Source organism: Triticum urartu, chromosome 7 (genome assembly GCF_003073215.2).
Source record: "Triticum urartu cultivar G1812 chromosome 7, Tu2.1, whole genome shotgun sequence".
In the NCBI taxonomy this organism is placed as follows: Eukaryota; Viridiplantae; Streptophyta; class Magnoliopsida; order Poales; family Poaceae; genus Triticum; species Triticum urartu.
The window spans coordinates 652306795-652368674 of record NC_053028.1 but is presented as its reverse complement, the minus strand read 5'-3'; the positions used below and the strand labels follow the sequence as shown (position 1 = coordinate 652368674).

Here is a 61880-nt window from a genome sequence, read left to right as displayed (position 1 = left end):
AATCGGACCGAAGTTTGAGCTACATTTGAATTTTTAAACAGGGATAATCTAGGATTTTATCAGTTTTTTGTCCTCTAATGCATGCATGTGCATATGGGAGAAGGTTGGGAAACATTTTTATACCCCGATAGCTTCGGCACAAATATCATGGTAGTTTACGTAGCGCAAGCGTGATAACTTACTTAGCCCAGATGTGATATATTTGGACCCTAAAAGGTCATCTGAACATACCAACACATGATCTACTTTCGGAAGTTTCGCCGTGATGGATTTAATGATGAAAACGAATTTTAAATCTGCCAATGGTTTAACCTACAAAATATTTGAATTTTAAAAATAGAGAATCTAGTATGACATCGGCTTTTGTCCTCTAGTGTGTGCATGCATGTACATGTTGGAAGGAGGAGATGAGGTGTTTGTATTTATTCCTACAAACATAACGAAACCGCTATACACACTATATAGTGTGAGCGATCTATGGACGAACCACAATCCAACAGCCATTGTAGAGGAGGAGGACGAGATTCCAAGGCTGAATTTAATCATCGTGCACAATCATCTGAATTTGGTCGTCTGTGGAGCATTGCTCAAAACATAATGTTCTCTTGTTAGTCCACTCTTTTAAAAATAACTTCTCACATTTCGAGGTCGCTAGTTGGTGTAGATGGATGTATGACGACTTGGTGGATCCATCTTTTGGGAAAGAAGAGTGGATTTTTTTTCTTAATAACCTTCTGTTTACCAAATATTATTTCATTGCGGCTAGTAACTATTTTTTTTGTGAAAAGCGGCTAGTAACTCTTTATTGAACTTTAAATTTGTTATTGGAGATACGTTACTGCAATGTTTGAAGGCAAGCTCCTCAATGAAAAAATAGTGGTTTTAAAGTCTCACGAGAACATCATATCATATCGCAGAGCTTTGGATGGTTCTTGCTCCACTATTTTATAGCACGTAAGATGGTACACGTAGACGACTAGTGATCCTTGTTTTTTTTTTGTTGGGGACGTGGGAGAATCCCTTTCTTGTACATATAAATCTGCACTAGCTATTTCCTCAATAAGAGCCCCTTTGAGTCGTAGTCACCATAGTCATTGTCGTGGTTGCGGGTCAAATTTTCATGTGATCTTCACTTCTCCTTTGAATTATTCGTATTTACGGCATTTGATGTCCATTGCTCTTGAGTAGAGAAATCTTCAATCTTCTAACAAAAACCAGGTCGGCAATGAGCTGAGTGGAAGGATTTCTTTCGGAGAAGGGGTGAAAAAGAGGAAGCCACAAAAAAAAGTCGCTTTTCTTGGAAATTTCCTTATTTTTCCTCCGAGTCCAAGTGATTTTTGTTGACTTTTCAGAATTCATTGGTAAACTTTTTTTCTCTCCAAAATTATTGAGCTTTTTTCACAATTTTTCAGAGTCTTCTCTGCAACTTCCTATAAACTCTTGGGTCTTTTGGAAAAGAAGCGAAGCCGGTGTGCAACCGTTGGACACAGTAAATTAGCAAATCACTATTACAGACAATTAAGTAGTCGGTGTCACCTTCGTGCGGTGAAATTGGCCCCTATGGTCGGTCATCGCTCCTCGCTCCTCGCTTGACGACGGTGTTTGTGGTTGTTTTGGTCGTCAGCTACAGTAAGTCGGACGTGTTTGTACCGTACTTGGCATCTTTGGACGTGCATTGCTCCAGAAAGCGAGCCAAAGAATGCATGGATACCACCCGTTTCCCCATCTAAATTCCTCCCGGTCATGTGGCCATGCTGCCCCCTCGCACCTGCACCTCTGGAGTCTGATTTTTTTACATTACGTATTGCGAAACACAGGAGCGTTGCAAAGCCAATCGCGTCCCCGTTTTCTCGTGTGCGTGAGTTCTGCCGGAACAGATCGAAGCGATTAGCATCGCGTATGTGCGTCCCGGGGACCGAATACGCGCGTTAAGGCGCCAACCTTGCTGTGTATTTTATGTTTGATAATATGTGTCTCATTTATATCATAAAAATTATAGTAAAAGTCATGTAGATACTAATTTGACAAAACTAAAAAGACGGCAGAACATTAACCTTTGCGCAAAGGATCATTAACCAAGAAGAAAAAGTACAATCAAGACTGAATAGTTTTCCAAGCTTGACACCAACGCTTGTTACATGTCTCCGGCACCATCATAGCAGCCATCAAAGAAAAATATGACGGATCACCTTCTCAACCCGAGCACGACGCGGCTCCCTCACTGATATGCAGTTTTACGGGCATGCAAAGTGGCTCATCAAAGGCGAAGACATTGTCATTGAATGAATCAGACTGGGGCAACACCACGGACACGCCTCGAAATTCAGATTTGGCACCTCCTCTCGACAGAGATGTCGAAGAGGAAAACCATACCTGTCAGCTACGAACCACATACCCAACACACGATCCATCATTTTTCAGATGCCACCGATGTAAAGCGCAATTTGCATGCGCTCCTGGACTACCTCCCAAGCTCTGCGTCGGCGCTGGAGCAAACATCATCGCAACGGCGGAGCCCGAGGATGCTGCAGCCGCCACGTCACCCTCTCTTGAGATTTCTAAATCCATCCCAAACCATGAAGTCGAACACCTTGTTGGGGAAGGGTCTCAAGCTTCTTTGTTCAGCGCCGTCATCACCGTCACGAAGACAGGAAGATGATCTGGTATCTTGTGTGTGTCCAGAAATGATCGATCCAGTAGGTTGCTTGTACATGCTCGCGGCAGGCCTCAAGGCGGAAGGGCCATGCAGCGCAGGCGCTGCTGCCCCTGGCACATCTCCTTCCGCCATGCGGCGAGTCGGAAAGCAGCATCCTCCATGCAAGATGCATGCAGGTACTTCGCACCACAGCTTAACTCGGAATCTTATACATGTCGTTAGCTTCTTCCGCCAAGGCATTTCTTATAATTCTACTCAGAGGGGTGTGTTTTTGTCATTTCTGTTGCACGAAGGTCTACAAATGTAAAAAAATGATAAGTGTCACACATGTGGCATGAAGCAACATGATCCAAAAGCCTTCATTACCATCCATTTTGCCACATCAAACATATGACATCACCGGAATCTTTTTTTAGTTTTCAGACTTAAAAATATTTTATCTCTCAAATAAAAAATCCAATTAAAATTTGTTTTCATCATTAAATCCATCTCGACGAGATCTTCAAAATTAGATACCATATTGATATGTTTCGACGACTTTATTTGGACCAAAAGTTGCCAAGATATTACACTAAAGTTGTGATAGTGTTTACAATAAAGTTGTCATGATATGTTTCATCTATTTTTTTTCTAGATTTAAAGCTACCATTGTATTTAAACTACTTTTCACGACAAATTTTATTTATTAACCATGGCAATTTTTAGTAATTAACCACTGCAAATTTAATTCATGGATCGTGTGAAATTTAGTTTATAGATCATGGCAACTTTAGTTTATAGATCATGACAATTGTAGTATTTTGACCATGGAAATTATTTTTTGTATGAACCATGGCAAATTTTAGTGCATGTATCATGGCAAATTTAAGTAATTCACCATGGCAATTTTAGTTTTTGGTTCATGGCAAATTTTAGTCACATTTTTTAAACATATCATGGCAACTTCAATGTAAACAACATGGCAATTTATGTGCAATAGACATGGCACCTTTTGACCGCCAACAAATATACATATGGATATGGGATCTAGTTTTGAAGTCTTCGTCGCGATGAATTTAATGGTGAAAACGGATTTTCAATCAAATTTTTCAATTAATAGGTAAAATATTATAAAGTTTGAAAAACCCAAAAGATTTCCGCTGACATCATCTTTTTTTCCTGTTTGCATGCATGTGTGAAAAAACAAAAAAACTGATGTGTCATAATGGGTGGCTAGAAGGACGTTTGACCCGACCTCCTTCAGCCCACAGGTGTGAGACTTATCAAGGTCCAAAAAAATCCAGGAGTCGGGCACAGGACACACGATACAAAAGGTGTTTCCATTTCGCTACGATTCTCCTCCGTCAGATATGAATCAAACTAGAAGCAAAAGCGCACTTTGCCGCGCGGTTTCTCAAAAGCCATTGTGCCTCAAAGCTTTCTCTTGTTATGTGGGTCATACTCTACATATTGTTCTACCAAAATCAGTAGGTAAATAACATGAGAATTCCAATCCACATTGTATTGATAACTTCATCATCTAAGAAATAATATCATTTTGCTTAGCACATACCATAATTTGTTTCACACAAAATAGAACACGCAATGGAATAACTTGAAAAATATCAATGATTCTGCATTGCAATTTGTAATCAGCCAAAAGATTACATCAAAGCTATCCTGGCGCACATAGTATGTTCAGCATATATACCAACATACTATAATATAATTGACATATGAATTGCTTACGGTAATTAAAAGTTCTACAAAACAACACACTATACCGAGATTTCCTTTTAATTTCAAAGCCATGGCCCCACATGTTTTCATGTAATCAAATATGATATACATCTATAAAAATTGTTAGTCACCTATTCATCCCTCCCCTAATCGACCATACCAATCCTCTCAAGCATGTCATGCGACCTTAGTTGGCTGCATTCTTTGTTGCCGGCGGAGCAGAAAGCCGCGAATACATTGAACCCTATATCAGCAGAGGGGCGAGGGAGGTTGGAGATTGCCGCGAAACCGTGAATCCATGGTGTTGCACATCATGGGAGGGGCAGGTGAGGTTGTGGAGATCAGTTTGCTCTTGGCGTATGAGAAACAAAGAGATAAGGAGCGGCCACGAATGTGCGCAGCAAGGGGAAAAGATAAGGACATCGATAGGCGATGGGTATGTTTCATATACGACCAAATGACACAAATACAACAGGGGCATGCGAGGGAAACAACGGTCAAACGAATGTCACGTGGAGAAAGAAATGACCAAATAACCCAGAGCACGGAGAGCGCCCCATTTCCTGGGAGCATAGTAACTTCAAAGATTTTTTTTTCTCTTAATGAAAACATAACACTCTTGTAATCTTCCAAAAAATGAAAATAGAGCTATGTTGAGCAAAAGGTACTGACCGAAGGTCCACTTTTAATCTCTCCAAGGTATTGAAGTTAATTTTATTTCGCAGTCTAGGATCTGAAGCCTTTCCTACTTTTCATATGCATAAGCTAGCTTAGAAAATCCACGAGCGTCGGTGTGCCTCGACAACTCCTTTGCTTGCAAGAGGAGACCTTGTTCGTGTCTGATTTGCAGAACCGAATTGGAGTGTTATAGTGGAATTTTACAATACACTAGTTGAATCTTTGTGAAAGTTCAAGTTCTCACTGGACTTGCGTTTGGATCATGCAGAGCGTATTCTTACATATTTGAAGCAGGAGAGATTTCACATGATTTGTTGGCTCAAAGAAATACGGAGTATGACCCAGCCAAGGATCACAAATGTTTCGGCCTGGAGGCACAAAATTGGCGTGCGCCAGCCTATTAGTGTTACTCCACCATGTTTTCCTTTTTTAAAAAAAAAAATTGAAATTCTTACTCCACCATGTTGAGATCTTCTATTCCGTGTGTTACGACTTACAAGGAAACCCACAGCTCAGCTCAGCTCACCAGTTTTTTTATTTCTTTCATGAAAAATAAATGTTCTTATTTCATAGGTTTTTTAATGTTAGTAAGTTTTAAAACAGGGGGAAATCATATTGTGAAAAATGAAAAATTGAACAAGTTCATAGATATTTTGAAAACATTCATCGATACTTAATTACATGAACACGTCTTAAAAATGTTCACCATGTACTATAAAAATATTCACGGTGTATTAAAAAATGTTCACAAGTTACAAAATTGATCAGAAATTTCAAGATGTGTTACTGAATAGTTTAAAAACCTTCATGAGTTTCTAAAGATGTTTGTGCTTTTTTCTAAAAAAACAGTTAAAATTCAGAAGAAACCCATGAAAAAAAGGAAAAGGAAAACCCAGAAAGAAGAAACCGGAAGAATCACTGGAGGAAAAAGGAAATCACAAAAATCACTTTGACAGCAAATGGGGCAGCCCAACATCCGCGCAACCCTGCCCATGGTCATCGTTCCAAGCAGCATGCACCGCATAGGATTCACTGATCTCAGAAGAAGAAGAAGAAAGGATTCACCCACCATGTTACTATATACCGCCGTTCCAAGTTTCCACGGTCAGTATTCCAATCAGTTTTGTGTTTATGGTTCAGTGATCAATGGTTTCAAAAGTGGTCATCAAACGTTGCTGTACTTGAAATTTACAGAGCAAGTTCGCTTGTATTTATTGCTTGCCGAAGATTGCAAGAACGGAAAAAAGTTTCCCAATACCCCTGTGTTCTTCCATCTTTACATTGATGTGATACATCTAAAATTACCTCCCGTTTTATAGAAGAGGCTCAACAAGGCTCACTTTATTTTTTGACTTGCTTGAATCACCACTAGGTTTCTTCAGAATTCCGGTAGGCTGTTGCCCTGGCTGACCCTGCCCCTGTGCACCCTGAAGGAAATGCAAAAGATTGAACATCTAAGGGACTTCCACCAGAAATTCATGGAAGCACGGACAAAACTGTTATTAGGAACAACCATAATCTTCAAAACAAGACGAAAAGGCTACGTCACTGTTAATACAGATTGGACTAAAACCAGCATCTCAGCAAAGATGAGATAGATACAGGAGCATGGGTTTGGGTGAGACTGAATTCTAGACAACATTGGGCAAGTCTATCTTTGTAATTAAGAGAGGGTGAATTGGACTGGCCAGCCTCCACAAATATTTGGGATTTTATTACATCTGGTCCGGCGAGGCAAGAAAGGCAGCATCTGTTCAGAAGATCGCACTAGAGACTAGACCTAAGTAATAGGGTATACACATACTCCCTCCGTCCTAAAATAAGTGACTCAACTTTGTACTAGCCATAGTACAAAGTTAGTACAATGTCGAGTCACTTATTTTGGGACGGAGGGAGTACTTCTTACTAAGCCTCTAACTACAATTTAACTGTTGCAAAACAAGTTAGGCGATGATTTAAAGATAATCATCACAGCTCATAAACTTTGCCGGAAGCCTATCATTGAAGTTTATGTTAAATGTTAAAACCAGCTAATTCAATAGTTTGGGAATGTCGACGAAAAAGTCAAACTGAAGGAAATTTTCTGTCTAAATCTTGTGAGCAGTTTCCTACTGGACAAACAAACAGCAGCGAAATCAAGATAACAAGATTTGTATTCATATCATACCTACCCTCGCTATCCACAAAATTTTATAGTATCATCTCTAACGATCAAAATTAAGAAAAATCTGTGATAGGATAACATATCATGCAAGATATTCATGTATATTTTGTTAATCAGCTTGCATCATAAATAAAAGTGGAAACTTGCCTTTTGACTCAATAATTTTCGATAAGATGGAACCCTTGCAACTGCTGATGCAGCGACTGCAGCAGCCACTCGGATCCTGTGAGGGAGGGAATTAAGTTGCATACAGTATCACTTGAAGAATGCCAGGAGCAGGTAGCTCCAGGAAGGATGAGACATACCTTTGATGGACATCAACATATTCGTCCGTCTCATCAACTATCTCCTCCTGTAAACTCCAAAAGTCAGGATGGTGAGGAACTCAAAAAGTTTGAATTGAATCAAAACTAAGAACTTAATAAATATGACACTTCCAGTTGAAAGCCCAGACTTATAGTAACAAGGCTAGAGCTTTTCAGAAACAATCAAAACAGACATGGCAATCTGATTATAGATCTGGTTAGAGGTGGTTATGTAGTACGTTGACCAATTTATCACCTTAGTGTAGATATACAATTCCAACTTTTTGAGAATAATAAAAAATAACTGGCAATGTGAGTACATATGTGGTTAGAGATTTAGTACGTCATGTGTTGGGTAAATGGACGAAGGAGATGAAGAGTATATGCATAGCAAAATTGATTTCCACAACAAGCTTTTCCATTATCATGGCAACACAATTAATTCCATTATCATGACAGAGAAAGTTAAAAATGTTGGATGGAAGAAGAGAGCATGGTTCATATTTAATTGTGTTACGTGCACAAGTTGGCCATATGCAGAAACGAAATGTATACTTAACGAGTTCAAACATGATCTCTATTTTTTCGATTTGCCAAAATGATTACACCGAATTATGTAAATTATCGCGAAAACAGTGTATCTCTCTCCCTGAGAAACAAAACTTTGGTTGTTTAATGAACAATGTAGAGTTAAATTGGTGGTTGCAAGACAAAGGCTGAAATTTATGCACCTAATCTCTATTGTTACAGTTTACTCCATATGTACTGTGTTTTTCTGCTCCTAAATTCCAAATGCAGTTGTCCACCATACACCAGAAAAATGGCAACACTACCTTCCAAAGAAGAGCAACTTAGTATGTTTACATCTTACCTGCAAGAGTTCTTCAAATACGTCTTCCAGTGTGATGATACCAATGACACTACCATTATCCATATCCTCTGATAACTGAGCCAGTGCATTTGACGGTGTATCATTCGGCTGCATCGAGTGGGCTTTATTTCTATTAACCTGCATGTTCTGTTGTCTTTCAGTATCAACAATAATAGTATCCACCCTTTCATCAGTACTGGCTAGCAAGGGTGCAGTCACTTGTGTTGCCCCAGCTGACTCCATACCAGGTTCAGTTTTATCATGAGGTGGTGCATTCTTAGGCTTTGCCTTCACAACAGCAGCCATATGACTACCTCCTTTCTGAAACTCGTTCAGTATATCATACAAAGGCATGTCTGAAGGAACCCTGGGAGAGATTAATATTTACCAATTGTATGTCAGAACAGTTTATACACTAGTACTACTAATAGAGCAACACGGACACTCCATTGTATCACATTTTGAAAGAGATGTTTCCCAATTTATATTTAAATAGAATTGGGTATATACCTTGGAATCCTCCTAATGGAAACAGCACTAACTGGCGTCTCTATTTCAGCACGAACTGTCAGAAGACTTTTGACCTAAATAATATTTAAATGGATCTAAGTTAGTAAAGTACATAAAAAAGATCACCGGGTAATTCTCCATAGCATATTTTTTACCTACCAACAGGAGACCTATAACATTTCTAGGGTTTCCTGAATACACAGGTACACGGCTGTGGCCCCGGGCAAGAATTGTACCAATTGTTTCCCTGTAAATACAAGTAAAGAAGGTTCACTATAAATAACAGTATGTGATAAGCATGTCAAAAGTTGCATAGCGGAGTCCTCTCGATATATACTATTCACAACTGTTTGTTAATTATAATATCTAGGTCAAACTTTAAAATGATTACATCACCGAAGTATAGAACCACAGATAGAGAACTAAGGGAGTTCAATCAGGATCAATGGAATATGCTTGCTAGAAGAACCAACACAATTAGAAGCAGAAAATGGCACCGATGGACAATGCAAACTGCTCATTGCAACCTTTCAACTGAAGGACTTAATACTTCAACGAATCTAAAACTAATATGATTCAACTTTGTTATCTGCCATCAATAAGCATACACACACTGACCAGAATCACAGTCACAAGTGTTGATGCTTGATACACAGTCACAAGTACATGATCAAGTTATTAGTCTTGAGTATGTGCCTTCAGAGCTTGCTTCAGTTGATCAAACTAACTGTGTCTGATTCACCTGATTTTGAAAAGGGGGTTGTTAGCTATGTATAGTATATACATAGCATGTTTACCTAGTTCTAGCGTGTTTGTATCACCCAATTGTATAAGGTGTTCTCTACATATTTACCACACATTTACGTGTATATATTTAGGCATAGAAGCTCATAACAAATACACATGTTCTTAGACCTTGGTAACATGCGTATCATTATTTTCCTAGGATGAGGAATATATTTTGAGCAACGCTAACATAGTACATGTGTTTCTCCATAGAAACTCATGGGTATTTATCTAGCATGAGGAAAGCAAAGAATTGGGAAAAGAATAGCAAAACGCAACAAGAGAACCATTAGATCAATGGTAATAAGGAACACCATTCAGATAATGGTCTACCAAATGGAAATGCATTTTTACCAATCCAACTTGGAGTCCACATCTAAAGAGAAAGTTGATTCAATAGGTGTCATAGCTTCTTCGGCGGTCTACATACACAATAAAATGAGTTTTCAGCTGAAGTCAACTATATAAAATTGAGTTCCGATTCACAGTGAAGCACTACACTGTGAAATCGTAACAAAAATATTTGCTTCATAAATGAAACTGAGGCACCTCATCCTGAACTCAATACAAAGAAAGAAGAAGCACACTATTGTTGACTGCTCAAGCCTTTCCATGTATATTAAACTAGTTTTGGATGAGAACCATGCTTCGTAGCTGGAAGCCTCACGTGCAGGCATGATTATTGGGGATATTACACATTGTTAAATGCTAATAGAAGAACACAAAAGAGAATCATAGCTAAGTTTGCTTTCGTCTCCCCCAAAAGCAAAATGATGCAGCTACATCGAGAAACAATAAGTCAAGCAACATCTAGTTTTATGCCAACTACCAAGTTTATTTCAATTTCGGTTGCCAATTGTGCCCCTTAATCAGTTTTTTTCAAGTGGTAACAATGAGGTTGCTTGGTTTGGTACAACAAAATTGGCTTCCCAATATTTAGGCAGACCAAAATTTTGGCTACTAAGTGGTATGGCCACCAACTTACCTAGCCCACCTCTGAAAACTTGGCGATTTTCGACAAGTTTTAGAGTTGTCAAATGTAATGTGCCACAATTTTGGTCAGCCAAATTTCTGCCGCCGACCAAGTATGCCAAATATTTGTTAATTTTGCAAAGCTCCAGATATATGGTTTGAAAATCAGTTCAAATTTCAATTACAAAATTGTTGTAGGAATAGCTAATTCGACCAGGGATCCTGCCTGGTCTTACATGGCAAATTGCCAAGGTAAAAGCTACCACACCCCTGGGTAGCCTTGGTCATTTGTCAAGGACCGCTAGCCTATATAACCACAACCACCAGCACCACCCACCCTACCCCTGGATAGCCTTGGTCATTTGTCAAGGACAGCTAGCGTATATAACCACAACCACCACCCACCCCACCCCCACTCCCCGCGAGAATGTAACCATTCAATCTCACTTGAATAGAACTCAAGGGGAAAGGCCTCCAAGGGCTTGAAGATTAGGGATGGATCTGAGGGAGTCACCTCACACGCCTAATCCTCCGGCCTCCAAGGTGACATTGTCAGGAGTTTGAAAACATCAAACGACATGGCCGCAATCAAAAAATAACAGAAGATGAAGGCAGAGGCTAATCCCATAAGACGCGTGTTGTTGATGCACATGTGTTGCTCTGATGGTGAATGCACGGCAAGGTTAAGGGTTGTGGTATTTTTTGAATTATGTTAGTAGAGTATGCATATTGTTTATTTTTTACTTTTTCTTAGTTTAGTTGTCATCTGTGTGTATCGCAAGAAGATCAAGTTCAAATGAGTAGCGAGTGGTGTATTCAATGACATGTCTCTAGGTGACGCTATATGATTAGTTGGCTGCTAGCATGTATTGCGCACGGAGCGGATGGTGTATTCAACAAAATTGCTAGTTTGGTATGTAATAATGAGTTGTGCCTATAAAGAGAACAAATCAAAATTAGGGGGAGATTATGGCAAACAATCTGGCTTGACAATTAGACTTGTCGTGGTCGAGTTGGTGGAGTAGACAAGTTTGGATTTAGATTTTGGAAATAATCCACAGCTTCTGTAGTAGTCTCTGAATTGAAAACATGGTTTCCAATCCAAGTTTGCCTACATGCAATGCATACGTGAGTCAAATTCATGTTTGATTCGTTCTCCTACTTTCCATTTATGAGTAAGTCTACAAGTCGTGTAGTTTGGTTGCTATAAATAAATGGGAAGGTGAAAAACCAAAGGCCTGAAATTTTATAAGAACTATTAATCGTACTTCAGTTTATGCCTATGTGATACCAAAAGGAAACATTGATTTGCCCCATAGTTGATGTGCCTAAGAGGATCTGTCCTCCTTTACATTACTATATTCTACCTTATTGAACTCCCAGTACAGAATAGTTTTTTGCTGAAAACTGTAGAGGAAACCCTGAGATTTTGTTCTAGTAAAACAAATAAGTACGTACAAATAGCGCTATGCAAGACCGCGGGGGGTAGCACCTCGCTCCTTTCATTCTTGAAGAGAAAGAACCAAGTGCCCAAACTGAGGTTGATATGGCAAAGATTATATAAAGTCAAGCAAATCCTCAAAGTCACCTCAACTATGGGGCAAATCCTCAATTCCCTCGTGAAAAACAGGTTAGGACCAAAACTATGAAGATGATGCACACCTTTTCAGTTAAGTCCAACGCTCCACTTATGATTGTAGTCTCATCATGGGTAAGCTCTCCACCCTTACCAGCCTGCCATGAGAGAGGCAATTAACTGTGAGATAACATGGGTACAAGACTACAAGTGCATACTTCTTATAAGGTTACATGTTAAAAGCATATTACCGCTTTGCTATGGATAGAAACAAGAGCTTTCAATTGAGCTCGCCTGAAAAGCGCAGATTCATGCCCAAGAGCAAAGTCTAGGAGCTGTGGGGCAATATAAAATGTCAACCACTTCAGTCACCAATAGATAAATCATATCAAGGTTAAACTTTGAACAAAAAATTTATACAGATAAGGTTACATACTATTCCATGTCAATTTACTAAAGGGTAAAAAAGATGCTACATTAATCTACAACATTTGTATTTAATTACTGCATGAGCCGTGTACATTAATTGCAATTTTTCAATCACGCATGAACACTACATATTTTTTGTTTGAAATAGAACAAAAGGGTACAAACAGATTGTGGATGGCTCTTAGCTACAGAAACCTTGATACAAGCTAGGCAGCTACAGCAAGGGGCGTTCACTAAATATGCTTGGACACAAAAGTTAACTGTTGACGGTCGTTTTCCCAGGAGAAAATTAGCATCACCAAACTAATGCAAGGCATTAAGAAAGACCTAAATATTATAACATGGATGGACTTCAGAAGGATTCATTTTTCTGACTGGAAACAAATGCCTGGAAATTGTAAGATACTCTTTAAAACCACCAATAACACCCTATTTAGTAGAGAACCATAACTAGCAAGCACTACCTTCTATTATTCTTTTGCACCACGCAGACATGGGTCATACCTACAATTTCTAGTAACTAAGTTTTTCTTTCTCGAGACATCCGGCAGCACTAGTTCAAGTCCCAACATACAACACCAAATAAATAAATAGAACTACATGTTCTTTCGTAAGATATTTAAAGTTTGTGTTAGCTCAGCATATACAAACCAACCAGGTGGCTGAAATGGAATGTAAAGCAACAATGGATATCTATGATAATCTGAATACCAGCTATGAGGGGCAGGGCTAAATAAGAATAGAAACAAGAAATCACTCGCACGCATGTTACCAGAATCACCTAATTAGAAAAGTGTAACCAAAATATCACTTCATGACCTTGTCAATCGACAATGGCACCAAGGAGCAGTGAGCCCAAGCCTCATAATAATAGTCTAATTCATTGGAATTCAAAATCTAGGCCACTGGAGAAGCTTCAAAGGATATTGAGTAATGTGACTTTGATGATTTACCTTCCCAATCGGGTAAGCAATAGGATAGGCAATGACCATGACGATGCGTACAAGCCAGACAAAGCTAGCACCCACTGCCAGCCCATACCTAGTACATATTGCTTGAGGTATAACCTGGTTGTCGAAATGTAATGATCAATCAGATAATCTGTGGGCTGGTAACAGAAATATAAATGCTTGGACATAAGATGCATTACCTCCCCAAAGGCAAGAACAAAAGTCACTGACAATATAATAGCAAGAACAGGATTGAAAATCCTGTCAAGGAATATAGGGAGAGCCTGAAAAGGACGCAAAGAAGTAAGCAGAAGAGCCACTGGTTAAAACAAAATAACACAAAAAAGACACGAGAGAAGAATGGATTCTCTGTCTACAAACAGCTCAACAATTCAGAAATGAGGTACAGAAAAAACATACACATGTGTGTCACCTAAACTAGGAGAAAGTACCACGCGTAAGGCGGGGAAAAGTTTGCAAATATTGAAGTTGAAGATCCATAGTGCAGAGCTGACCAACTATACCAATGGGGCAAGCAAAGATACTGACATGAATGTTATGAAATCACTTAGCAGTTAGCACTGATACTGACATGAATGCTCGGCAATATGTTAATTTAGCTACGCCTTTTTGGTACATTCTCAAGTAAATCATAGCTACGCCATTTTGGTACATGACTACGTTCCCAAGTAAATCACTTCAGAGTAAATTTATATTGGATGCAAAGCATGATAATCTAAACTTCATAAGGCACTAACACAGAACTAACATCTCTTTTCTCTTCAAAAGAATGCAAACATTTAAAAGTATAACACATGCAAATACTGACTCCCACATGTAGAATGATCATATACCAGAAATCGTGCAGCGACGTGACTTAATACAGACAAAAGTGAACAAGGTGTTCAAGGTCGATAACTTTTCGAGTGCCCGAGCTAGAAACTTGAAACGAAACTAGCACTGTTTCAGCCATATCCATGGAGTGCAAAGCAATGCGGTAAGTGTCAGACAATGCTACCAAAATTACGTACCTCCATGGCACAAGCATTACACAGCAGCAGAGTGACAAGAAGCTGGTGCTGCTTCTTTACAACCGGAAGGATCGCGGCTGCAGCAAACATAATAGTTCATCAGTAACCTAAACAGGAACAGCAACAGAAAATGCCAATCGGGTAAAGGAGATGAGCCGTATTTATTTGCATCAGTCGAACATTCAATAAATGGTGCTGAAAGATGCAGCACTTAGCTAGTAACAGTAAATAAGCGGCATCATTGTTGCCATTAGAAATAACTTTTGTAGAACCTGACACATGAACTCTGAGATGTCCAGATAGAGATGTGTAATGTAATATAATTACCTAAGACGACTGATGTTTTGTCCTAATGTGAGACTGAGGAATGGAAATTATGGAACAGATAACGGGAAGAGGAGGGCGTCTGGTCCAACTATCCAGCCGTAGGCCCCACCCACGATATTTTCCGCCGCCGGGGGAATGGACACGGGCAGCTGACTCCTATCTAATCCAATCCACACCTCCCCGCACGCCGGCACGGGCCCGCCCCTCTCCGGCGGCGACCGGCCCAGCCCTTGTTCCGACGGAGCGGAGGAGGCGGGTGTTTGGGGATCTTACCGGCTTGAGCCTTCTCGGCGTCGGTGCCGCTGCGCATGAGGATCTCCAGATCCACGGGGCCGAGCGACATGAGGCCCAGGGTGAGCCCCGACATGATCCCGGCCAGCAGCACCAGGAGGGCGGAGAAGGCCGCGTACGCCCACCACAACGCCGTCCCGAACTCCGTGTCCTCCCCCCGCACCGCCGCCATCATCAGCGCCGCGCTCGGCGCGGGCCGCGCCGCCGCCCCCACCACCATCCGCACCGCCACCGCCGCCAGGCTCGCGGCCCTCGCCCTCCCGGCGGACGACATCCGGGCCTACGGCCTCTGCTCTCAATGTGGGCGAGAGAGAAGAACACGAATGCAGCCCTGCTGTCCTGCTCGGTCCAACCACCACCACAAGTCTTCTACTGGTGCAGCTATCAAACTTGCCTGCCGTGATGGGGAAATGGTGCGCCCCACAACTCGTCTCCGAATAAAACTTTTTTTTCAACTTCTTTTCAAATGAAGCGCTCTGACTTTTTTACAACTAAATAAAGTTGTCATCTCAAAATAAAAAACAAACAAAATAATAAACTAAAACTTGCTATCTAAAAAAATGTTCATGCTTGACAACTACAGTTGTCATCCTCGTGTCACTAAGGGGCTGTTTGGATGGAGGCCTATCAGGCAGCTCCTTTGTCGGGCACATATCTCAGCCTCAAGCCTCCAAAATCGGACGCCTGAGATTCATGCCTCACTCAGCCTGGTTTCTGTGAAAAAGAACCAAATAGCTCCTAAATTGCCATCATAAACGTTCGGAGTTGACATATGTTCGTGCCACACGTGTGGTACTTATCAGGGTCTTTCTTTTTTTAGAACCACCATCTCGACACTTTATTCAATAATAAGATGGTTTACATTAGATTGCACAACAGCAATCAAAAAATCAGGGCATGCATCAAATGCGGTTACACACGAGGAAGAAACTAAACCCTTCTTTGCACACCATTGAGCAGCCTCATTGGGTTCCTTTCGAGCATGTCGGATGCTAAAACCCTGGAAGTGTGAGAGATATGATCTGATCTTTCTGAATACTAAACTCCCCACCATACAATCCTCATATTCCCATTCCTCTCTAATAGCTTGACAGTCTATTTCAATGGTCACATATTGCCAGTTCTTCTTCATTGCTAGGTAGACCACCTCCACACAGCTAGTAGCTCAGCAGAGTATGGATTCGTCAGTCCAATGAGCTTTACCATTCTCGCCTCCATGAAACTTCCCACATGATCCTGGGCTATCACACCTGCTGCTACATGTCCACCATTGTTGTCTACCGCTACGCCTGTATTAAGCTTGAGCCAACCATCGATGGGTACTACCCACCGGGCCCTCCGCCTTGTTTGAGAAGAGCATCTAAATAAATCAGACAGCCTCTCCGGCATTGGGGCCAATTGACCGTTTGCCCCACTTTTACTGTACCCTAGGCCCATATGCCCCTGTCTTATAACGCAATTGATAACATGGCTCATGCATCTTTGTTTGTACAAAATGACACAAACTTATATTGACGATGTATCTTTACTATATGATAGAAATGAGAGGTGAAAAAAAATACCTCTTATACAAAAAAGTATGTTAGTGGCTCATGCAATCGTATGAATATGTTTTTTTAAATTACAAAAACTAGCATGCCCAGAAAATCCTAAAACAATTACATAAAAAAAAAGTATAATCATAGTAGTCTATTGTTCAAATTTCAGCCAGTTATGGACAACGAGCAGAGAGAAATCAAGATTTCAAATTTATGTTCATTTTGTTTAAATTTTGGGCAAAAAATTTGAACTACCCAGAAAAATCTCACAAATTACAGAAAACCAAGTATATTTGTAGTAGTGTACTATTCAAATTTCAGCCAATTCTAAACAAGTATCAAAGAGAAAACGAGATTGTAAATTTTTGTCCAAATTTGTTTAAATTTTGAGTGAAAATTTGAACTGCCCAGAAAAATCGAAACAAAATACAAAAAAAACTAGTATATTCATAGTGGTGTGCTTTTCAAATTTCAGTCAATTCGAAGAAGCTATAGCAGAGAAAATTGCGTACATACTTAATATCCAACAAATTTGGCACATTAGCCATACACAAATAGATGAAGTTTCCCATTGCATAGTTCCAATTTTCATTCTACATCACAAAAGAGAGCCACACATCACAAAGAAAATTTCAAGTCCCAACACATCACAAACATATCATAAAATAGAGCAAATCTCAAGTTCACATGCAAAAGCTTCCTCTTGTTCTTCCTTAGGGTTATCCTTTTGAGAGTTGATGTGGTTGTTCTCTTGGGAGTCATTTGCCTTAGAGAGGTCGTGTGCATCGAAGATTGACCATCTCCGCCAGCCATTGCCAAAGCAAGCAGTTGTGATTTATAAGTTCACCTTTAGGTGAGAATGCAAATAGTAAAATAAATGTACTAATGAAAATAAGCAAGTTATCAATTCACCTTCTCATGACTGGCCTAGAATTGTTTTATAAGCTTGGGGGAATGGTGATGAACATTATATTGGGAGTTATTGGGGTGATAGTTGTAGGGGCATCATTTGTTTGACCATCACATACATCCACCAAGGTAGCGTTCACCTTATTTCTACTCCTTGGCACATATCAAGCCCTAATTCGTCCAAATCAGGGAAATAACCATCCCCATGGGGCATCACGTGTAGAGATGTAGAGCAAGGGTAGGGGTAACTCACCTAGATGGCCTCTCTTTCCCTGGATCCGAGAGGCTACAATTGGTCGTTATCGCGGACACGGCCAGATGGGTTCAAGGAGCTCTGGACGTGGACAAGTTGGGGGGAGCTCTAGCGATGGAAGGGGGTGATGGGTCGGCAACTTGGTGGGGGAGCATCGGAGTTAGAGGAGGCCAACGGCCGGTGGCTCAAAGGAGGAGGCCGGCAGGCCGACACCTGGGCGGAGGAGCTCCGACGGCGGAGAAGGACGGTGGGTCTGCGCTTGTGCGGAGGAGGACGACAGGCTGGCGGTTAGATGGTGGTGCTCCTACGATGGAAGTGGTGGGACCGAACGGAAAGGAAAGATATCGTTCTGGATGCATGCTTTTTGGTGATTGTCTAGGGGCAATTCTAACATTTCCCATCTCTAATTGCAGTTGTTAACTAAAGATGTATGTTTATTTTTAATGTGTGGAATTTTGTCTAGAGGCATGGTGAAGATGGATCATTTATCAACTGCATTGTAAGATGAGGCATATAGGCCCGTGCAGAGCAAAGGTGGGGCAAATGATCACCTCGTAATAAAATCAACAACCTCTCTAGTATCGACGCCCCCCCCCTGTGTCACAAATGATTGATCTGCTTCTGGGCCAGCAGGTGGCAATAAAAAATACCGGAGCCAAAAAGTACCAGAGAGGACCCACTAGGAAACTGCATGGAAAGGTAGCGCGGCCACCCCCTGGTCGCGCCATGTGTCCGTGTGGGGCCCTTGGGCACCGCTTTGACCTGATTCCAACACTATAAATTCACATCCACCCAAAAAAATCATAGAAAATTTTCATTGCATTTTCTGGCTTCGAAGAGAGCGATTCGTCGTCGTCATCACCAACACTTCTCCATCAACAATTTCATGATGCTCACAATCATGTGTGAGTAATCCCTTTGTATGCATGCTAGAGATAGATGGGATTGGATGAGATTTCATATGTAATCGTTGTCATTTTGTTTGGGCTTGATCCCTACTTTCCACTATGTTCTGAGATTGATATTGCTATGACTTTGCTATGCTTAATGCTTGTCACTAGGACCCGAGTGACATGATTTCAGATCTGAACCTATTATATTTTCATGAATATATTTGTGTTTCTTGATTTTACTTGCTAGTTGCATGCACCTATTATTGTTCTGAACCCTAGACCCCAAGGTGACAATTACTGGGATACTCTACAGGGATGATTGTAATTTGAGAAGTTCATGTATTCATTATGTGTTAATGCTTTGCTCCAGTTCTCTATTAAAAAGGGTTCCTTAATTACCATTAGTTTCCATTAGGACCTTGCTGCCATGGGAGGGTAGAAAAAAGATGTTATGCAATTTTTTATCGCAAGAACATATGACTATATACAGAATACATGCCTACATATGACTGATGAATTGGAGCTAGTTTTGTATCGCTCTAAATTTTGACCATTGAATATTAAATCTCATCTGAACACCCCATCACTACTCCATGCCTACACTTTCTACTACTGTCATCATTTCAATTACTACTGCTCTACTTGCTACACACTTGTTACTATTATTGCTACTGTTACTTTATCACTACTACTACCATATTATTTTGCTACTAATAAATTACTGCAAGAAAGTTTCTCTCATGTGTGGTTGAATTGACAACTCAACCGCCAAGGCTTATAAATATTCTTTGGCTCCCATATGTCAACTCAATAAATTTGGGTGAAATACTACCCTCTAAGACAGTTGCGATCATCTATACTTGCGGGTCATTAGTCACCAACCCTATCTTCCTCCCCCTGGCCCTCCTTATTTTCTACATCCTCCACTCATCCACATTAGCCAAGTTTGCACCTTGACATGGTCCCTCTCAGCTGCAATGGGGATGATCATCTACCAATTACAACTGCCAGAATCGTCGGCTAGTGCACAGCAAGGTGGGAGCTCCACATTTGGCAGGGGCAGTACATCTCAAGCGGTTGGCTATTGTGGGCAAGAAGAAACAAGTCTTGTCGCCACTAGGGAAGAAATGCACCTCTATTACACCCTCCCACAATCTACGTCAGCGCTGCTTCTCCTCACAAAGAAGGGACGATATACAGTAGGGAACACGTGGCCAGGTTGAACGGTTGCATATAGGAGATGCCTCTTCGGGGCCTCCTCGTCACATCATCAGGCAAGATCGCAAGATGTCACAGGCAGTGTTGCCGATGAGACGTGATTGTTTGCTTATTGTGCTTACCATGTCTCATGTTTTTTTGCCTCCACTTTATTTCCATTGGTCATAAATCACCGGTTCGCCACATCAATGCACCAACCTCTGGTGCGCTCATTCCTTTTTTTTGTCACTAGAATTTTTTGGGTTAAATTGGTAATCAACAAGGAAACTGCAATGTTTTGTATTTTTATTTGAGGTAAGGCTAATTGTCATCAACATATCCTCAGGTATTTTGTTTGTGTCTGGTTCAATGTTCAGGCATGGTGCAAATTTGACTCTTACAACCAAGTAAGTGGGCTCCTTGGATGGTCAATAAGAGAATGATGCCAATTAGTCTGGAAACGGTGCTATCGTGCAAATCCTAGAAGGTGTTCGCCCAACCGTGCCACTCAACCGTGCTGTGAGAAAAATTTCAGTTCGATATGCCTCTCAATTCTTGCCGCATCCATGTGATGCGATTAAAATTTGGAATCTTCATTGTTATTTCCAACTATTTTTTGCGCTCGAGTGTACAATATTTCCGCTACTAACTTACTTTCTTAAAATGACTTGCCAATGATCCTTGAAAAAATTATAGTGTTTTGCTTTATTTTTTGTAACTGGCATCCTTTAAAATCAGTTTATTTAAGGCCTGCATTCCTTAACAAAATTTATCCAGTAAATTTCTATGTCTGCTCCACTCGACAGCACCTACAGCGTTTTATGTTTGGCTCTTGCACCATTGTTTCAGATTTGTATGCTCTATTTTTCAATTCAGTCGCTTTGATCTTTATAAGTTTATATTCGGCTTGTGTTTGTGAGAAGCTTATTTGATCAAAGGTTATAATATATATGACATGCATTGCCTTTGTTGCCAGTGGCGGAGCCAGGTTTAGAACCAGGGCAAGATCTAAGTGCTGCCAAATTACTTAGTTTCTGCCCAAACAAACTTCCACTTCACCCAATTTTCTCTACTAGAGCTTCATGGACTTGCACCAAGGGAGCCCGGGCAAGTGCCCCAGCTCGCCGGGTGCTGTCCCCGCCACTGTTGTTGCAGTCAAGGATACATATGGTGATGAAAAATCTGTGGTTTGTTCTTGCTCAGTTGTGTTTCTCACCAATTTTTTGCTATACATTTGTTTGTGCAGGTTATATGCCCACATATAGAGACATACAGTCATGCCCACATCAACAGAAAAGGCTAGCGATCAGCAGCAACTGAATTGATTAATCAACTTCACGTCACAATTGCTCAAGGTAAATGTTTTGATCTCGTGAGCTGCTACTCCATTTCTCATGTCCACATCATCATTTAGAAATCTTGAGTTCGCACAGCCACAAGGAAACCTTACTCGGCGGTAGAGAAGCCATTGACACATTAACACCACACTAGCATGGCACTTGGTATACAATAATTAATTAAACAACATCTTCATAATCTCTCAACTACTAAAAAGAAGCAAATGTTGTAGTACCCAGCAGCAGCTGCAGCTGCGGTGCATTGCAAAATTATAACGTACTAGCATTATAAACAAATGGGTCGGATAGAGATAAGTGAATTATTTTTATATGTCATTTTTATTATATTTTTTCCGGTGGCAACACATGTACATTTAGCTATTGTATTTACAAAGACATCATTATCATTTTTGTGTATACAAGAAATCTATCAATTAAAAATTACTAAAGAATAGGGGTGCCAATCACCTCAATTGTTTAGAAATAATCAATACAACTTCCTAATTTTCAATTTATCACGGATCCTCATGAATTTACCTGGAATCACCTGAAGGAGTATATTGAGATCGGTCAAATATTATTAAAATTGTCATTATTAGATATGCTAATAGTTATTTAAAAAATATATTTGCCCATGATTTGATCTCTTTGTTTTCATTTGGAAGACCTAAAAGATCTACTCTACCTCATGAGTATTCATAGTTCAATATAGTTATTTTTATTGTGTAGACAGGATATGGAGAAACTTATTGTGCAATCTTGGTCAATTTAAGAGATGTTCTAAAAACAGTCAAAAAGTAAATAAGAATGTTGTGATTTATTGTGCCATGTTTATTATCTGATTAATAATTCATAATATAAAAATAAAAATATCAAGATAAAATAATAAATAACTTCCCTTATACTCCCTCCGTTCCTTTATATAAAGTGTATTTGTTTTTTGATAAAATTCCAGAATGCAAGATGCATTTATTCTAAATCCTCATAATTCCCTTGTTAGCCCTCTAGAAAAAGGAAAGTATCTTTCTCCTGATTGTCTATATCTCTCCTTGTAGTAAAAGAAGGAAACTATCTCTATGTCGATTGCATGTATCTTTTACTTTCCTGGACTAACTGATTTACTTGCCACTAAGGGCATGTACAATGGTGCTATCTTAGGATTGCCACGTAGGATAAATGATGAGGTGGAGGAGAGAGAACTCGTAAGAAAAGGCTTGTCTTCTCTTATTTAAGATAAGACAAGAGATGATCTTTTAGCACAATTTGTCTCACCATGTTTTAAGGAATTGCTAGTTATTGAAGATAAGGCTAAGATATAACCTATTGTAGACATACTTTTTTGTCATCTCTAAATTACATGTAAGACTTAAGATAAGACTGTCTTATCAACCATTGTACATGCCCTAACCAATAATTGCCAAGAGTAATTTTGTCCTAACACGTCTATAATTATGTGCCTTGGTCACCGTGCCGAAAATAATACACCTTGGATAAAGGAACGGAGTGAGTATTAACTAATGGTAACATGTTGTTCATTATTATTGCACAATACTAGGTCCACTATACAATTTAATTTACATTTGTGTGTTATAATATGTGTTGGAGTAACAACAAATTTCTATAGATTTTTTAGTTTAGTTTGGGACATTTTAATCCACATGTTAAGTACAAAATTGTCTTCCTAATTATGGGTAAAGTAAATAAGTTCACAATGCATTAATTTGTGCATCTTAGGTGTACTATGTGTATTATATGTGTTCATGTCCATTGTAGTATTCTCACTATCTTGATACAAGGTTGTGAAGCATACTAACGAGGGGAAAATCTTGATAGATATTTCTAGATATAAAATGACAAAAGCGTGGAGAGTATCGGTTACTGCGTGTCTTGAAATCTTCCTCCCCCCCTCTGTTGTCGACAACACTCCTTTCTTGGTTTATTGTGATCATATCTACTTCACATGCTTTGGCATTTCATGGTTAACCCATTCACGGTGGGCGCATGTGTGCAACCTTGCATTTTTCCAGATGTTATATTTTTAGTGTACATGAAGGAGATTTTATATCCCAATTATTTATGAGCTCAAGCATTATTCCTACCGTGAGTTGCTAAACGATACACAATGTCGACTAAAAGGGTTGGTGCAATTTAAAAGTCAAGAACCTTTGGGAGCTAAACAAACCAAACAAGCAACTAAAGAACTTATACTGATAGTTGAAAGCAACTGAGTTCCTGAAGTTTGAATACTCTCTGTAGTTGGATGGAGTTTCAATACTTGGGAGGCGCAAAATTGATCTTTTTATATGTGTCTTTTGTAAAAAAAAAAAGAGGACTCGAACGTTGACACTTTTTATTTCTTAACTAGAAAAAATGCGCCCTTCCACTGTAGCTAGTGCCGCAAAAATAAGAGCACAACCAGGTCCTTGTTCAATTGTTATTTTTAGATAAAGACATGCACCCGACTTTATAAATAAAGCCAACATGCAGAGTAGCAACCACAATACCAAAACAACATCAACCCCCTCAAAAGGGCAAGGTTTTTACGATAATACACGGCCACCGGGCCAAATCAAGCGGCAGGCCGACAACCTAACAAGCCAAAAAACATAATGAAGCCCAAAAGAAGACAGCAAGAGAGCCTCAAGTAGCGCCAGTTTGTTGAGCATGCACGAACTCTGGATGTCAGCTCCTCCAAAGCGAGACGATCAACCTTCTCAGTCAATAATTTCTACTACTGTAGAAAGATCAACGTTTTAAACAAGCAGTCAGTCGGCCTATTAGGAAAAATATGCTCAATAGTGAATTTGCTTCTAGTGGTACAAAGTGCCCAAGAGAGCACCGGTGGTCCTTGTGCAATTATACAACCTCATCCCGAATTAAAGCCAACTGGGCACATCTACACGTACAATTGGTAGCAGTTTCTTCTTTCGTCAAAGAAAAGAATAGAATAGAGCAGAACTTTGGGGAGAATATCTAGTGTTCCCAACCTTCACATGCTCCCGTTTTTATACAATCCAATTTGAATATTTCAAGAGAAAACTGAAATTTTTAAGAATGTTCTCAAGACATGTGCCTACTTATTATCCCTAAAAAGGTCAAATCGAAAACCAAAATGCACTTTGAGAAATCAAAAGGCAAATCCAAACGTGAAACCCTGGTGTTTTGCTTTTGCCTTTTTTGGCACACTATTCATCCTGAATTTGTCATTTTTGTTTCTCTGTGTGTATTTCGAATTTGTGTTTGAACTTTGTAGAGGACGTGGGCACATGTTTTGGGAACGTCCACTGTCTTTTTTAGAGTTTTCTGAAACATTTCAATTTGAGTTTTTGATCGTTGGAGCATGCGAGCATACGAGTGTTTGGAGCACGAAGTACTTTGTTTTGCACGCAGCATGACAAGTCTGACTTTGACCCCCGATCGTCACCATCTCGTCACGCTCGCACGCATGCAATTATGTCCCCGTACCGCCGGCGGGGCCCACGTCCTCCTCCGCCGGCCAATCGATGCCGTCGGCAACGTAGCCCACGCCGTGGCCGCGAGACCTTGCTTGTAAAACAATCCATCCATCCACCCACCGATCACTTCCCATCACTTTGACAGATGCAAGCGATCCATCGGTTTCTCCCATTAATGCGCATCATAATCCGCACGAGCGACGCGCGAGAGTGACAAAATCACAGGCAAAATCCAAATATCCGTTCAAATATTTACATATAGCGCTCCATGTGATGGATGAACTACCCTGAACAAACAAGCCAAGAAATTCAAACAGAAGCTCGATCGGACGCCAATTCTTCTCCGCGTTTCTAAAATCTTTCACTCCGTGCATGTAACTTAGTTAATAATCACTTGATCGATCAAGCAAAGTAGCCATTGGCGCTGTTGTGAGCGGCGCGCGCCCCGGGCATCTGCGCCGCCTGCATGCTCTGGAGGAGCATCCGGTCCTCCGCGGCGCCGAGCCCGTGCGCGAACGCGTCGCCGCCGGAGAGGGAGTGCTGCAGGTGGCTGCCGCCGTAGCCGAATGCCGCGCCGGTGTACTGCTGCCGCTGGTGGAGGTGGTGGTGGTCGAAGGACAGGGCGGCCGCCGGCTGCTGCTGCTGCTGCTGCTGCGGCGGCGCGAAGCCGTAGCCGGATGCCCCGCCGAAGCTGATGACCGGCGTGCCGGAGAACGGGCCGGCGGGGGCGGAGGGGATGCCGGTGAACTGCTGCACCATGGCGCGGAAGTTGCTGGCGTCCGTGTTGAGCAGCGTCACGGGCGCCCGGCGCGACGCCCGGGCCCGCTTCCTCGCCGCCGGCTTGCCCGCCACCCGCGGGCCCAGGGCCCCGCCCGCCGCCCGGGACGGGCTCCCGTCGCCGGACCCCGCCGACGCCGGGCTCGTCGGCGTCGCGGAGGCGGCGACGATCGTCGAGTCCGCCGCGGCGCCGCCCAGGCTGGGCGTGTCGTAGCGGTAGAGGTCGTCGGTCCAGTTGGCGAAGCTCGAGCCAGTGTCACTCATCGCCATGGCAGCGGGTCAGCCGGCCGGAGGGGAGCGCTCTGGTCTGCTTTGCTTTGCTCAGCTCAGCTCTTCTTGCGTCTTTGGGAGCTACTAGGAGGAGCTCGAGACCGGCGGAGCGGCGTCCGATTTATAGCGCAACGGAGCGCCACAGCGTCCACCAGCCGTCGGATCGACAAGGACGCGGGACGGACGGCCAGGATCGTCCGGCGCGTCGCGGTCTCGAAGGTGGCTCGTCTGACCGGCCCCGTGAGACGCTTTCCACCTTCCGGGAAGCGTCGTTGATCCGTCGTCCCTGCTAGGTCGCGGCCCACCAACCTGTGGACCCGCGCGCGCCACGTGCGCGCGTGCGCGCCCGGCTGGGCCCGGCCCCGGGGCCACTTCGCCGGAGCGCCGCCGCGCCGGAGGTCGAGATCGACGGAACTTTTTTGTACTTTGCCCGGAACGATCGGAGGAACCTTCGGCGGAAACTGGGAAGGGGAACGGACAACGGATGGAGACGGCCGGCGAGACGAATCCGTTTTGGGTGGAGGGAAGAGCCCACGTGAATTCCGGCACGTGCGCCATTTTACCTTGGGAAGAGACGGATGGATCACTGTCAGTATCCACCTTGGAGACCGTGGTCACGTCGCGTTCAGGTTGGGCCGTTCAGCCATCTCAGAGAATGACCTGCCGGAGAATCATGTAAAAAACCATCTGTCTGTTTTTCCCTTTTAAAAAAAATAGTAACAACCCACTACAAAATCACTCATCGTTTCATCATGCATGTTGTTTCAGTGGAGACAAAATTACCCCCACCTCTGATCTGATGCATATAGCCAAACGATTACAACCACTCATTACAGTTACACCCAAGACATGATTTAGCCTCTTGTACTCCCTCCGTCACTAGTATAGTGTCAGAATTGTTCTTATATTATGAGATAGAGGGAGTAAAAAAGTGATGAAACACATATCTAAATGGCGGGCAACCTATTACATGCACATCACCCAAACCAGGGATACAAAATTTCTGGTAATAACTCCATCGGCTCCTCATGCATGTTTTGTCCATTGTGGTACAACCCATGTTTGCAACCAATTGATACACAAGAACAACACTTGCACGCATGTGGTGGAATTTATCGACAAAGCATTTATTCCGCACAATTGATTGTTATATCCGTCCACAAAATACACTTACAAAGTAGGCATTTGGTTTTATCATCTAAATCTTGAATGCCCAGCCCTCTATGGTCTATTGGAGAACAATAAGATACTCCATTTTTGGTAGTCAATGTTTCTTTCTGTGTTGGTCAGACTACCAAAAGAAATGCAGCCGGTAAGAATCTTTTCTTGTTTGTCAAAGACAACATCGTCATTACGACCCAACCAAATGAAAACACCGCTGCTACCCAACAAATACGAGAGACCGGAGAGACTTATCCACCCCCGCGAAGCCATGAGCCAAACAATGTGTCACATACTTTGAGGTGGAGGTTTTCGAGTTAAGGAGCATCACTCCTAACTTTCATTTATGAAAATGTTAACACACACAACCGGGCTCAGGTTTAACAAGAATTCCACGGCCAGTTCTAGTATCCAAATTGAGAGGGGCCAATGGATTCCACGAGGCGAAGGCCTAAAAACTGCGCATTTCATAAGCCGCTCCAGACTGAGATGGGTCAACCAACTAATGCTTTCGGACACAAAGGAATGGAACATCGACCTCATAAGGAGAATTTTTCATGCTTTTGATGCAGACGAAATCTGCAAAATCCGAATCCCCTCTGCTCAAGTAGAGGATTGTGTGGCTTGGCACTATGAAAAGTCTGGTGTCTTTACTGTCAGGAGCGCCTACAAACTTGGCGTCACTCTAAGTAGAAATGGAAGGGAGGCTCCCTCTAGCTCGTCGAGTGAACCCAGGAACAGAAGCATTTGGGATGTCATATGGAAAGCAAACATTCCAGAGAAAACAAAAAATTTTGGGTGGAGAGTGGCGACCCCAAACTTTGGCAACAAAACACAACACCTTCAGAAGGACCATTGTGAAGGAAGATATATGTGATTTATGTGGAATGGAAAGTGAAGATGAGTTCCATGCGGTTGTCTCATGCACAAGAAGCAGGGCGTTGAGAGCTGCCATGAGAGTTAAATGGGACATCCCCAAGGAAGTTGAGTTCAGACGAACGGGAGAGGATTGGCTTCAGAACCTCCTTCTGTCACAATTAGCTAGAATCAGAAGCAATATCCTGTTAATACTATGGAAAGCCTGGAGCCTCAGGAACAACACCATCCATGGGGATGGGAAGGATACTGTCACGAGAGCAGTGCATCAACTACTCAGACTGGGCGAAGATTTGCTAGCGGCTGAACAGGCAGCTAATATGCCTCATAGAAAGCAAGCAACCACACTTTTTGATCAGAGCACACCCAAGCCTGCACCCCTGAAAAATAATCGCTGGTTAGCTCCTGCAATTGGGTATGTAAAAATCAATTGTGATGCGGCCTTTCTTAAAGATTCAGGGGATACTTGGGGAGGAGCAGTAGCCCGAGATCATCGGGGTTCTGTCCTCTTGTCTGTCGGACGCCGACTGAACCAGTGCAGCTCGGTAGAAGAGGCAGAGGCAGCTGCTGTACTGATGGGAATGTCTGAACCGTCGAACGTTTATGGGGGACCTATAATACTGGAGGTGGATTGCGCTGCAGTGGGCCGGAATTTGCTCTCGGAGGATTCCTGCAAGTCGTCTTGCTGTGCAACCATAGCTGACATAAAGGAAACCTCAAATGCCTTCCAAAGATTTGAGATCAGGGTGACTAACAGAGCTCAGAACGAGCTGGCTCACCAGATTGCAGCCACAACAAGGGCATCAGGTGATCACAAAGTGGTGGCAGGCGTGCATGATGCAGTAAGGCAACAGATGGTTGAGGAGTATATTACTACCATCGCATAGTGTATGCATGGTTCTCAAAAAAAAAAACAATTGCATATCATTTATAACATCTATTGAAGCCTAGGTGAAGTTTGCACCAAGTCCGAGATATCTACTGAATGACCGGATGTAATCGGGTCATTTTATCTTCCCACGACCGAACAGACTCTCCATCATCTACTCAACATGCCAAAGGAAGGTCCCATTGGCCCTCATAAGACCCTTCCTAAAATGGGAGTCCACCGGTTTGACTATGACTGAAGGTAGCGTGGTATGCCGACTTAGTATTTATTCCACATAAGTGATTGCTATATCCCGTCCTCATTCAGTTGTTTAAAAACCACTTACAAAGTAGGCATTTGTTTTTATCATCTAAATCTTGAATGCCAAACCCTCTATGGTCTATTGGAGAGCAATACGATACTCGATTTTGCTAGACAATGTTTTTTTCCAGTGTTGGTTAGACTACCAAAAAAGAAACACACTCGATAAACATCTAGTCTTTTCCGTCAAAGATAACTTCATCATTACAACCCAACGGAATGAACAAAAACACGGTTGCTACCCCTACAGTTATGAGAGATCGGAGAGACTTATTCAGCCCCAAGAAGCCATTAGCCGAAAATGTGTGACCAAGTGTCGGATATCCAGTACATGACAGGGTGTAATCAAGCCGTTTTATCTTCCCAAAACAGAACCCATTCTCCATTCTTTTTAATGACTAGTGTTGGAAATATGCCCTAGAGGCAATAATAAAAGCATTATTATTATATTTCCTTGTTCATGATAATTGTCTTTATTCATGCTATAATTGTGTTATCCGGAAATCGTAATACATGTGTGAATAATAAACACCAACATGTCCCTAGTAAGCCTCTAGTTGACTAGCTCGTTGATCAACAGATAGTCATGGTTTCCTGACTATGGACATTGGATGTCATTGATAACGAGATCACATCATTAGAAGAATGATGTGATGGACAAGACCCAATCCTAAACATAGCATAAGATCGTATAGTTCGTTTGCTAGAGTTTTCCAATGTCAAGTATCTTTTCCTTAGACCATGAGATCGTGTAACTCCCGGATACCGTAGGAGTGCTTTGGGTGTACCAAACGTCACAACGTAACTGGGTGACTATAAAGGTATACTACGGGTATCTCCGAAAGTGTCTGTTGGGTTGACACGGATCAAGACTGGGATTTGTCACTCCGTATGACGGAGAGGTATCACTGGGCCCACTCAGTAATGCATCATCATAATGAGCTCAAAGTGACCAAGTGTCTGGTCACGGGATCATGCATTACGGTACGAGTAAAGTGACTTGCCGGTAACGAGATTGAACGAGGTATTGGGATACCGACGATCGAATCTCGGGCAAGTAACATACCGATTGACGAAGAGAATTGTATACGGGATTGATTGAATCCTCGACATCGTGGTTCATCCGATGAGATCATCGAGGAGCATGTGGGAGCCAACATGGGTATCCAGATCACGCTGTTGGTTATTGACCGGAGAGCGATCTCGGTCATGTCTACATGTCTCCCGAACCCGTAGGGTCTACACACTTAAGGTTCGGTGACGCTAGGGTTGTAGGGATATGTATATGCAGTAACCCGAATGTTGTTCGGAGTCCCGGATGAGATCCCGGACGTCACGAGGAGTTCCGGAATGGTCCGGAGGTAAAGAATTATATATAGGAAGTGCTATTTCGGCTATCGGGACAGGTTTCGGGGTCACCGGTATTGTACCGGGACCACCGGAAGGGTCCCGGGGGTCCACCGGGTGAGGCCACCTGCCCCGGGGGCACACATGGACTGTAGGGGGTGCGCCTTGGCCCGTATGGGCCAAGGGCACCAGCCCCAAAAGGCCCATGCGCCAAGAGATAAGGAAGGGAAGAGTCCCAAAGGGGGAAGGCACCTCCTAGGTGCCTTGGGGAGGAGGGATTCCTCCCTTGGCCGCCGCCCCCCCTAGGAGATTGGATCTCCTAGGGCCGGCGCCTCCCCTAGGCTCCCTATATATAGTGGGAGGGAAGGAGGGCCTCTCACCCCACGCCTTTGGTGCCTCCCTCTTCCTCTCCAACACATCCTCCTCCTCCATAGTGCTTGGCGAAGCCCTGCCGGAGTACTGCAGCTCCATCACCACCACGCCGTCGTGCTGTTGCTGGAGCCATCTTCCTCAACCTCTCCTTCCCCCTTGCTGGATCAAGAAGGAGGAGACGTCGCTGCTCCGTATGTGTGTTGAACGCGGAGGTGCCGTCCGTTCGGCGCTAGGATCATCGGTGATTTGGATCACGACGAGTACGACTCCATCAACCCCGTTCTCATGAACGCTTCCGCGCGCGATCTACAAGGGTATGTAGATCCACTCCTCCCTCGTTGCTGGATGACTCCATAGATTGATCTTGGTGACACGTAGGAAAATTTTGAATTATTGCTACGTTCCCCAACAACTAGAACAATGTCCGTGCGTTGCAACGGGATATAAATATTCTAGTACGTTAGCTTGTGATTTACCTGTCAATAATAATGCAATTGTGTAAATAAATGTTCATCAAATTCTGACCGTGAATTATCTTATATTTTGATTAGAAGTTTGGTAAGTAAATTAAAGTGAAATTAATTCAGAAGGTAAGTAAATTAAGGTGATTGATTATCATATAGTCCCTCTGTCCCAAAATTCTTGTCTTAGATTTGTTTAAATACGGTTGAATCTAGTTATGTTTTAGTGTTAGATACATTCGTACCTAGACAAATCTAAGACAAGGATTTTGAGACGGAGGGAGTACATGGAATGTTGGACAGATCTTGAATGCCCAACCCTCTATGGTCTATTGGAGAACAATAAGATACTCAATTTTGCTAGACAATGTTCTTTTGGGTGTTGGTTAGACTACCAAAAGAAACACATTCGGTAAAAATCTAGTATTTTCTGTCAATGACAACTTCATCATCACTAACCAACCAAATGAACAAAAAGATTGTTGCTACCCCTACAGGTATGAAAGACCGGAGAGACTTATGCGGCCCCACAAAGCCATTAGCCAAAAATGTGTGACCAGGTGTCAGATATCCAGTACATAACAGGGTGTAATCAAGCCGTTTTATCTTCCCCAAAATAGAACCCACTCTCCATTCCTTTTAATGACTAGAACAATGCTCGTGCGTTGTAACGGGATATAAATATTCAAATATGTTAGCTTGTGATTTACCTGTCAATAATAATGCAATTATGTAAATAAATGTTCATCAAATTCTGACCGTGAATTACCTTATATTTTGATTAGAAGTTTGATAAGTAAATTAAAGTGAAATTGGTTCAGAAGGTAAGTAAATTAAGATGATTCGTTATCATATACATGGAAGATTGAATGAAGGGGTGATGGAAAGAAAAATGAAATGAAAACCTTATGTTTTTTTAAGTAATAGAGATTTAGAGATTGCTCACCACACGCCCGCACATGGTGAACCCATTCTTCGTTATTAGCCTGAAACATGCCAAAGTAGAGAAGGTTCCCAGGCCCTCATAAGACTCTTCGAAAATCAAGATTCTATCTCTTTGACTTTGACCAAACATATGGTGTAAGCTGCCACCCAAGTCTTTATTCTGCACAAGTGATTGCTAGCTATATTCCCCAGTCGGTAGTTTAAGAAGGCAATTACGAAGCAGAAATTAGTTTTTAACGTCTAAATCTTCAATGCCCAACCCTCTTTGGTATATTGGTCAACAATAAGATGCTCCATTTTGCTAGTCAATATTTCTCTGGATGATAATCAGATTCCCCAAAGAAGCACATCTTTTAAAAAATGGACGTCATAAAACCATAGACTCCTTGACACTAGACTAATAAGCACCATCCGGCCTCCACAAGATGATTTCCTACGACACTGTCTAGTGAATCATTCCTCAAAACAATCTCCCCGTCCTTGTTTCACAATCTTTGATAGTGAATCACAATCCACGGTATTCAAATGGAAATGAGCCCGCAATGCGCCCGAAACGTTTCATATATGTATGCTTTTGCTCATTGTTCTTTGCCAACAATACATCATATATCTTATATCTTGTTTGTTATGTCAGTTAACCATAAAGGTCGAAAGCTACTCAATTACACTTGGGTAAGCTACATATTTGTCTTGCTTTTATGGGAGTGATTTGCATCATTCATGTTAAGAAGGTCCACCATTAATTGCTAGCTTCAGCTGACACATCTCTTGTTTGACGCAACTACAGGTCAAATAGAAAATCGACCTGTCTGGCTACGTATGCCTATAGTGTCCTCAACGTGATGTCTATCTCTTCTTTATGTGCACCTCGTATATACATATAGCTCGGCCCCGAGAAACAAAACTTGAATTAACACCATTTAATTTATAGGATTGCTAAATCTCGGTCGACCGAGATTTAATCAAATCTTAGTCGATGTTATATTTATAGGATCTTATGTGAGGATCCGCATAAAATTTCTTTTGTTTTTTTCTTCTTGTTTATATGCTACTTCCTTCGTTTTAAAATATAGTGCTTCCTTTATTCCCATGCTTCAACTTTGATCATAAATTTAATCAACGAGATGGACTGCGGCGGAAGCAAAAGTAAATTCGTATTCAAAAGAAGTTTTTAATTATATAATGTTTTCTCCCGCCGCAGTCAGTCTCGTTGCTTAAATTTATGGTTAAAGTTGAACCTCGAAAAGCGCGGATGCACTATATTCTGAAAATGGAGGGAGTAGGTCACTTGATTGAGACATAGCCACACGCTTTAATTTATACACATATATTACCAGCCAATGTTATACTACACAGATATATCACGCGCACATCATGTAAAGCACCCCCTCTATAAACAAATGTACGGAGGTAGTAAATGTTATGAACTTGAAAGTCATGTAAGGACATCTCCAACGCTGACCCGTGAATAGAGACGGCAAATGCCTGTTTTTATGTCCAGACGTGGCCCGTAGACATGATACCGAAGAGAGTCATCCAACTTTATTCACAAATTAATCCAGTTAGGAGGAGAGAGAGTAGAGGGGATCATGCATGTGTGGTGTCGGGTTGAGAGGAGAGAGAGATCAAGATGAGATCATGCATGTGAAGAGAGAGAGAGAGAGAGAGAGAGAGAGAGAGAGAAGAGTAGGACCATGTGGAGACTTTGTGTTGGTCTTCGGCAAAGCTCCCCCAAGTTTGTCTCGGATTTACCAAAAAGCGAACGTCCGAACCACTTTGCAAACTATGCTCCGTGCGGTCCGGACGTATGCGGCGGTTTGAGGGTCCGCGTTATGAAGTCCTAAGAAGACCCTCAAACTTTCTGTATATGTCCGGATTATCATGTCCGGACCATAAAAGCTATCCAACGCGGGCCTGTATCGGTTCGCTTGGCAGTCCGAACGTACTTTCTCCTGCAAAGTGGAGACAAAAATGGGAGAGGGGTTGTGGGAGTCCGGACAGCAGCCACGTTAGACTCTGCCACCCTAGGCGCACTGAATCCGCCCTCCCAGTCCCATTTTCTTCCACTCTTCCACTTCTCTCCCTTACTTTGCATACACAACCTCCATCTCCACCGCCGCCACTATACCCTCTTCGTCTGCCACATAGGCATTGTGACATTGTCGGACGTTCGCAACAAGCACGGACGCACCTGCTTGCCTTTTACGATGGTGTTGTCCACTCTGGAGCAGTTTGTACCTAGGTACACTCCGTCACCCTGTCAACGACTTCCATGGCGGCCGCCACGCCCGGCAGGTGTTCAGTCAAATTCCATTGAGCTTATTTGCGGACGCCATGTCATTTTTTCAGAGTAAGAAGGATGGCAGGGTACCCGATCATGGAGAATGAGTTGTTATGCAATGCGTGGTTGGCCGTATCCACGGAATTTGTAGGCAAGAGCAGAGGGGGAACATTCTGGCAGCAAGTACATGGATCCTTTCACGCACGAAAGCAAAGTGCGCCCTACAACATGCACATCATCCATGATCGCAATGTGCGGTCATTATCATATGGATGGTACGCCATCCAGTCCATCATCACCTAGTTTTGTCATGTAGTTGCTCGGCTGGAGACAATGTGGTCATTGCACGCGGCAGAGGCGGAGATCGTAAGTTTTGCTTCTTTTTCCTCAACATGTTGATTGAATCATTCATTCACTCAGTGTTGCTCTACACATTGTGTTGCCCGTACGTGCTGTCGTGATGTACCACACGATAGAGGGATGACCATTTACTTACACATATTGTTGGATGAAGCTGAAGGGGCAATATGTGTGGGACGACACGATCCGTTGAAAAACTTATTGGACATCGAATTTGAGACACTAGACTCATTTACATGCTATGTATGGATGATTCGTGCTATTTTTTCCCGAACTTTGATGAATATCAGTCGGCTTGCATGAATTTTGTCCGCTAGATCAAAACCCGGCTTGAAATGTATGCGGGCAGCGTTGGATGGATGCCTCCTGCATCCATATGTGCAAATTGGTCTCCGCTATCCATAAACGGATGCGGCAAAAAATTTACGGGTCGTCGTTGAAGATGCCCAAAAGTACACACTACGAGTTGAAAAATGTGCACCGCAGATCAACGAGATGCTCATGCTCCTCCCTTCGGACGATCCCGGTGGGCAGGATTCTGAAATTTATGCAAGAGACCGAAAGCAGTATGGTTAAACATTCCACCGATTTGCTGTGAAACGAAAAGACTCACATCCCATCTTCGAATGTTTCCTTTCCGTAGGGAGCAGGTGCATGCCCTCGAATCGTCGATCTACTATTTCGGAAGCACAAAATCTTCGGGAGGGAAGAAGAACCACGCCCACATGGCGCCGGACTCACTCGGCTGATTCGCTCGGCTTTTCCGGGTAAACAATGCGGCGACCATGTGCCCCGGATTAGGCCACGTCTAGAAGCAGTCAAGCGAGCAGGGCAGGGCCGGGGTTCACTGACGTGTGTGGTGACGCCGCTGCGCGACCCGGTCAAGCCGTCGACAGATTTGGCTTCATGCGCAGCCCGCCGGGTCTGCTGTTTTAAATTAAGTGTAGTACGTATGTGGTTCATGGAATGTGGTAGGATCAGCTGAGGATAAGCCTCGGCTAGTACATCAACTGGGACTGGACAGAGGAGGAGGGTCTGTCAATCTGATCTTAGCTGGGATTCTTGGGAAGGAAGGAAGCAGCCAAGGAAGGAACCGGCGACGCTGCTGCATGCATGCATGCATGTCCTGAGTCCTGACCACCAACTCCCCTACAATACCAGGGATCTTGGCGCTGAAGGCATGGACCGCGAGAGCGGGTCGCGGCGGCAACTCAACCCTACACCCACGTAATCCCTGATGATGAATGGTGTCGTTGCATTCATCGCTGCTGACTATAGTACATTCGTTTTTTTAACATCAATACAGACACAAACGTTCATACACACGCGCATACACTCACCCTATTCTTATGAGCACTTTCAAGAGACTGAGCCGGCATGTCATCTTGAAATTTACGAAGTTATCATAGGCGCCTCGTCGTCGACGGGAACGTCTCCTCCCATTGAAAATGCATCGCCGAAAATTCTGAAATAAATTCAGAAATAATGCGAGCACCAGGACTTGAACCCTGATTTTACCGCGTTGTATCCAATCCCATATTGATGTACACATCTCTCTATTTTTTTTCTTCGGACGACTACTCAGTGCTAACCGTATTCTTATATGCATCCCTATCTCTTTACAAGAGCACAGTTGTTTGATCGCGACTGTCCGTCCCGTGGCCCGTACACGTAGTCGTCACGAGCCATGTACAGCGTCTGCCCAGCGCGGACGCTCCATACACGGCACGGCGTCGATCGACAAGAAGCAACACATTTGGACGCTGGCGCCACGCCGTACCTGCGTCCTAGGGCGTGCGTGGCACTGCCACGATCGATTGAGTAGCTGTAGCGTGCCGCCACGGCCCAGAATCCACACGTCAATTTGGGCGCGCACCGCATGTGATGCGCCGCCGGTGGTCGCGGAGGAAGAGAGAACGTAATCGGCCGGTGCGTCGTGTAATCGACACAGCCGACCTGAGGGAAAAGGGAAGGTGAGTGTTAGCCGCCGGCGCGCCGGTCTACGCACATTTCTAGACTTGGGGGGGGGGGGGGGGGGGGGGGGGGGGTAATGGCATGCACCTGTAGAGTTGTGTGTACCTCTGCCGGTGGGTGGGGTATCAAGACTTTCGTCCCCACTAGTCGGCGTCACATTGGACTTGGTAGTGCCTAACCTCGCTTATTGCAGGAGGGGGGCACCACGGGCAATCAGCCATATGAGCGAGGTTGCAGGGGCATAACGCGCAGTGGCGGAGCCAGAAAAAATTAATTAGGGAGGGGGGATGATGTTAGAATGGTTGGGGCCATACATTAAAAAGAGAGGTTTTAGCAGCAAATAATCACTAAATGTATATTGTTCATAAGCAAATCACTAGCAAATCACTAATTTTAGGGGGGGGGGGGGGGGGGGGGGGGGGGGCAGGGCCATGCTGGTTCCCCCTATCTCCGCCACTGATAATGCGGGCCCAACTATCTGTCCGCTCAGTATGTAGCTCATGCTATTTCTCAACTTATCAAACTACAAGAGTAGAGGAAAACCTATTTTCCCATGAGGCAATGCTTTTTGTTGCCGTTGATTCCCATCGTCTCCGGTGGTTGATATGGTATCAGGGCAAGAAGAATAAATGTTTATTTTTCAAAAATCTTTGATGTTGGTGTGTGTGTATTTTGAGGCGGCATCTCAAAGATAGATGTGGTTTTCAATGGAATAGTCTCACGACTCTATTCCTATGTTAGTTTACTCGTTGTATTTCATGCAACCAACACCAGAGAGTCCATTTTGCATTTGGTCCTAGAGATCACCATGGATTTGATGATTTGTATATTGATGCTTCAACATGTATAAGAGGTGGTCATGACAAGTTTTATTTGATCATTTCTTATCATGCTCCATTCTTGCCGCTAGACTTGTTCCTTGGTACGACAATGAATAAACGCCTCATTGCTTGCCTTATAGTACTCTAGCAATAACACACTAATGGGTTCTCGCATATTGGGAGGCAACTCAAATAGCTTTTGTGTTGTGTTGCACTGCTTTATAGTTGGTGCCCTCATCTGTAAGGTGGTGTTGGGACTTCGCTTTGTTGTGTTGTGCTGCTATAGAGTTGGTATGTGTGCTTCACAGCCATGTGAGGTGATACTAAGGTTTAATTGTTTTTGGATTGTTTGTTCTTGTGTGATTTGTCACCAAAATGTGATGCAATCAAAACTTGGCATAGAGGTGGTCATGGCTCGATACTTTGTTGTCACCTCTTATACATGTTGTCACCTTAAGCACGTTTGGAGTCCTTCCTGATGCAATCTATAAGAAATTTAGGAACAAAGTTTATCCATAGACATATCCTTCTACCCGGACTTGCATGCTCCGCGCAAAGATGCACATGCTCATTTGCTTCTTGTTTCATAAACTTGAGCTGGAAAGCTTTGAAATTCACAGGAAGCTCATGAATTTCATGAAGCGTTGCAGCAACCTGAGAATGGTTGATGGGCATATCGTTCCATAGATTCACCAGATGTAGAGCATCAGTTTCCACAACAACCGTGTGAAATCCCAAGTCGGAGGCGGGTTGAACGCCGTCTCTCGGTCTCTGGTTGCAAGAGTTTCCAGTGCAAGTGCACTAGCACCTGCATTATACAACAATGCTTGCACCCTTATCAGCCCCCCTCGTGATCTCTGAGTCCAAGCATGTACTTCCTTGGTGGTTTGCTTTAGAGAAGGCATCGTCGACACTGATTTTGATACTATTTGCATCGGGTGGCTTCCAGTGGTGCTTACCAACAACTTTCATGTTGTTTCTTTCAATTCTTCTTGCCGATAAATCCCAAGCCACATCCAATGGCCATTTGAGAGATTGCTCTACTATCCATTTTGAATCGATAAAATTGCATCATATGCGTGCAAGATGAATGACAAGGGTGCAATTTGATGGTGGAGGTGCTCCATTGTATTCTTTGTCCTTTGGAATTTTTTAAGGGTGGTAGTATTCTTTGATCAGTTTTTGCATGGATTACACTCAATTCATTCTCTTTTTTTGCGGCAATTTCTTTCAATTTGTGGGATGAGCGTCCCTTTTTAGAATCCTTGGGACTGATTCCGTCTGAATAAACACAGCCAAATCCTGAAAAGTGCGGATGCACTATTTCGGGGATTCGAGCTGCCCCTCCACACACACCCATGCATGTGGGTCTAGATTTATCTTTATGCTTTACATGTCACGTACTGTTCAAAGCTCATGTAGGCAGCAACACTAACGGATGTGTATGTGCATTTAGTTCGGGTTTTCAAAATTTTAAAAAGTGCCTTCCAAACCGCGCGTCTGAGTTCGGATCCGCTTTCACTGTTGGAATCCTCGCGGCAAGATCTTTGAAACTAGATCCCGTATGAGTCGACTTTCGGTGCCAACTTTGATGCTATACGATGCAACTGTTTTGAAAATCAATTTTGGAGCTGCATGATCCAACTTCCTATGAGAACGCAACTTAGCAACCATGACAACCAACTTTTTATGATGTGCAGCTAGTTGTTGCCTAGGCAACTACCTACTGGTAGATGTGCAACCCCCTTCCAACTCATGCATGTGTACTTTTCACAACTGGCACACCTTGCCCTACCTACCCTATTAGCGATATATGCAACTTAGTTTGTTGTTTTAGTCATCTGCCGAATAGTCAATGTGTAATTCTTTTCCCTTTCTATTTGTGGATGTTTAGTTTTAGTTGGCATGGCATTGGTAAAGGCAGCAAACGAAGTTGCACATTTCACTCATATGGGTAGTTTGGTTTGGAGGTGTCATAAATGAAAAGTTGCACATGTACACCTAATAATAAGGGGGCTATTGCTTTCGGTGGTATGTCACGAAAATTGCCCCCAAAGTTGTAAAATATTACACACCAATACCATCTATAAGTGATAAAAAAAAGTTTTACAAAGGGGAATCCCACGCCTGGGGCGGCCCATGCAGTAGGGACCTCTTATAATGCGCTCTGCGTGCTGTGAGAAGACGCAGCGTGCTCGTTTGGGCCGGCCCAGGTTCGGGCGGCATGTTTTTTTATTTTTTTTTCTTTTTAATTTTTCTTTTTGTTTTTTCTACTTTAAATAATTTGGAACCTCAAAAAAGTCCCGAAAAGTAAAAAAAATAGAATTTTGAAATAAAATGATTAAGAAATTATAAAATGTTTGAGGATTCAAAAATGTGCGTGATTTGTAAAAAACGTTTTCTTATTCAAAATATGTTTGAAATTTCGAAAACGAATTTTTGGGAAATCAAAAAATGTGCATGTATGAAAAATGTTATTAAAATTGAACAAAATTTCACCAATTCAAAAAATGTTCATGAATGGAAAAATATATCCTAAAAATTCAAAAACTATCCATGACTTACAAAGTAGTTTATTCATTCATAAAATGTTCGATGATTCAAAAAATGATCATGCATTTCAAAAAATGCTTCTTAGATCAAAAAATATTCATGAATTCCAAAAATTGTTTCACCAATTTCCAAAAAAATGCTCGTCAATTCTAGAAATGTTCGCGGATTCAATAAGATTATTTTCAAAAACTGTTCACAATTTTAAAAAAATGTTTGCAAAAAAATGTTCATGAATTCAAAAAATGTTCTTGATTTTACAAAATGTTAGAAACTTTGTATAAGTGGTTACGAATTTGGAAATGTTCATAATTTCAAATATGTTCACGAGTTTAAAAAAAGTTCAGGATTTAAAAAGTTATTCATGATTTCACAAAATTGACAGTGATAGTTATCTCGGTGATGCAGCAAAATATGGTCATGGCGATTGAAGATTATGAATTTTTTTTCTCGTTGCAACACACGTGGCCTTTTGCTAGTCGATTATGAGGTAGTTGCATATCGACAGTTAAGCAGTTGCACCAAACAGGGACTAAATTGCTTAAAAATAATTCATCAAAACATAGCCACGAGGGATATAGTTTTGAACAGCATGTCGCGAGGATTCCGATGGTGAAAACTGATCTTAATTTCGATGCACAGTTTAAAATTATGGTTTTTAAAATTTTAAAATTTAAATTAAATGTGTTTACATCTATTCACATGAATAACTTTTCTGTTTATATGGTATGTTTCCAAATATGAATTAGAATTCCCTTATATGAATTCGGGGGATTTTTTCGCTTGTACTCGTATGAATTAGGGGGATATAATCGGGAGCAACTAGTTAACGAGCGCTTCTTCGGGAGCCTCGCAATGATCAGCGCCACTTGGCGCGCTCTCAGCCATTCGCCACGTGTCGTGCTCTGGATGCTCCCTCAGGATTTTGTTTTTTTATATATTTTTCCGCATGCGTTTTCAGCTTTTTAAACGATTTTTTCGGTTTTGGTTTTCCCCCGGTCTTCCTTAGCTTTTCGATAAAAAAAAATTCTGATTTTTTTTCCACAAAAAAATGCATTTTTTCTTTCATGAAAGTCAGGGTTTTTTTTTCCGTGAGAGGCACGGTTGTGTGCTTTCGCGAGAGTCACGGACATGCCTTTCGGAAAGAGAAAAGCAAAACTCGTTTTCTGTTTTTTTTTTCTTTCGCGAGAGTCACGGTTTTGCTTTCACGCGAGGCACAGTTGTGCTTTCGCGAGAGTCATGGCCGTGCCTCTCGGAAAGGGAAAAACAAAACGTGTTTTCTGTTTTTTCTTTCGCGAGAGTCACGGTTTTGCTTCCGCGAGAGGCACGGTTGTGCTTTTCGCGAGAGTCACGGCCGTGTCTCTCAGAAAGGGAAAAAAATACGCGTTTTCTATTTTTTTTTCGCGAGAGTCACGGTTTTGCTTCCGCGAGAGGCACGGTTGTGCTTTCACGAGAGTCACGACCGTGCCTCTCGAAAAGGAAAAAATAAAATGCGTTTTCCATTTTTTTCTTTCACAAGAGTCACGGTTTTGCTTCCGTGAAAGATACGGTTGTGCTTTCGCGAGAGTCACGTCCGTGTCTCTCGGAAAGGGAAAAACAAAACGCGTTTTCTGTTTTTTATTTTTTTCGCAAGAGTCACGATTTTGCTTCCGTGAGAGGCACGGTTGTGCTTTCGCGAGAGTCACGGCCGTGCCTCTTAGAAATGGGAAAAAACGTGTTTTCTGTTTTTTTTCGCGAGAGTCACGGTTTTGCTTCCGCGAGAGGCACGGTTGTGCTTTCGCGAGAGTCACGGCTGCGCCTCTCGGAAACGAAAAAAAACAGTGTTTGCTGCTTTTTTCCCTTCCACGAGAGTCACGGTTTTACTTCCACGAGAGGCACGAGTATGGTTTCACGAGAGGCACGGGCGTGCCTTTTTTAGAAAGGAAAAAAAACCGTGCTTCCGATTTGGTTTTTTCATGAAAAAAAGTTCGTCAAAACCTATCAACATGGAATCTGGTTTTGAAGATCTCTATACGAGGAATCCTATGATGAAAACGGTTCGAGATTTGGATGCACGATTTAAATGATTAAACGTTTTGAATAAACGAATCTACGGAAAAAAGGAAAACCCCCGGATTGCGATAAGTGGCATACTGCATGTGCGCCATTTGTCACGACTTGAAAAAATAAAATGTTCTTTGCAATGAATACTCATTAATTAGTGATTTTGGATATAATTCTTTATAGATTCTTAAGGGATACATTTTTTTCATTTTGGGCCGGCCGCTTGGACGGCTAGGGAGGCAGCCGGCCGCTCCCTAGACACACGTCCATAAACAAACAGGGCAGCCCAACACGCCGCCAGCCCTCTCACTCATCGGCTTTCCTCAGGGAAAAAAAACTCACCCTGATCCAAACCTCAGACTTCCCCACCGTCGGCCGGCGCCGCCACACCCCACGGCCAGCCCGCCGCCATCCATCCTCGCCTGCGGCGATGTCTTCCCTGGTCCAGAGCAGCTCGCTCGAGCGCCTCCACCACGTCGAGAAGGTTAGCCGCTCACCCCCACAACCCCCCCCCCCCCCCCCGCCCCGCCCCCCCCCCCCCCCCCGGTCTCTCTCTCTGGGTTGTCGATTAGGTTCTTGAATTTTGACGCGGCTACGCGTTTATTCCTTCCTGTGCAGCGGATAGTGCGGGTGCTGGAGCTGGCGGGGACGGTCATGGAGGAGCTGGGGAACTCGCAGGGTCCCCGCGGCGAGGCCGTCGTCGCCCACTGCCGCGAGTTCATGCTCTACATGAAGGTACCCCTCCCATCATCCATCCACCATCCCCGTCCGCAGATCTTTTCGCCCCATGCTCCTGCCTTGAAAACCAGGGGGAATGGATGGATTTGTTGCCGCAAGCATCTGGGTGCTATATACTAGCAGAACATGTGGGACCACCGTTTCAGGAGTTTGCTTTAAATTGCTTGCTGATGGATTGCTGTCACTTATCAATGGGGGGATGCTATGCTTTGCGAGGTATCCTGCTGCCCGCTGATAATACTATGCATGATGCACTGCTATTTCTGTGTGTCCACCCTTTTCCTTTTGATATGAGCTTATTGCCTTCTTATTGTTGGACTGCTAGTGCTCTGAACCGCAACCGGTTAGTTCCGTTAGACGATTCATCTTTTAGCTTCCAATGAAGCACATTGCCCCATATTGGTTGACATGCTCAACCATTATTTTACATGCCTGTCTATTGCACGAAAATTTGCAATCTTTGCTCATTGAAACAAGTGCTTCTGATGTCAAGTAGTGATGTTTCTGAATTGAATGTTGTCTGCCTGTGTGCACCCTCCTGTGTGCAACCTTAGAGGCATTAAGGGTCTCATGTCAAATTCTGACCTGATCCAATGATACATTTCTTCCACCAAAATACTTGCCTTATGCAGGGACGAAGCTAGAAAAGAAGTTTGATGGGGTCATATATATGGCAGTGGGTTCGTCCTTCTATAAATGTTAGTGATTAGTACTAAATTAGTGAAAGATTTTCAAATTTCATTGGGGTCAACTGACCCCAATGCCTCTAAGGTAGCCCTGTCCCTGACCTTATGTGAACCAATTAATCCATGGCATTCATATGACTTTCTCAGTTCTGATTTTTTTTTGACATGTTATATTCGCCATGAGTGATGCATGATAAATTAATTCTATATTGTGGCTGGAGCAGGAAATTCAAACTACATTGCGTGAGGAAATAAAAAGTGCTTGTGAATACCGGCCATTTGAGATGTGTGACTACAGTGCAAGGATTGCTAACGAGATTTGTTGCAAAAAGCTGGAGTATGTGATTGAGAAGATGGATGCCATGCAACTGAACATTGAGCACAGCACCAATGAAGTTTAGCTAGTTTAACTGGCTATCTAGTGCCTGGTAGTGAAATGGTTAGTGCCAAAGCATCATGTGGCTTCCCCAACTCCAGTATCTTATGTTCCATTCTTGCTATACATATCGCATGCGTCCCATGGCTTAATGCAGTGACTGAATTATGTAGGGTATAAGTTGCAATATCCCAGAAAGAAGATGTATTTCAACTACTGCTGCTGCATATGCTGTTTGTTTCATATATATCACGTCTTACAGCTATTTCAGATCCTTCAGTTGTGTTTCCACTTAGTTGATTTCAAACTTCTTCTGTACCATTGACACCCTTGCAGTGTCACATTGGCTATAACTTTCAAGGCATACCTATAAATAGATAAACCACCATAGTGTAAGTCTGCCATCCAGATCATTACCCAATGGCCAATGGAGCCATGAGGTTTTCCTCGTTGCACGTTTTGGCTATGCCATTTTATAATGGGCAGAACTTTGAAGTTTGACTATCGTGTGACTCTTCATGTTCTTTCAAGTTTGGCTCCAGCGCCCGCACGTTTTGGCTATCATCATCTTCATGTTCTTCTTTGCACTATTCATTGCCAAATGTGACATGACTTAGGAGCTTAACAAGCAATTACCAGACTAGGAAACAATAATGTGTTAATTTACACTTTTACTTAGCCCGGGCGCAACTGCGCAATGCTTTGTTCAACATACTCTGGAAACCGTGATGTTCGACTTCAGTGATTGATCTAGGAGGTTGTACAAAATGTTACTCTAGCTCTAGGATTGGTCATGGTCTCTTGAGTCATGTCGAAAGACCTGAAGCGTGGTTGCACAAGAACATCTCCGTATGCAGCAGTGCATAGGCTGCTTCATCTTCAGAAGGAACTGCTGTTGGCCTGTTGCACTAATCTGTAGGTTTTTTCTGTATTTGATTTTCATGTGATCAGGCCGTAAGGGATGTATTTTTGAAGTTCAAACCTTGGACAAACAGAAATTTGATTAGGGGTTCGGGAAAGAAGATTCAGCAGATTGAAGCCATGGCACTGGTTTATTGTAGCTCACTAGCTCTTTACGCACTTGACAAGCATCTCAGTGGTGTACTGGCATTACATGCCTGACTAGGTGTGAGGAGTTTGCTTTAAATTGCTTTCTTATGGATTACTCTCCATTATCAATGGGAGCATGACATGCTTTGTGAGGTATCTGCCGCTGATACAGATAGAAGTACTACACATGTTGCATTGTTATTCTTGTTCGTTCCATGTATTCCTTTTAATTGAACCTATTGCCATCTGGTTGCTAGAGCACTAGTGTCTGAACTGCAATCAGTTAGTTCCACTGGATAACTCTTCTTTTAGTTTCCATGAAACATTGCTCCATACTGTTTGGCATGCTTAACCATTGTTTTCCATGCCTGTATCTGTACGTTGCATGAAAATCTGGAACCTTTGCTGACTGAAACAATTTCTTTTTGATGTGAGATAGTAACATTCTTGTATCTAATGTTGGCTGCCTGTGTGCGCTGCTCCTTTGGTTGTCGCAAAATCAGGATTATTTGGAAACCGATTGTTAAGGTGTCATGTAACATTCTGCTCTGACCCAATGATACATTCCTTCCACCTAAATACTCCCTCCGTCCGGAAATACTCGTCATCAAAATGGATAAAATGGGACGTATCTAGACGTATTTTAGTTCTAGATACATCTCTTTTTATCCATTTTGATGACAAGTATTTTCGGACGGAGGGAGTACGTACTAGCCAAGAAACTTATTTACAGCTATTTCAGATCCTTTAGTTGTGTTTCCACTTTGTTGGGCTTGAAGTTCTTCTGTAGTACTACTGAGACTATTGCAGTGGCAGATTGGTCATAACATCCAAGAAACTTATTTACTTACAAAACGTAACCGGTGCGTGACTGTCAATATGACATCGTCAAGTTATTTCAGTCCCCTGCTGTGTTGGTTTGCCATCCGGATCATTACCCAACAGCTAATTGAGCATCAGGTATGCCTCATTGCACGTTTTGGCTATGCCATCTCATAGTGTTGGGCAGAACTTTGAAGCTTGAATCCATATGAAACGCTCTAAATGGGTTGACCATCTTCGAGCTTTTGGCCTTCATGTTTTTGTATGCACGAGATTTCACGGGTCTTAGGAGCAGAGTACCATTAAGATTTTGGTTTATGCCTTGCACACATCCTGGAAGTGTTGTAATTTATGTCCAGACTTTAGAGTCTTGGAGGTTGCACACAGACACACAGTGCGTAGATTGCTTCATCTGGAATGCAGGTTTTTCCTGATTTGATCTTTGATGCGTGTGAAGTTGTCGATGCGGTTTCGAGACGTGATTTCCGTCAGTGTTCCGACATGACGACATGTATTTCGGTACAGAGGGAGTAGATAGATAGATGTAGTTTATAAAGCCATCTCCTATCTTCCCCTTAACAGTGATTATTCGAGTTCTGCATTTAAACCAAAAAGAAAACCTCGAACATTTAGCAGGATCTGTGAATCTGCATGAGTTCCGGTCGCCCGGCCTTATGATTCTGAGCGAGTTGAGTCCGTTGTCATGCTACCATCTGAATCCGAGATTAACAAAGCGGTGCACTGAAGAAGAGGGAAAACCTGCCCGGTGAACCTCGTTCATCGCCATGCCGTATCGCAAGACGCACCAGTTCCGAACGCTGCAGCTGCGCGCCAGCCCCAGCAGCCCATCTGAGGCTTGCTTGACTGCTATCTTTGGGTGCAACAGTTAGCAACGAGGGATGCGTGCGTGGCTCCCGCTCAAGTGACACTGACGGTAACAGCCCAGGCCCATGCCCATGGAGCGAGTAGTGCCGGTGGGACGGGGACGGGGACGGAGACGGGGGAGGATCCAGCCGGCCGACTCTGGTCCAGCATCATGCCGATGATAGAATTCGGTGGTCCCCGTCCCCCTGAGACCTCCCGATTTTTCGCACGGGCACCTCGGAGCCACTCATGATTGGTTTCACTACATATATGTACTCAAGAGACACTATGAGTGGAATACACCACCACATAGCCCGAGTCCGGTGCCTTGGCACACACAAGGCATGGATGAACACTATCATGCCTTGAGGGCATCTCCTGGCCGTTGGATCTACAAGCGACGGTTCGAAGAACATCAAGAGTCACCGCTACAGTACATAGTTACAGGAAGTCTGCTAGGGAGCGCACAAGTGGGCTGGTGCGCTTGTCTCCCTTTCCCGTGCAGGACAAGCAAGACAGACCGGGCACGGAGAGAGGCGGCAGCATTAGCAGCCCATCCATCATCTCATGACTCATCATGGGGGACTCGGCCATTGCAATCGCCATTGGACCACTTCCTTGTGTCCCCTTCCTTCGTCTCCTCCCGCCGTTCATCATCGGGCCTTTCTCCAGCTACACCATCATCATGGCAGCCCTCCATGTCCATGACTTGGACTTGTACCACGCCGGTGTGACTCTTCCTCTTCCGAACACGAAAGCGTCGAAAACCACCACCGGTGCGATTCTTACACGGCAGTCCTCCACTTATACACTCGCTTCTCCTTAATTAATGCAATGGCAAAGCCTTTTCATCTATTAAAAGAAAGAATGAACGAAAGCTCTATTATCCATTGTCGGTCAGTGCAGTCGATGCCCATATATTTGCTATACCATGCGGGGTGACATGTATACATGCTTCTCATTTGTTGCATGAAACTTGCGGATACGGACTACTGTGATGGTAACATACTAACATCACATGTCATGTCATCCTAGCTAAGGTAAGGACCTGTTTGGTTTTAAATAAATCACCAACTTATAAGTCGAAAAGTGAAAAAAGTGACTTATTTTGCCAAACGGACCCAACTTATAAGTCACCCCAATTTATAAGTCATAAGTTGCTCCACCCCAACTTAAAACTTATAAGTCAAACCCTTTTGCTGTCCCATCACCTTTACATTAAAAAACAAAGTGAGAAGGTGTGGTCAGGTGACTTATAAGTCAGGTGACAACCAAACATGCGTGAATTATAAGTCATTGGTTTTAAGTCACCTGACTTATAAGTCAGGTGACTTATTGAAACCAAACATGCCATAAATTCATGCACGGTCGGTCAAGAGCACGATCGATTGGGGCGGCCGAATTCCATTCCAAACAGTTGGGCGCAGGTGGGTGTGGCAGGGCCAGGGGAGACATGCATGGCCGCGCTCCAAAAACCACCACACCACAAATGCATGGTCCAAGACGAGTCCGGTCGGGGATTCACTCGTCAATCACTCACCACTCACCAGCTGCTCTGCTCGCCACACCGCACTCACTAGCGACCTGCAGCGCGCCCGTGGTCCTCTCCTCTCCTCTCCTCACGACGTGGTGGGGTGAGAAAGAGAAGAGAGACGGAGACAAAGCCTGTTGAGAGAAAAAAGAGAGACGGAGACAAAGACAAGAGCATCTCTATTTCTATCCTGTCCTTCAGTAAAGAGGTAAAATCACTTCAAGTACCTTAACTTGCGTAGAATGTGATGATTTAGTCCCAAACTTACAAAATGCAACTTCATCATATCTCAATTTGCATTGAATGTGATGATTTAGTCCCCGGCCTATCACAGCTCGACAAGTGGCAGCTAGGTGGCTGGACCGGTCGTCACCCACACTTTTGCAAGAAACACCCTGCCGTCTTCTCTAATTAACCCGCAGTACAGGAGAGCAGCTGAATTAATTCCGCTTCAATTCCCACTCGCGTAGATGTGGTACTTACAGGTGTTGGGAGAAGTCTTGAGCGTGACACCAACCCACTGTCAGCACTGTGTTTCAATTTGTGCTGTTGATCAATACTAGAAAACTGTCCGTTGAGCACGGAAATGGAATCGAGAACAAAAACACTAGGGAATACCTGCTGCAGCTGGGACGATGTATCCCAGACTTGTATTTGTAAGTCCATGAAAAAGTAGCAAAATGCTAGTCCAGAAAGAATTCACAAAGACATCGGCATAGGCTGTGCAGAATAAGCTTGCTGGTCCGGGTCCCCTCGTTGAGGCCCAACCTCAAGGTGAAGTGCAAAATGTCCAAGATATTTAGCTGTGTTGGTCTGTATCGGTTTTCGTCTGATTTTTCGTTAATTAACTGGACAATTCTCTTTTGCTTAATTAATCAATGAGGCAAATCTTTTGCCTCCGTTTTAAAAAAAAAGATATTTAGCTGTACTGGGCGTGCTGGTAGTCAGTGCATCGACGATGGTTACGGCCGCAAGGGACACGGCTACGGCTACTGGGACGAGCACCATGACTGCGATGGATGCCCCGAGCCAGTCGTGGTTGGGGTGCTAGTGCTCGACGCATTCGTTGCATTTTACAGTTACAGTGGCAAGTTGCAACTGAAGTTTCAGGTACCGTTGCTGCATTTTCATCCATGCTTTACTATCATCCATGCTCGGGCCGTGCATTGGCCGCTGGCCTGTTCCTCATGTTTTCTTGGCTTGAACCGGTTGCCGCGTAAGCTGCTTAATTACCTACCTATCTCCAGCGGCCAACCTGTTTGTTGATGGAGTAAATGTCTGAATGTACTGCTGTGACTTTGTGATTTCATTTTCTGTGGCAAATAATAAATGGAGTAATTTTGGACATGGAGTAAAAAATATAAAGAATGATGGAAGACGTCCTGGTATTATTGAGCTGCTTTTGTGTGAGTTCTTGTTGGCTCTTTTCATTATTTGTTCCTTTTACCGGCTGCATAATTGTGCCTGACTGACTAAGTCAGTTTCCAGCTCACACAAGCTGCTAAGCTTGCAAGCATGTGCACGGTAAAGGCGAGCAATTTCTGCATATATTGATTGTCTCTGCAGAAAAGCTTTTTTGGCCTCTACGGTTCTACCAAAAGGATTTGAAGCAAACGCTCGTTGCAATATATATGATGCTTCTGTATTTATGCAATATATATTACTAATTTTCTTCAACTTTTGCCTGAAACTGTATGTGCAAATAACAAAATATTATGCAGATTCCTTAAAAAACTGCACGTACTTCTGCCTGTCATGGTTGGGACCGCAGGGATGGCCCCCCTCTCGTTGTGCCAAGGTCTAGGGGGAACCGTCGGCCCAACAGCCATCTGATCGGTCAAGACTATCGGTGCAGCACTCGAGCCAACTCTCTTCGTCACCTAGCTCACCTGTGTAGCTCCTTAAATAATAAGGCGGACGCTAGCCATCGATCCATCATCTGATCCCAGAAACAGACTCAAAATGTTGCATGTTGCTTGCTCATTGTTTTTCTATTTTCCTTTTTACAATCAACACTGTGCTTCTCCTGGTTGAAATCTAAGTGGAATTAATTCATTTGCTCTTCTGTACTGCGGGTTAATTAGAAAAGATGGCAGGGTGTTTCTTGCATAAGTGCGGGCAATGACCGTCCAGCCACATGGCTGCCACTTGTCGAGCTGTGATAGGCCGGGGACTAAATCATCACATCCAATACAAGTTGAGATATGATGAAGTTGTATTTTGCAAGTTTAAGACTAAAACATCACATTCTACACAAGTTAGGGTACCTCGAGTGCTTTTACCTCTCCAGTAAAAACCTGCAGCTCAAAACACCCAGCAGTTGCCTATCAGCGGCCGCACTGCAACCGCAAGGCCGCTAGTTTTTCGGGCCAAGTTGCGGCAAGATCATCAAGCTAGCTTGGAACTGTGTACGTATGTTACCATTCGGTACAGAGGTCTTACGACTCTGGCGTGTGCATGTGCTGTTGGGTTCTGCTGCCCTTGACTGTTGTGGTAAAGCTGACACGGGACGCATAGGTAAAAGCGGCCGGGCCGGTGACGGGCGGACGGACGGACGACTCCACTCCACCGAGGTGTGGTGCCATGCTACTGCTCGTGATAGATAGATAGATAGATAGATTCCGCAGGTTTCAGGTCAGGTCAAGAGTCACGACACAGGAGCAACACGTCAATCATTGCAGAAACGATCGAAGAACGGTGCGTGCCACTCCACACACTCATCCACATCCTTGCCGCTGGCCGGGCCGGGTCTCGTTGCACCTGCCCGTCCCCGACATGGATCTTAGCTACAAATGTGTGCCTCACTTGTTTTCTTTTCGATCTCCGCGAGAAAAGCATGCATGTATGTGCCACCTTCTCTTCCGGCAGCTGCAGCTACCAAGTGTGCAACGCTTGTCAGCTAGGCCCTGGTAATCCACTGCCCACTGTGCCTTTTTTTAGAGTTATAAAAGCACTGGGGTCCTAGAACTTGCTCTCAATGTGATGGTTTGGTCCTACAACTTGAAAAATGACCCTACCTAGTCCCTGAACTTGCTCAAGATGTGCAAATCAAGTCTTGACGAATCCGAGCTTGCCATGTGGACTCGTGGGTGCGCACCCGGTCAGCGCGTCGCATTTTGCAAAGACCCCCCTGCCGTTGCTTGGAATCAACCCGCACTACCACCATTTCACCTGAATTAATTAAAGGAGACCACGGTCTGCCCCCCCCCCCCGATCCAGACAACCCGCAGCTCACTCCCCTCTCTGTTTTCTTGCTTTGCTCCTCTGCTCGACGCCGCAGCTCTTCGCCGCCGTCCAGCCCGCCGCAGCCGCCAAGCAAGCTAGCGGCCATGGTTTCATGGAGTGATTCCGGATCGAGCTCGTACGCGTCAAGTGGCGACGAAGTCACCAGTCGGGTGAGATCCTGTCCAGGTTCAAATGAGCATCTAGGGTTTCTAAAAAATGCGATTTCTTACCGGATTTTGTTTTAGGGTCCTCGCACCATTGAGAGCACCGATTGGGCAGGCCTTGCTGCAGATCTACCTAATAGGTGTGAGCACCAAGCAGTGTGTGAGAAGTTTGTTGCATTTGAGTCTGTTGACAGTGGAAGAAGATTTCTGGGTTGTGCACAAAAGGTTAGTACATGTTGGTAGTTGTAGATTGAGATGGTAGTGCTGTAGTACTAGTTCATTTGATATTGAACTTGATCTGTTGTGCCATTTTGTGCCATTTAGTTTATTTTAGTTGTTCAAATATGTATTTTTGTGCAAACAGACATGTTGTACTGAAACTTGATTCAGTGAGTTAACTGAATTTTGATTCAGTTAAGTTAGTTTTGTCCAGTTAACTGCATTTTGATTCAGTGTTTTCTTCAGTTAACTGAATTATGCATTTCCTCACCAATTTTAGGATGGTCCTAAATGCCCCTATGTGCATTGGGTTGACCCAAAGTGGCCTCCACAATTGAGGACCAGTCTAGCTAGGATCTGGGGCATGTATGAAGATGAGGTCACATCCAGGATTAGGCAAGCTGTTGTTCAGGCTGAAGAAAATGTTAGGGTTGTGAAAGAGAAGGAAGCCATGGAAAAAGACCTGAGGTTTTTTAAACTTGATTTTGCTAAGATGGTGGCTGACAAAGAGCAGGCAATTACTGAATTGGGCAACACAAGGCTAGCTCTGCCTGACCTAAAGCTAGAACTTGAGAAGAAGAGAATGGCTGACAAATCAGTGACCAACATTCATCAGGTGGTCAGGGTTAAGGCAGAGAAAGAGAGGGATGAGATGAAGCAAGAGAGGGACAAATTGAAGGAAGAAAGGGATGTGTTGAAGAAAGAGATTAAGAAGCTAGAGTATATGATTGGTGACCTGTTCAAGCATAAAGAGGACATCAAGTGCAAGATAAGGAAGGTTAGGGAGCTGCTAGATGAATTTGAGTGATCATCTGGACTTGTTTAGTTAATGATTATCAGTGGACTTGTTTAGTTAATTTGGGTTATCTTTGATACCCTGTATCCAGATGCACTATACTATTTGCTGCAATCAACAAGCATGCACTATGTTATCTGAATTTGGTTAAGTGAATTTGGATTATCAATGCTCTGCCAGTTAACTGAATTGCTTTTCTGTTGAACTTAACTACTATTCAGTTATCTGAATGTAGATTCAGTGAAGTGAGTATTTCTTTGGTTAACTGAACATTGTTTCATACAATGAAATTTTATAAGATTTTTTGTATAAGATTGTTTTTGCAGTTAACTGAAGTTTGCTATACAATGTTAACTGAATATGGTTCAGTTAACTGTTATTTGTTCAGTTATCTGAAAGTTGCATACACTGGTATTTTGGATCACAGAATGGTAGATGCAGGATTTCATTAAGTTACTTCATACATTCCATACACTACATCACATATCATAGAAGAAGGAGGAACTAGGATTTATTACATTGCATCACATGAAAGCTTATTCATCTGGATATAGAATTCATGTAGATACTGCATGACAAATAAAACCAGATACTGCATCACATAAAAACTTTAGTTAACTGCAAATAGCCAGGAGGATCTAGATACTGCATCACATAAAAACTTATTCATCTGGATACAGAATTCTACTCCACCTCATCCTAGTCACCTGAAAGGGATGGAAGTTTGCCCTCCTCCTTGCCCAGTGGATGACATCATCATCACTAGGGTTGGAGCCAAGGGGGAATGCCTCATGGAACTGCTCCATGTCTTTGCGGTTGCGTGCTGCAAGTATCCGCTGAGCTAGGTTCCTTCTCTCCCTCCTTCTTGCCTCTCTGCGCCTGGCTACCCTTGGCACCTGTTCTTCTTCATCGATGACCTCTCCAAGATCCATCTCTATCTGTCCTAGGGTTTTCTCTGGCGGCTAGGGGGAGGAGAAGGGATTGTGGCTGTTGTTTGTGGCAAATGGGGGTGCTTTATATAGTAGAAATGGTGGTTGGTAGGTAGGCATTAGATTTATGGTGGTAGGTAGGCCCAATGTTAGAGTCAACTGTTGGTTTCCAAAGTAATAAACACTCTGAATTTGAACTTAATTGAATTATAACTAACACTCTGAATTCTAACTAAATGGAATTTGAACTTAACTAGATTATAACTAACACTCTGAATTTAAGTTAACTGAATTCTTACTAAAGGGAATTATAACTTAACTGGATTTTAACTTAACAGTCTGAACTAGACTGAAGTTTTACCAAACTGAATTCTTACTAAAGGGAATTATAACTTAACTGAATTTTAACTTAACAGTCTGAACTTAACTGAATTTTAACTTAACAGTCTGAACTAGACTGAATTTTGACTAAAAAATGAGTCTGAAACCTGAATTTCTGTATGAGGTGCCATATGTACAGATTGCTATTTATAGTAAGTGCTCCACATGCAGAAAGAAGAGAAAGAAACAAGTAAAGCAGTACTGTATGCAACATTTGCATCACAGCAGTGCAGCACACCACATTTGCAAGATTGGAAGCAGTCCAATTGCATACCAACATCATGCATGTTCAGATAAGTACAGATAACTTATGTGTTGTATATAGTAGCACACCTAACCATAGAATGTCCAAAAGAGTTCTAACTTAGATGCTATGATGATATAGCAGCATACCTAGCTAACAGCCCCATCTTACTAACTTATATGCTGTCATATATATCAGCATACCTACCTAACAGCATCATATCTCTAACTTATATGCTGTGGTATAACAGCATACCTAAGCAGCACCTCTTGCAAACGCAGCATACTTCAGTCCTTGAGCAGCTTCAGGCGCTCGGAGCGGCGCACCTCTAGAACAGCTGCCCTCTTCACTGCTGCTTTCTTCTTCTTGCTAACCTCCTGAACAGCCGGCGCCACCTCCTCCTCCTCAACCTCCTGCTTGATGATAGCGGATTTAGGAAGATCTGGCAGGTCGTCCACCTCAATGGGAACGTTGCGGCCACCATCCATGGCGGCTCCGACCGGCGCAACGATCTGCACCTTCGGCTCATCGTCTGACAACAGGACGACCTCCAGCACCTCCTCGTCAGATGACTCATCGTCGGAGTCGTCGTCAGGCCCGAAGAGGACAGACGGACCTTGACGGTCCCAGTAGGTGGCGTTGACGGGCGCCGGCAGGGCAAGCACGAAGTCGTGGACGTGCTCGGTCCTGGACGCAACGCGCTCTGCATCCGGCTGGGCCGGTGCCGTGGTGGATGAGCGGTACATCCACCAGCGGGCCCGCTGCCTGGGGTCAGGGGAGCGCTGAACCTCGCGCATTGCCCAGAGGAGGATGGTCGCCGGAGGAACGTTGATGCCGTCGGGGAAGGCACGACGCTTCTCAGCATCCGTCATCACCTTGACGAGACCGCGTGCGTGGATCTTCATCATCTGAACACTTGGGAACCACCGCGCGATCTCTCTGTATTGCGCGCGAAGCTCGGGGTTGTCGCCGGCCAACTCTTCGACGGCTTTCTGCCATCCGAGACTCTGGTCCATGGCGGCGGCGGTGGCATGGTCGTCGAGACGGTGAGTGGCGTGGTTTTTTTGGTGGTTGGCGGAGTGGTGGAGGAGTGGGGTGTGCGAGCGGTGAGTGGAGAGGGAGAACGGCAGGTCACCATGTCTTAAAGTGAGGAAACCGAAACGACTACGCTACGGTGTGCTCGATCGTCAGATAGAGGCCGTAACGCATGCTTAACTGCAGGACCACAAAAGTTACAATATGTATATCCAGAGGTGCTATTAGAACAAATCACTAGCTCTATCCCACTGGCATTGCACGCAACGTTATAAACCCCAGGTCTTGGGTTCGAGCCCCGGGCAATTTTTTTTGAAACTACATCATTGTGCACATTGAGTTAGCTAGCTCATTGTGCACATTCACATAAGTAGAAGAATATTTTTATTTTATTTTATTGAACAACATCATTATGCACATTCAGTTAACTAGAAGAGCAGGCAAAAAATTCAGATAACTAGAACAACATGCATTAAAATTCAGTTAACTAGAACAGCACAATGAGGGCAAATTCAGTTAACTAGGTCACTGAGCACATTCAGGCATTAACTAGTTTTGCCACCAAAAGAAGGCAAATCTTGCCACTTCATGCCACTGTTTGGCATACTTAATAGGCCAGTCTTAAAGTTACATCAGTCTAGGCCTTTACAAAAAAATGGCAATTGCAACAGCCAGCTAATCAGGGAGCAGGTGCATTCAGATCTTCAGCAGGTGCATTGAGATGAGATATTTGCCTCTGAATCTGATCTCCAAAAAACAGCCACCATGCCCTCTCACCTGGAACACTTGATCTTCCTGCAACTGGAGCAGCACCTCTTCCTCTGCCTGCATCTGGAGCAGCACCTCTTCCTCTACCTGCATTTGGAGCTGCACCTCTTCCTCTGCCTGGAGCTGGAGTTGCACCTCTTCCTCTGCCTGCAGCTGGAGTTACACTTCTTCCTCTGCCTGCAGCTGGAGCTGCACCTCTGCCTCTGCCTGCAGCTGAATCTGCTCCTCTTCCTCTGCCTGGAGGTGCATTTCTTTGTCTTTTATTTGCTCTTCCTTCTTCTCTTTGAGCTATTGTGTTTACCCTTGTCTGTCTACCAATGAGCATCTCTGTGGTGATCACTGGCTGAGGTATTGCAGCACCACCAGCAGCAACAAAGGCAGACTGCTGTGGTAATGGGCCATATGCCCTTTGAGGAGCTCTTGTAGAAATTTCCCTTTGAGCCATGGTGAAAACCATACTTGTTGGTGAATCAATTGGATCCAACAGAGGATCTACATTGTTTGGGAAAATGTTCTGCACAGATTCATTTAAGCACATTAAGTTCTACAATGACATAAGTACAGTACAAATGCAGTACAATGACATATGTAGTTAAGTGCTTGCTATACCTGAAGAAAGGTAGGGTCATCATAGCTTTCATCAACCACCTCTATCCCATCTTGAATGAGACTTTCCAGCCATTTGTAGTGCCCCTTCCTGTTGTGATCAGCTCTGCCACAAATTGAGCAGTGCATTGTCACACCTTTTCTGTTCAGAACCCTAACACCATTCTTGATCTTCTCCTCTGGTGCTTTCTTCCTATTCTTCTTGGGTCTTCCCAACTGTTTAGTAAACACTGGTGGATGCACCTTGTACCCATTCTGTTTCTCCCAATGCTTTGGGTCTGCAAGAGGAACAAGAGTGTACCCATATGCCTTGAGATATGTCTGGACTGTGTAGCAGTCATGAACCATTATCTCTGGGTCAATCCTCTCCTCCCTGCAACATGCTATACAATAACCACATGGTACTCCTGACAACTGCCATCTTCTGCAATCACATGTGTGCAAAGTAAGATCCACTGTGTAACAATTGTTACCAGACTGTACTTTGAACAATTGTTGTCCAGCTTCAGATACATGGCAGTTTGCAGCAAACTCTGTATTCTTATCCAATTTCTTCTGAATCTTTGGGCATATTCTCTGGCCTACCCACTTTTCTATAGCTTCCCTTTGTTTACTCACTAGCCTGTGCATGATCTTGTAGAAGATATATTCAAGCATACTAAGCACTGCCATCTCTCTGCCATCAAGAATGTAGCTGTTAAACACTTCAGAGTTGTTGTTAAGCAGGATGTCACATTTGGGAAAATCCCTGAAGAATACCTTGCACCATGTGTTTGGCTCAAGCCTCTCAGTCCAGTGGAAGGCAGCTTGGCAGTGATCATCCATTTTCTGACAGTTCTCTCTCCATTTTACCTTGTTTGGTGATCTTGCAATAGCCCACAGATCTTGCTTCAGTACCTCTCCTTTGTGCTTCTCATTAAAATTTTGGTAAATATGCCTCACACAAAACCTGTGTTCTGCATCTGGCCAAACCTTGTGCACAGCAATTATTAACCCTTTCTGCTTGTCACTCATAACTGTGAAAGGAGCTGTGTTTGTAATATTTAGATCATCTTTTAGAGTGGTCAAAAACCACTCCCATGAACCTTTGCATTCTACTTCCACCCAGCCCATTGCAATGGGAAATATGCAGTCATTAGGATCAATTCCAACAGCACTAAGGAGCACTCCTTTAAACCTTGTTTTCATATGACAACCATCAATAAAGAGAATAGGCCTGCAGCCCTTTAGCCATCCTCTCTTACAAGCATCATATGACCAATATAATGTTTTCAAACATTTTCTGCCCATTGGAAATTTTGTATCTTTGACAAGTGTAGTTGTTAGCAGAAATGTAGACCCAGGGTTTTTGCTCCTTAGCTCATGCCCATAATCCCATAGCCTGCTGAACTGCTCTTCCTCATCACCATGTATCTCCTTAAGTGCTTGCTTCCTAGCCCTAGCAAGCTTCCATCTATTAGAAGTAACATTGAATTCCTTTGTTATTTTCCTTGAAAATGTTCCAATGGACATCTTCTGGTCATCTCTGAACTCATCAATGAAAAAGTTGCATAGGAATTTTGCTGTCATATCCTTTAACTTCCACTTCTTCTGGCACTTATGCAATCCATTATATGCCTTGATGACAAAACCTCCAGTCCTGTTGTCATTTCCAGCCCTAAGCACCCATGGGCAACCACCACCCTGACAAACTGCCTCCAATCTGATCTTGTCATTCTTAAGCTTCTTGATCTGCACTCTGTTCTTTGTTGAATAGGCCTTGAGAGCTTTCCTCAACTCAACCACATCAGCAAATACCATACCTAGTTTAAAAACAGGGGATTTCATGTCCACCTTGGAATTGAAAGCTCTGAATTTGTACTTCAGTTGATCTTGTGCTTGTGTGGAGAGGTTGAGATCTTCATCTTCAAGGACATAGTCAGGCTCAACCTCTACCTCCTCTTGCTCAGCCTCTTCATCAACATCAAAGTCAATGTTTTCTTCATAAAGATCATCATCTCCATCATCTATTTCATAATCACTGTCACTGAAATCTGAATCTGACAGCACATCATTTTCAGGTTGCAAATTTGGATCTGCAGCAGCAACAATCACATTTGTCTCTACAGCATTAACCTAGTCTGGCTGTGCACAATTAAGGAGGTCTTGCTCTGCACTTATAAATAGGTCAGGCTCTGCACAGTATGTCAGCAAATTTGGGTCAGCAACAGAATTAAGCAAATCTGTCAGAACATCATCTTCTGTTGTCCCATCAACTGCAACCTCTGAAATTGGATCTTCAACATTCACTGAAATAATGCTCTGACCACATGATGCACTGCTTGCACCAACAATTGAGTTGCCCATTCTGACATGGTTTACAACAGATGGCAGCTTTATTATCAAATCTTCTCTGAAATTGCAGATGAAGTCTACATGGTCAACCATAATTGCAAGAACTTTGTGCTGAGCACTAGCTGTGATAAGATGCTGCAAATCCTCATCACCCTTAATTCTCACCAAGCCATCTAAAAGTGTTTTCTCAGGTAAACACCAGTAAATAATGTGCTCATTGGCAGGATATCCCAACCATTTTAGGTGTTCTTCTAAGACTGCATATGAAAATGTGCAAGCATCAACATAGTCAAGGACCTCCAAAGAAGAGTTATAATACTCTGGGGCAGTGATAGATCCACAGAAAAGACCACCATGTTCTAGCTCAAGTGTAAAGAAAGGAGTGTGAACACTCTTTCCCATTGCTGAGTCACACACTGCATACCAAAAAGAGAGATATTCAGTTAAAATTCAGTTAACTGAACATGAACTGCCCAAGTTCAGTTAAAAATACAGTTAACTTAACTGAACATGTACTGCATATAAAAAGTAGATACATTCAGTGCAAAATTCAGTTAACTTTAAATAAACTGCACAAAGTCAGTTAAAAATTCAGTAATACTTAACTGAACATGTACTGCATGCAAAACAAATTCATATAAATTACACATTCAGATTTATTATATCTACTTCACCAAAACCATAGCATGGTAACCCAATGTACAGTACAGAACACAACATGTCAATCTCACACAAGAAGTAGAACATAGCTCATAACCCTAGCTTCATGCAAAAACCACACCTTCTTCACCAAACCCATAACGACGAAGAGTAAACCCTAGACTAAATGCATCGCTCATAACCCCAAGCGCACTTGATAGGATTGCCACTTGGCTAGATCGAAGCAACTAACAAGCTTGAATCAGCTTCCCCAAGGGCACGGATCCGCCGTACGAGGCCGTACTGTGGCCGGCACAATCAAGAAACGGAACAGAGAGAGAAGATGCAATTCGGAGGAGCTCACCATAGTCTGGAGGAATGACTGCAGGCGGCCGGACCAGATGAGCCGACGGAGGCGGCACATCTCCGCGGAACTGCTCCGGCGAGGCAGCCATTGTTGTTGACGTCAGCAACGGCCGCTCCAGCACCGACAGAGACAAGGATGGAGAAGAATGAGTTGCGATAAGCCACAGGAGTTCCCCCCTCGATAGATTAAATGCGGTTAATAAATTCAGGTGCTCTGGTGCTGGTAGTGCGGGTTGATTGAGAGCAACTCCAGGGGGTTATTTGCAAAACAGCACGGGCTGACCGGGTGCGCACCCACGAGTCCACATGGCGCTCTCTGATTCGCCAGGACTAGTTTTGCACATCTTGAGCAAGTTCAGGGACCGGGTAGGGTCATTTTTCAAGTTGTAGGACTAAACTATCACATTGAGAGCAAGTTGTAGGACTCCTGGTGCTTTTACCTCCTTTTTTAGTGAGATGCTCCCACGTACACGTACACGATCTCTCTCTGAAATTAGTATGTGTGCACATTGCTTGTTGGGCCATGGCGTTAGGGGCTGCTCGGTTCTAGGCCTAACCATGCTACATTTTGCCATACAATGTTGCTGCATTTGCCTAAGGTTAGGGCTGTTTGGTTCCTAGCCACACCTTGCCACACTTTGCCTTAGGCAAATTTGATCAAGTTAGATAGGTGTTTGGTTCTAGCTATATCTAAGGCAATATTTTTTTATGAGCAATGAACCCCATATGTTATAGACACAAAAAGTGTGACAAGATTCCTTTAGTCAAGTCAAAGTGTGGCTAACAATTTAAACAACTCAACTAAGGCAAGTGTGGCCAGTGTGGCTAAAATCATGTGGCAACATATGGCAAAGATAGTCACAATCCAAACAGCTCCTTGTCAAAATGAAGGAATAGAAAAAATGCAGAAATAGAATGGCATATCCCATAGTATCCTACATGGTTTGAAAGAATGTTTGATAGCGCAAAAAATAAAGGAATTCTATAAAGAGGTTTGAGTGAATGTAAAATTTCCTCTAAATATAATACAAATGGATCCTATGGAAGAATTCCTAAGGATGCCAATCCTACGAATCAAACAAGCATCACAATTTTTTTCTAAGGGTTCAAATCTTCCAAAAAATCTTATGAAATTTCATTGAATCAAAGGAGCCATAGTACTGGTACTGACTAGTTTAGTAAGAGGTGTGATCAGGTCTCAGGCAACTGATATTTAACCAAGTCTTAGTCAAGTGGGAAAAAAAGAACCCCGGCCGCCGCCTTCTCCTCCTCCAAAACAAAGCAAGGGTTCGTGCCTCTCGCCAGCACCGTTGCAGGTCCGTCTCGTCTCCAGTGGCCCTAGGGTCATGGGGGCGCAGTGGATCCTAGCAAGAGCCGGCGAAAGGGCTTTGTTGTTAGTCGTTCCTTTGCGTTTTGTTAGGGTTTGAGTCCTGCTCAGGAAGAAGAGATGGCGGCAGCTCCCTGCCGCTGAAGATGGAATAAAGGTCTCCCCCTCTCACCCCCGTTTCAGTAGCGCGTCTAGCATCGTTGGTAGGCGTGTGGAGGTATGTCTCCGGCGAATTCATCAACGATGGATTTGCTCGGATCTGGTTGTTATTCATCTATGTTCGTGTGCCTTCGGGTTGGATCATTTCGATCCATGTTATTCTTTGTTGACGACAATTGCTGTTTTGGTGCGCTAGTCCTATGGTGTCTTAGCACGACAACTTTCCGACTATCTACTACAACAAGTTGTGCCCGACTCCGGCGAGAGACGGGCGATAACGGCGGCGCGCTCGCTTCAATGCTTGTAGTCATCGCTAGGTGGTTTACGGATCTGGATGTAAATTTTAT

General features: G+C 43.3%; 4 protein-coding genes across 14 annotated transcripts in view; 1 reads left to right on the top strand and 3 right to left on the bottom strand.

Annotated features, from left to right (window-relative positions):
* Positions 1-6200: 6200 nt before the first annotated feature.
* LOC125524750 (DUF21 domain-containing protein At4g14240-like) lies at positions 6201-15628 on the bottom strand. Of its 2 annotated transcripts, none has more exons than XM_048689781.1 (13): positions 15248-15626; positions 14648-14724; positions 13817-13900; positions 13620-13733; positions 12489-12572; positions 12324-12395; positions 10044-10111; positions 9063-9150; positions 8904-8977; positions 8394-8760; positions 7523-7569; positions 7365-7440; positions 6201-6480 (listed from the first exon to the last, which is right to left on the bottom strand). In XM_048689781.1, the coding sequence occupies exons 1-13, from the start codon at positions 15537-15539 to the stop codon at positions 6367-6369; spliced, it is 1557 nt and encodes a 518-aa protein (XP_048545738.1). In that variant the 5' UTR covers positions 15540-15626; the 3' UTR covers positions 6201-6366. The 2 variants fall into 2 exon arrangements, 1 of the variants encoding a protein (XP_048545738.1); XR_007290935.1 differs by lacking the exon at positions 6201-6480 and having other exon boundaries at positions 7371-7440; positions 8394-8531; positions 8639-8760; positions 15248-15628.
* A 9430-nt stretch (positions 15629-25058) lies between these two features.
* Positions 25059-25991, bottom strand: LOC125520454. The gene has a single exon (XM_048685381.1). It carries the CDS (start codon positions 25892-25894, stop codon positions 25250-25252), a length of 645 nt encoding a protein of 214 aa, XP_048541338.1. The 5' UTR covers positions 25895-25991; the 3' UTR covers positions 25059-25249.
* A 16571-nt stretch (positions 25992-42562) lies between these two features.
* On the top strand, positions 42563-45421 carry LOC125523764 (mediator of RNA polymerase II transcription subunit 11). Of its 2 annotated transcripts, XM_048688834.1 has the most exons (4): positions 42563-42758; positions 42893-43009; positions 43923-44137; positions 45026-45421. In XM_048688834.1, the coding sequence occupies exons 1-3, from the start codon at positions 42705-42707 to the stop codon at positions 44097-44099; spliced, it is 348 nt and encodes a 115-aa protein (XP_048544791.1). In that variant the 5' UTR covers positions 42563-42704; the 3' UTR covers positions 44100-44137; positions 45026-45421. The 2 variants fall into 2 exon arrangements, with proteins under 2 accessions (XP_048544791.1, XP_048544790.1); XM_048688833.1 differs by lacking the exon at positions 45026-45421 and having other exon boundaries at positions 43923-44348.
* Positions 45422-55845: 10424 nt separating this feature from the next.
* The window catches only part of LOC125518692, a 10793-nt gene continuing 4758 nt past the window's right edge, over positions 55846-61880 (bottom strand). For all 9 annotated transcript variants that reach the window (XM_048683515.1, XM_048683512.1, XM_048683516.1 and 6 more), the window contains 2 exons: positions 56712-59458; positions 55846-56616 (listed from right to left, as the gene is read on the bottom strand). In XM_048683515.1, the coding sequence (XP_048539472.1) occupies positions 56014-56616; positions 56712-58535 (2427 nt within the window). In that variant the 5' untranslated portion in view covers positions 58536-59458 and the 3' untranslated portion in view covers positions 55846-56013. The remainder of the gene's footprint in view (positions 56617-56711; positions 59459-61880) is intronic.

Excerpts from the sequence above, each read along its gene's own strand:
- LOC125524750 (XM_048689781.1), bottom strand. The coding sequence starts at position 15,539 with ATGTCGTCCGCCGGGAGGGCGAGGGCCGCGAGCCTGGCGGCGGTGGCG. Across the intron at positions 10,112-12,323 it reads CGTTGGACTTAACTGAAAAG|ACCGCCGAAGAAGCTATGAC; the intron begins GTGTGCATCATC and ends TTGTGTATGTAG. Across the intron at positions 7,570-8,393 it reads TATTTGAAGAACTCTTGCAG|GAGGAGATAGTTGATGAGAC; the intron begins GTAAGATGTAAA and ends TGGAGTTTACAG.
- LOC125520454 (XM_048685381.1), bottom strand. The coding sequence starts at position 25,894 with ATGGCGATGAGTGACACTGGCTCGAGCTTCGCCAACTGGACCGACGAC.
- LOC125523764 (XM_048688834.1), top strand. The coding sequence starts at position 42,705 with ATGTCTTCCCTGGTCCAGAGCAGCTCGCTCGAGCGCCTCCACCACGTC. Across the intron at positions 42,759-42,892 it reads GCCTCCACCACGTCGAGAAG|CGGATAGTGCGGGTGCTGGA; the intron begins GTTAGCCGCTCA and ends CTTCCTGTGCAG. Across the intron at positions 43,010-43,922 it reads AGTTCATGCTCTACATGAAG|GAAATTCAAACTACATTGCG; the intron begins GTACCCCTCCCA and ends TGGCTGGAGCAG.